Source organism: Spinacia oleracea, chromosome 2 (genome assembly GCF_020520425.1).
Source record: "Spinacia oleracea cultivar Varoflay chromosome 2, BTI_SOV_V1, whole genome shotgun sequence".
NCBI classification, from domain to species: Eukaryota; Viridiplantae; Streptophyta; class Magnoliopsida; order Caryophyllales; family Amaranthaceae; genus Spinacia; species Spinacia oleracea.
Window position 1 is genome coordinate 582,192 of NC_079488.1, and position 72,089 is coordinate 654,280.

Below are 72,089 nucleotides of genomic sequence, written 5' to 3' on the forward strand. Positions count from 1 at the left end.
AATTTCTGTTAGTTTAGATGAACAACACAAGAGGGGGGGTGAATTAGTGTTTGTAGATGTTGGATCTACTTTTTCGCGGAATTAAAAACATTAAGAGATTGCAAGAGAGATTTTAGCGTGGAAACCTCTCTACCCTAATAGAGAGGAAAAACCACGGCCCCGTAGGGACTTAAACCCTTTTACTAATTAGGAAAATCACAGTTCCCTGAACTCAACTCCCTTATGAACAGTCCCTCAACCGTTCCTTCTCAATGATCTCTCTAGAGATCTTCTCTCTCAACTCTTCAGCTCGACTCAAGCTGATTCTCTCAATTACAAGGTTCACTCAAACCCCTTCCCAACTCTCAAGTATAAAAGATAGAATAACAAATAGAATCTGAAATTCTGCTGGAGCAGGAACTACGTATGTGGAACAGGAACTGACGGTACTGACGTGGGTTATAATGTAGATTTAACTTAAGCACGTAACACCACTAAGTCAGACCATTTTCCTAGACTTATGAATGCAGTATATATAGTGATGCATGTTACCTATTAACCCTAGAAGATATATTTTATGTTTATCTTTTATTTAGGCCGGAATCCTAGACCTAATAGAACTCTATCATGATAGACTTTTATCCTAAGACTCTAACAAACATATGATCGAATAATAACTCTTTATGCAGTAGATATATTAATGAAAACTCTATCTAAATGACACTCCTTTCCTATCATGACTCTTAAATAAGATAAACATTATTTAACCATTAACTAATGCAATCCTAATTACTATCAAACACATAATCCTAACTATACTAAAACTCCTTAGTACATGACTTAGTATTATTATGTTTAGACTTCTATTAGGACACAAACTCTAAGGTAACGTGATCTAAATACTATACTCATGCAATCCTATATACTACATGCAGACTAGGACCAGTACCCTCGTCATTGACACTGTTCCACGTACGTTGTTCCACCAGCTCCGAACTTTCAGTTTCTAAAACAAATCTATTAAGCACACTAATGCTACTAGATTTTCTTCTCTTCTCTTTCTCTGTACTTGTACTCTTAATTCTCCTCGAGTCCAAGTTCCTCTTCTCTTGGATTCTCTAACTCTTGAATCCTCGTTCTTCCTGTAAGTCTTTGGGTCTTCTTCAAAGTCTTACCTACACACGTCATTTGCATGCATAATAAACCACGTTAGATATTGAGTCAAGTATGATAAATATGCATAAATCATATATTATAATATTTGCTTAACTAAAATACACATAGGATAATATGGAATATAATATACTAGTTGATAAATACTATTCCTATCCTAATATGAACTTAATATTTACGGCAAGTATTATGTGACTCAAACACCTAAAATACATTAAATCTAGACAGTCCTATATTATGCATAATACTAATTATAAAAGCTTAAACTCTAAACATTTAATCTTTCCTAACATGCTTATGCAAACTAAAACTCTTAGACTCCTACATCGTCTACAATGCACCATAATATATGATAAATGAGACCAGCTATGATATGCATTCCTAGAAGACTCCTAATGCATATATAACTATATGAAGAGTCCTAATCACACACAACTATATGTACGTATGATAGGATATTATAAGAGACCTAAACTAATGCAAAGTCCTAAGTCTAATAAACAACTTATCCCAATATGGACTCTTAGTTACACATGCATATAACGAACATATTAGGATGCAAATATGAAAGAACTATATGCACTCCTAAACTCTATTGATGCACGCATGCGTATCTCGTACAGGTGACTGGGAACAGGAACAGTCAGACAACTAGGAACTCTGTTAAACTGTTTCTGATCTCTTTCTTGTTGTTTCTGCTGGACCATATAAAGTATCATTTCGTTCCTCCTTTGTCACTTTACTTACCACATGAAGTTTACCAATGTAAATGCTAATTTACATATAAACAACATGTATAACGTAGCCATCTCCGCTCTCGTCAACAATAGCTTATCATTGCTCATGTCCCTTGTCTCTTGGTTTAATCATAGCTCGTTCTTCCTATGCACATCTTAGCACACATGTTAATTAGATAATCATCATTTGTTTATAATCATCAAAACCTCACTACTCAACAATTTCCCCCTTTTTGATGATGACAAACTAATGATGCTTATCACAATTTAAGCAATAAATCGATTCCACTTATTCCCCCTTAATTTTGTAAACCAACAACTTATGAACAAGTATAATGACATAGTAAGAGCAATACTAATAAACACCATATAGATAAGGATTTAGATTGTATTATATCAAACAATAAGCATCATACATACTCTTCCCCCTTTTGGCATTATCGAAAAGGGTTACTTTGCACACAATCTTTTTAGGTTAACCATACACACCCCGAGTTTATATGTCACACACACCACCTGATAGGTTAGACACTTGTTTGTCACAAAAGTCCTCGAGTTTCCAATTTCGAACTAAGGATGTTGTTGCTACATAATTCCAATTCACAATCCAAAGACCCAATGTTAGAAGCAATGAAGTAACTTGACAAATAATATAAAAAAAAGGTTAGAAGAAAATGGTTTCATTGTTTAATTGCCAAGGGCGAGAATTAAGTAGAAATGGTGTGAAGAAAAGGCTTGGTGAATAATCGAGTAGAGGGAACCAAGGGTAGATGATGTGTTTGTGGTTTCTTCTTTTAAATGAGGTCCTCAACAATCATTAGAGCTTTTTAATGAATATGAAACCAAACCCAACACACCTCCATCTCTTTGTATGTAGCACCTTATCGTACCAAGTTCCCATATATCACCAATCTTCCATAAGGAACTGACATCATAGTGAAACATGGACTGACTGCTGAAATCAGTGCCTGCAGTGGCTGTTCAACTTACCAAGTTTAGTGGAACAGGAACTAACATTAGTGTTGCTTCCTTTTCCTGTTCCTGGTCCTAGAACCGTCTGTTCCTTTACTGCTCAACGAGTGTATGAGTTTAAATTTCTGTAACTCATTGATATTCTTCATAATAATTGAATTCTAGGAGAAAATAATAAAGTACAAGAATTGATCACCTTTGCTTCAATTTTTTGATTTTTTTTTTTTTTTTTTTTTGATTTTTTTTTTTTTTTTTTTGAAACAAAGGCGTCATTACAAAATTTTGAGCTTTCCTAGAGTATAAGATCATATAATAATATAGAAAGGACTTACCATTAAATATAAGTTCCACCATCGAATATCAAAATCATGTTCAATGTTCCCTACCTTATTCCCCCTGAGTTCCTTACCATCTTCTTTCATGCGGAACCTTGTAGAAGTGAAGTTCCATATGATACCTAGTAAATTTCTATGTGATACGTACATCATATGGTGATTTTCCTTCAAAGCTTTTATTGATAAATAATAACCCGCTGCTTCTACTTCATCTTTGACTTCCCTCTCAAAACATATTCATAATTATTACTCTTCATGCATCGTCGAACCATAGGAAAGAAGAATATATTTTTGGAGTTCAAGGGTAGTGAGAGTGTGAAGTGGTAGAGTACACATATGATATGAGATAAGGAAAGAACATTCAAAATTATTGAAAGATGATATGGAGAAAGACAAGATCAGGATTGTAGAGTATGATTGAACTTAGCACACACCCACAATCATAAGATTGTAGAATTATGCTAATGGCTCGGCCTGGGTAGGCTCAACCCAATCACGAAAACACAAACCTGACTTGGGGAATGATATTGGTATTGAAAGTTTGTTCCCTCTAAAAGATTTAAAAAGAAGTGCAATTTTTCAGGAACACTACTGCCTTGTTCCTTCAACGTTTCTTTCATTGTTCCTTTGGCAACTTAGGAATTTTGTATTGGGACAACATCCAAATTTCTCAACGAGTCCTCTAATAATTTTGGGCAAGTGAATATGTCTTTTAAAAACATGAGAATTGAATGTGACACATTGACTTATAGGCGTGCATGATTTACTTCAATTGAAAAGTGTACAAGGGCCCTAAACGAAAAGTTCATTTGGGAAAAGAGTACTTTATGCTCATGTTAGTTTCAACAAGTCTTGTTCCTTTACTACTTGGTGATAGCATCAAAAGAATTTATTCACATGAAATAGCATTTAGAAAGTTGCTTAAAATAAATGGTGCGATATTCATGCAATTTGACACATCATTAATATGAGTAAGAGTGTTATACCTCACATGGTCCAAACTTGCTTGAAAACATTGGATATGGTTTGATCATTGATGGCTTGCTTACGAGTTTCATTAAGTGTTAGTTTCACATGTACTCCAGTTGCTCCTTGTGACACCTTTTAATTGTTGAGATCTTGTTCGCGTTCTTTTCTTCTTTGCTGGAACGCTCTAAGTGATGCTGAATGGTTCGTCTCAACTGCTTCATGTTCCCTGTTCCTCTTTCATCTGAACAGGAACTCGTTCTATTTCCTTTGGTCTTTATGCTTGACTATGCTTCTTCATCTTGGTTTGTCTCTCGTAGATCTGAGGAATAAGTTGCATTGGCCAGTTTGGGGTCTTTATTAACCAGTAAAGCATCTTTGTTTTCGCTCACAATGATGTAATCTAAAATTAAGACCCAAGTGTAATCTTTTGTGCAATTATAAAGTTAGTAGGTTAGTCTTCAAGAAATAAATATATATTAAAGCATAGAAATAAATATACAGAAAATTCAAGACGTGGATACTCCCTTTTGATAGTCTCTTACAACAGTACACCTTGTTGATGTTCCTTGTTGTATATTCACTAAGAGAGTTGTTCCCGAACTTCTGTTATATTTGTGAAATTTGAGTTCCTCATGAGTTGGACCAGGAACTTATGCGTCGGCGTCAAAGCCTTCTCATGGATAAGTTGTTTTTCGTTCCTGTATTCTTAGGTACTTCAGTCGTTCCTTCAAATCTTGGTCTCTGTTTCCTTGATACGTGGAACATATTTTTACGCTTCAATTTCATTTACTTTAAGAATAGACCTTCAAAACCTTATCGTTAATTTGCACAACTAACCAAATACAAAGTGAAGTTAATAATATAAGAAATAAAAGAAACAAAGTAAATCACACAAAGTAAATAAGGATTTTGATTAAACTCCCTTCTTCATATTACTCATAACTCAGTCTCCTTAACGTAGTCTTTGAAACTTCAATTTAATCCATATGAGTTTGTTCGTTGTCTTCATCCATCTTGATTACAAGGAACTGATTTGTTGTGGAGGAATTGAATTTGACTTTTTACTGTTTTCTTATCCAGTTCCTACTGCGCCTGTTCCTAATATTTCAACGGACCTTAAGGGATATACCATCTTTCCTTTCTTCTTTGTGTGATTCGTTAGCTGTTCATTTCTTCGTTATAGATCTCTTGCATAATGATATAAACCTGTAATACAACTTCTCTTCTAGAACCTCTTTTAAAGGCTTTTCGTGAGAACGCACTTATATGTCTTCAAATATGTGCATGAATGCCATTTTTATCATGAGCTTTATATTGTCTTTTCTCACATATGGCCTGCAAAATAGATCAGTTCTTGGTCTTGGGTACCCAAATTTGCTTGAGTCCCTTCTTGTTAGTAGGAGTAGTCATATGTGCCCCTTTTTTTTTTTCAAATATGTTCTACTATACTACTAATACTAACAAGATTAATTATGCATTCATATGGTACTGAATAAGTAAATAGTTCATAATGCATAACCTTCTTGACTTTAGGCATACTATTTGAGAATATTAAAATAACAGTGCCTAAATAATTCAGTTCCCATAAGTAGGAACAATCAGTTCCTCCAGATTTGTTCCTTGTACTGTTTCTAGTGAGATGAAGATTGATAATTTTTTTTTTTTGAAATGATTTGAAAACCTACTCTTCCATTGAAGACACATAAAAATCGTATTTAAAACAGTTAAAGTCGAATTTCAAATTCTAAAAATAGATAAGGTCATCTTTACTAGAAACAGTTGTAGGAACATGTCTGAGTTCCATCAAAGTCAATTGAAAACTTAAAGTCGGAAATTTCCATATAAGCTACCTACATGTGTTCAACACTTCACCAATAAGAAACTTATTTTGATTCGTAAAACCTGTTTTGAAATTGATATGACTTGTTCCATAAACGATATATAGGTTGTTCCTAGTAAATTCAGATTTTGAAAATTTTATTTTGAAAATCTGATTTTTCCTTTTTATTTGCATTATGAAGAAGTTCAATAATTTTTAAACACAGATTTCAAAACTCTTTTGGAACCAAAAATTGTTTTACCGAAAACAACACAAGGAACAACGAATCTCAGTTCCATCTCAATAATTTTGGTGTTCATGGTCACGTGGTTCAATTCAAGTTACATGACCTTTTCGAAAATTTGCAAAAATAATTTTTGATATCTCAAATCAATATTGCTTTTAACAAGTCTTGTTGCACACATGTTCCTGGTAAAATATTTATGAAACAAATTCTTTGCAATTTTTAAAATCTATTTAAAAATAAAACTTTTCAGATTCAAGATAATAAAATTATATTTCAAACTTTTTGGAAAAATAGAAATATTTTTAATATCGACAAGACTAGTAGAAAATTTTAATTTTGCTGGAATTGTGCAACAAACAAGACCACTTTGTTCCTCTTCAAAACCGCAAGAACTATTTTAAATTTAAAGCAAAGCCCTATTGAAAACTTGTAAATGAACATGGTTAATTCAAGGTTGCTCACAATCAATCGTTGATTTCTATTTCTGCGTTACGGAATGAACACACATATGGCCAATAATATATAACGTATGATGTTCATAATATTTAACAATTAAGAGCGAACATAAATAATATCATAAAGATTGAAAATTTACCTCTAATTATTTTTCTTCAATCTTTGTGTTAATCATCATCATCAAATACGTGCTATCCTCCTTTTCGTCCATCAGGAACAGCAGAATTGTGGGAACTGTTTCTTTCATAACATTGTTCATCTTTTCCCGGATCACTCATCAGAATTACCTGTAAAATATAGAGCACCAGCTCTGATACCAATTGTTAGTTTAGATGAACAACACAAGAGGGGGGGGTGAATTAGTGTTTGTAGATGTTGGATATACTTTTTCGCGGAATTAAAAACATTAAGAGATTGCAAGAGAGATTTTAGCGTGGAAACCTCTCTACCCTAATAGAGAGGAAAAACTACGGCCCCGTAGGGACTTAAACCCTTTTACTAATTAGGAAAATCACAGTTCCCTGAACTCAACTCCCTTATGAACAGTCCCTCAACCGTTCCTTCTCAATGATCTCTCTAGAGATCTTCTCTCTCAACTCTTCAGCTCGACTCAAGCTGATTCTCTCAATTACAAGGTTCACTCAAACCCCTTCCCAACTCTCAAGTATAAAAGATAGAATAACAAATAGAATCTGAAATTATGCTGGAGCAGGAACTACGTATGTGGAACAGGAACTGACGGTACTGACGTGGGTTATAATGTAGATTTAACTTAAGCACGTAACACCACTAAGTCAGACCATTTTCCTAGACTTATGAATGCAGTATATATAGTGATGCATGTTACCTATTAACCCTAGAAGATATATTTTATGTTTATCTTTTATTTAGGCCGGAATCCTAGACCTAATAGAACTCTATCATGATAGACTTTTATCCTAAGACTCTAACAAACATATGATCGAATAATAACTCTTTATGCAGTAGATATATTAATGAAAACTCTATCTAAACGACACTCCTTTCCTATCATGACTCTTAAATAAGATAAACATTATTTAACCATTAACTAATGCAATCCTAATTACTATCAAACACATAATCCTAACTATACTAAAACTCCTTAGTACATGACTTAGTATTATTATGTTTAGACTTCTATTAGGACACAAACTCTAAGGTAACGTGATCTAAATACTATACTCATGCAATCCTATATACTACATGCAGACTAGGACCAGTACCCTCGTCATTGACACTGTTCCACGTACGTTGTTCCACCAGCTCCGAACTTTCAGTTTCTAAAACAAATCTATTAAGCACACTAATGCTACTAGATTTTCTTCTCTTCTCTTTCTCTGTACTTGTACTCTTAATTCTCCTCGAGTCCAAGTTCCTCTTCTCTTGGATTCTCTAACTCTTGAATCCTCGTTCTTCCTGTAAGTCTTTGGGTCTTCTTCAAAGTCTTACCTACACACGTCATTTGCATGCATAATAAACCACGTTAGATATTGAGTCAAGTATGATAAATATGCATAAATCATATATTATAATATTTGCTTAACTAAAATACACATAGGATAATATGGAATATAATATACTAGTTGATAAATACTATTCCTATCCTAATATGAACTTAATATTTACGGCAAGTATTATGTGACTCAAACACCTAAAATACATTGAATCTAGACAGTCCTATATTATGCATAATACTAATTATAAAAGCTTAAACTCTAAACATTTAATCTTTCCTAACATGCTTATGCAAACTAAAACTCTTAGACTCCTACATCGTCTACAATGCACCATAATATATGATAAATGAGACCAGCTATGATATGCATTCCTAGAAGACTCCTAATGCATATATAACTATATGAAGAGTCCTAATCACACACAACTATATGTACGTATGATAGGATATTATAAGAGACCTAAACTAATGCAAAGTCCTAAGTCTAATAAACAACTTATCCCAATATGGACTCTTAGTTACACATGCATATAACGAACATATTAGGATGCAAATATGAAAGAACTATATGCACTCCTAAACTCTATTGATGCACGCATGCGTATCTCGTACAGGTGACTGGGAACAGGAACAGTCAGACAACTAGGAACTCTGTTAAACTGTTTCTGATCTCTTTCTTGTTGTTTCTGCTGGACCATATAAAGTATCATTTCGTTCCTCCTTTGTCACTTTACTTACCACATGAAGTTTACCAATGTAAATGCTAATTTACATATAAACAACATGTATAACGTAGCCATCTCCGCTCTCGTCAACAATAGCTTATCATTGCTCATGTCCCTTGTCTCTTGGTTTAATCATAGCTTGTTCTTCCTATGCACATCTTAGCACACATGTTAATTAGATAATCATCATTTGTTTATAATCATCAAAACCTCACTACTCAACAATTTCTTTCAACAGGGACGACGTTTGGAAGATGTTAGATCAAAAGAATTAGTTTTTAAATTAGGAAAAGATGTCGGATCAACGAGGAACAGGGACGATAATTGAAATTAGGAAAAGTAGTCCGTATGCGTATTAGTTTTAGGATTTAACTAGGACCGTCGATCTCGTAAGGGTTACTATATGGGCCGCACATTTTTTTGGATCACGTGAACATTGCTGGTCCATGTCATCTTTAAATGTTGTAGTACCTAAAATACCTTGGTCTACAGTCAATAATAATAGCGTAGACTTGGTCCATGCAAGTGGGATTGACCGTGAAGGATCGGAATTTACAAGTTGAAAGATCTCAATTGTTATCGTTTAACCTTTTATAACAGTTTATACTTTTCAGTTGTACACTTGTAAATAGATCATCAAGTAATTGAGTTGTAATAGTTTGAGTTTTATAAGTCTTAACACTTGACAACACATCAATTTATGTGTAAGCTTTCCGCATTTTTTTTATAATAGTGTATTTTTTTTATATATCTATAGTTAGTAAATTGAGGGTGATACAGTCTCCTTGAATGCCAACACAATTGATGATAGTGTGCAGTCGTGCAGGGTATGTCTCTTCTTCTTTTTCTTCCTTAAGCTTCTTCTTGAGGGTTGGAGAGGTGCCATAAAGGGAGAACCGAGTAATTTACGTCCTTTAGCCTTAATAACACGTGAAAGTGCATAAAATCACCAAATGCAAGGCAAACGACGTAAAATGCAAAGGAAAACAATAATTGTAACTAAATCTAGAATAAACAACATAATTAGATGCAATCTACGACCTAAAATAAACTATAATGAGAGTAAAAACATGTGCTATGAATTATAGCCTATGAAAAATCATGCCATGATTTGAAAAGGAGATATTGTATTCCTTTGAGGTTTTGTTAGCCCGATGAAGAAATTAAATGAGGTTTGCAAAAAAAAAACAATACCGAGAAAGAAAAATGAAGATTGAGTATCAAAATTTAATTTAATCATCCTTATTGTAAGTTCATCTAGAGATATACATTAATAAGTAATACTTCCTCCGTTCATAAATACTCGCAACATTTGTCACTTTCACGCATGCCAATGCACAATTTAAATCGTCAATATCTTAAATTCTCTTTAAGCAAAAATTATAAAAATTTGATATTTTGAAAATACGTATTTTGAGATGAATTAGATCCCGTGCACGCACGGATTTTGATATTTTTTTTCACAAAATATTTAACTGAATATCTCCCAAACTATTGCATAGTTATATTATTTTAGCATACTCGTTTAAATATATTCATCTAATATGCATATTTAAAATGTTACGGAGTAATATGGTAATTTGACCAAAATATTCAGTGATATATATTTTCCATTATTAATATAGAGATTTGACTAAAATATTGCCGACTTAGAATAATTACTATTGCGTCGTATCTATTATTTCCCTAATTTATAAACTAAATTTTGTTTTCATACATAAATCATTTATAAGAAAAGGTAAAGAATAAAAATAAAATAAAACAGATACACTTTTTAGGGAAAGTGGTTTTTGGCGGGAAAAAATCGCACCAGGAATTGACACGTGTCATTCTTGGGGTCTCTTTTAGTATATAGTAATAGATAAATCACCAACAATAGTCAAAGTGGATTATATGAATAGTATAAAAATATCAAACGTTGCTAGTATTTATGAACAGAGGAATTATAAAGTCATGATATTGATTCAAAATATTGGCAAGCTAAATTTACTTCTTACGTTGTCATGATTGAAAAAACAAGAATTATTTATTGGACAGTGGTCTCATGATCATCCAATGCTATAGTCTTATTTGTTCCAGGTCAAGTTAGAAAAGTTTTAAAACAATGATATTGAAAGATATCTCTTCTCAAAATTGTTTTTACAATTCAATTTTGTAACAAGTTTTATAGACGTTCATATGAAACTTGCTAAATATACTATGGGAGTACTCCGTATAAGCTAATGGTTGTGTAATTTTTGAGAAAAAGGGGCTAAGCGTATGTTTTTTTTTTTTGGTGCGAATGAGCCACAAGGGCAATATAAATTACAAATAGGGGAGGGGGATTCGAACCTGAGACCTATTATACACAGACCCTCAATCTCAAGACATCATTCGTAGGGGCTAAGCGTATGTGAGTTGATAATTGATTGGTGCAAACTGCAAAGAGAGGTAAAAATTGGGCCCAAATAAACAAGAAACAAGAAACTCAGAATTGGTGTTGTGGGTTAAAGCCTAAAGATGCAGTGAGGCTTCTTCTTCGTTCTTCCTCTCTCGTCCTTCTCCAACCCCTGAAGAACCCTTTCCCTCCTTTTTCAATAATACGGAGTAAATCTTATGCAATAATCTTTCTTTTTCCATTTTAACCTCAATACAAACGATGGAGGATGACGATGAGTTCGGAGATCTCTACACAGACGTCCTCACTTCCTTTCCTTCATCATCGTCATCACTATCCCCGGCGGTTGCAGTTGCGGCTGCGACTGCGGCGACTTCTTCCTCACAACCACCACCTCCCGCCGTTCTACCTACCTATCGCCCAATTGATCTCAATCTTCAATCAGAAGATACAGATGATATCCCCAATTCAAAATTTTCGACGCCGAGCTTCCAAAGGGAAAAGCTTGATGCTGTTAAAAACAAAGATTCTATCTTGTCGAATTCGGTGAAGCGTATTGAAAACTCCGATGAGGAAACGGGTGAAGGGGATTTCAAAATTTGGGCATCCGCCGCCGGAACTAGGGTTTTGCATAACACCGATTTGAATTTACCGGTGAAGGAACAACATAAAGAAGAAGCAGAAGACGCGTTTGGGAATGAAGAAGAAGAAGAAGAATTACCCGTGATACCGGGGTTGAATAATAACACTCTTGCTTCTGCTCCCAAAACAGAAGAATTATCTGTAGCTGCTGCCGGTGATGAGTGGGATAGTGACAGTGATAGCGAGGATGATTTGCAAATTGTATTGAATGAAACCCACCACCATGCTCCTATTGGTATGGATGCAAATGGGATGATTGACGATGAGGATGAAGACGGTGAACCACTTGTCATTGTGGCAGATGACGATGCTGCTGGAGCTCTTCAGCCTTTGGAGGACCAAGATTGGGGAGACGAGGCTGCTCAATCTGCTGATGCCAAAGATACCACTGATTCTGCCAAACCAAATACAGGACTCCAAACTGCCCCGAAAATTGGTTATAGCAATTTTGGGTATCACCCTTTTCATTCTCAGTTTAAGGTCAGTCTACATGGGGCTTTTGTCACAATCACATTCTATTGTAATTCTATTCATTGTATAGTGTTATGCCTTTATGAGATCGAGATCGAGATTGAGATTATTACTTCTTGTATCTATGTTCACTGATATAAAATTACCACCAATTTCCTTTGACGAGTGTGAAGTTGACGACTCTTTCCAACGTCTTTGTATTACTATATGCTACTCCTCAAACAACAATTCCGTGCTTGATGTTTTTCCTTTATGTATAAAGTGCTGAGGTTTTAGGCTCTGTTCAACCAATAAGATCCTTGTTGTTGATCATGACGGCCTTGTAAATAATCTTTTCCAGGACATTGCCAATGACCGATTTTCCAAGAGTTCTACTTACCTGTGTTTGGTCTGCCTTGCTGCATAGTTCAATTTTCCGTCTCAGTTTTCGATTATGCCATGAAATGCAATCTGACTCCAGTACTGACTGGATGAACTCTTGTTCACCTATCACTTATGAAACTTTATATCCTTTTGTCCTTTCTATTGCTGGTCAGAAGATTATCACAAAAATTAATTGGATATAGAGCTATCTTCTGTTCACCTTATTTCAGCCTTTCTAGGAACTTATTATTTGTTCTTGTCAGAATAGATTAGACTAGACATCTCTTCAACTCTGTATTAGTAAAATTTATGAAAATTAGATATTTGGAAAATTCATATTGAGACAAATCTACACGAATGCATGTGTTTTTTTTCCTTATGAAATAACATAAAAATACAATCAAAGTTCAATCAGAACGAATGGCTTATTTAAGGTGAAGAGAACAATCTTAAGCAAGTCCTTGAAATTTGTGGTTGATCCAGAAAAGTTGCCAATATTTAAACTCAAGGGAAAGATTCTGGTAAATACTGTTCCTAAAAGATTCTTTAAGAAGCACATGGTGCATGTTGAGAAAAATATTTCCGTTCTGTTTTTCTGAAATCCCTTTTGACAATGAATCCTGTAGTATTGTGGACAAGGAAATAAGGCTACTGTGGCAGTTGTATGTTTTGAGGGGAAAAATACACTTGATACTTTGAAAAGCCACTGTTTTTAAAAGTACATGTGACCATGATATGCGATTGGGGGGTAATGCTGACAACTCTCCTGCTCATAAAACCTTGGTGCTAATTTGTTCGGAACCTGAGAGCAAGTCAAGAACTGACCTTTAAGGAAAATTTGGTTCCAAGTCATAGTTTTCCTAAAGATAGTATTAGCAAGCTCCCTCGGTTCTGTTCAGACTTCGTGTTCATATTAAGATTTATGTCTCTGGACTTGACTGGGTATTGAATTTTGTCATCTGATAAGTGCTTGTGTATTTGTCTGATCCTTTTATAAGTCGCGTCTCTCTGCATGATCTACTTTATGTATTTTGATTTTAAAGCAAGGTTTTTTCATTCTTAGCTGTGTGTTTGCTTGCTGATCGTCCTATGTTCTCTAGTTTATATTTGCGTCATTCATATATCTTACGCCTATGTATTCTCTATTTGTGTTTTCAAAATTCGTTGTAACTTATCTCTCCTTTTTTTTTCCAAAGAAGGGGACATAGGTGATATGATAATTGTCGTCTGCTGCTAGTCACTCTCATTTGTGTTGGCATGTCTTCATGTGTACAACTAAATATGCCATCCTGTTGTTTTGCAGTATATAAGACCTGGTGCAGCACCTCTGCCTGCAGGACCTCCTGTTGGTTCTGGTGGAGCACCTGGTCAAGTTCGTCCCCCAGTCAACATAAGCACCATGGCTGGTCGTGGAAGGGGTGATTGGAGGCCATCTGGTCTGAAAGGTCCTCCGATGCAGAAAGGTTTTCATCCTGGCTTTTGGGGCAGCAATGTGCCTGGACGTGGTTTGGAATTCACTCTTCCTTCCCACAAGTAAGTATATGCATCTGTCTTGGTTCTTTTTTGTGTCACTGGATGATATTTTGTTGGGTTACTTTTTGTAATCCATTTTTCTTTATCTGTTGTTTTCTTTAGCAGCCTATTGTTGAGAATTTTTGGCTGTTCTCAACAGTATGAATGCATGGTCCTTCTTCCTTTGCTAGGCTTGTATGTTACTTCGTATGTATTCTTACCTTATTTAGGAAGAAAGACCAGGTTTACTTTGTCAGGAGACCATTTGCATCTTTGTGGCGCTGAATGGTTTCCATTATACTACCTCCATTTCACAATACATGCAACACTTTTTTCACGTACTCCAACACGCTTCTTTGGACATTAATATCTCTAATTGCGTATACGTAAAACAATAAAAAGTCGATATTTGGAAACCTCGCATTGATACAAATTTAACAAGATGTCACTTGACTATGTTTTTTCTTACATAATGGTAAACCAAAGATTGTCGAAGTTGGTTGATAAATAGTGCCGAAATGAGAAATGTTTCATGTATTGTGAAACGGAGGTATTATATCTTTTTTCTTATTCAGTGGTGAATTCATGTGTGTTCTGGTAATTTGTGAATAGACATACTGAAAACTCTTTAGTATTCATCGTGTCTCGCTTAAATCAATTTTTTTTCATTTTGTTTATATTTGTTATGAACCCTCTCTATACTGTCATTGATGCATAACTTTCTGATTCTTGGCTCCACATTTTCTTTGTTGCAGAGGAAACTTCATTGTAGATTATTTTTAGGGTACTGTAAGAAATCTTCAGGAAACGACATTTATAATTACTGTCCCTAACCTAGGCTTACAAATACGGATATTTTCTGTCCACCAATCTCTTATTTTACCACATTGCGAACTCTACTTCTATTCATTACTCCTCCGCCCCTAAATGCCCCATTGCTATATTTTGGGTCAAACTTGAATGAATTCTCATTAATCTATAAGAAATAATATAGTCATGTGGGGGTCTTGTTAGATTCGATTCAATTCATATTTTTAGAATATCAACTTTTTAGTTTTTTACGCATGTAGAATTGTAGGTATTTACGTTTTAAGCTGCATCTTGGAGATAGTGAAAAGTCAAATAGAGCTATCAGAAAAGGATGGAGGGTGTATTAGTGTTTTACTCCCTCCGTCCCGAATTACTCGCCCTACTTTGACTGGTACAATGTTTTAGACTTTTAGGCAATATAATAGACTTCATATTTAATTAGGAAGTAATACTCCCTCCGTCCCGAATTACTCGCCCTGCTTTGACTGTACAAGTTTTTAGGTAATATAATCGACTTTATATTTAATTAGGTGGTAGTTGACAGTGGGGAATTTTTTTAATATAATTAGTGGGAAATGTGTCAAACCTTTTTAGAAAGTAGTAATACAAGTGGATCCTTTAAGTGAGAGAAATTTATATAAAATTAATAAATTCATCCCATTTATAGAAACGGGGCAAGTAAATTGGGACAGCTTTATAAGGAAAGCGGGCAAGTAATTCGGGACGGAGGGAGTAGTTAACTTTTATCTTTCAGCAACTAGACATTTTTGTTTTACTTCAAAAACTTTTCTTCTGGAGGAGAAGTAAAATCGGGGGCGGGATGTAGGATTTCTTTTTGCTTGTGTTAAGCTAAGCAATCAGTGTTCCATTTTTAGCTTAAGCACAATCATTCTAATGTCACGCCCCCCAGGTCCTTCACCACAAGTCCACAACAAATCCACCGTGTCCACCACCACCATCACTTTTATCACTCCCATCACCATCACCGTGAAAAATAAACCAACAAAACGATGAGACTCATGGGAGGAATGAAGGAAAGAAGGAAAGAAGGTGTGTTTCCGTTTCACCAGATTACTAAAAGAAAACACAACTAAATGTACATAAATAGATCTTGAGCTAGATAAAAAAAAATAGATCCAAACTTTATAATAAAATATATTTTTTAAAAAGAACTAAACTTTAATCTAAGGTACAAATAAAGAAAACTTAGATCTAAATTTGTTCACTGAATTCTTAAACGTGACTTTAAAGATGGAGTCAAATTTTTAATTGCTTCGCTGGCGTCGGCAGAGTTTCTATTGTCGAAATATTTAAGAAAAAGGTGGCAAAGACCTAGAAGAAAGGTGGTGCTTGACCTTGCGGCGGTGGGGCCATTTTATTGGTGTTGGAGGATTATGAGGGGAAAAAAATCGGGAGAAGGCTGTGTCACATTTGTTGGTGGAGACTGGAGAGAGGTGTGAGATGTTGGGGATAGAGATATGGAAAAGGAAGAACTGGTTTTGTTGACAAGGGTGTGGTGGTGGTTTTCTCAGAGAGAGGAGTACATGTTATTTTATTTTGTATTGCCGCTTCTGTATTTCCTTGTCTGATTTGGAAATAAATTTTGGAAAATGTGACTTTATATACAGAGTCCTTCATATGAGATCAGCCAGATGCGTAATTTAGATTGGGAAGCGAACAGAAAGGAAGAACAAATTAAGAAAGTAGATACTAAATTTGATGTCCAGATCATTATTTCTTTTCTGGTCTATTGGTGGGCCCGATAAATATATCCTCAGAGATTTAAACTTTTACTGCATGTCTTGAACATTCCGAAAAAATTGAACATATTCCTTTCTGCTACATTACATCTCTTCAGCCTTCAGAGTCTCTACTGGAGCTGAATGAAGCTTCCTTTATGTGGTATTCAATTAGCCCCGCTGTTTTCTTTTATAATCTATATTTGATTGCTTGGCTGAAGAGTTCAGTATCACACTAAGGGCACGCTTGGATTGAGTGTAATGGATTATGGGGGTAATAAAAGTCAAACCACCATAATAAAAGGACAATGAAGGTGAATTGAGGTGGTTGCAAAGAGGGTGGTGTGGTGGTATTGTGATGAGAAGTTGTGGTAGTGGTGGTGTTGTGAGGAGAAGGGGAGAAGTAATTACCCCCCAAATGAGGGTAATAATCACCCTAGTGGATGGTGGGTAACTATTCCCCCCATGATGAGGGTATTTGTTCCCCCTTCCCTTTTATTTTCTTCTTGCCAACACTAGCTTGTTCCCTTTGCTACCACTTCATCCCCTCATCATCACCTTCAATTACCTTAGTTTGACTTTTATTACCCCTTTAATACATTACCCTCAATCCAAGCATGCCCTAAAGCAAATTGTGCTTCATATATACGAGTGCTTGTTTCTGTATGATCCACTGTGCAAAGTAGTTTCATTTTCCTTACCTGTGCTTTGGCTCAACCTCTAAGCCCTTCGGAGGAATTTTTTTGTAGTTTAACTTCATGGTAGTCACGGGCTCAGGGTACTGTATTGTTTGGCTGTGAGATCCTAATTGTGGATAGAACTGTATGACAATCCCCAATTGAAAGTAGTGACTTAGCCATCAAGAAGGTGGCTGAAACTTCAGTATGTTCTTTCTTTTCGCTGTTCAATCCATTTTGGAGGCAGGGGGGAAATAATAAAGATAAAATTTCCTTGTTCAGGCAGTGCTATATGTTCACGCTCTCTTGTTGTCTGTTAAAAAAGGTTTCTTGCTTTGAGCTGGAGTTGATGACGCTCATTGCTGTAACCTTTTTGTTTCTTCCTCCCTCTGTCTACTGAATTTTCCTCACACTTAAATCTCGACAGCTGTGCTGTATTTTTATTCGCACTTCTACAACTCTCTCTCTCTCTCCGTCAGTCCATCCACGTTTAATGTTGTGTTCTCTTTTGTTCTTAATCTCTTGTCAATCCCAAGTGTCAAATAAACTAGGGAGTAGGACAGAGGGAGTATAAGTACGGTATGATTATGCTATCATTGCTTTGGTTCTGCAATTCTGTGTATTGACTTGTAAATGCAAGCTACCCCTAGGTATACCTGCTGAAATTACCAAGGGAATCGAGTAGATAGTAAGTTTAGAGACTGAAGCTCTGTTCAATTGTTCCTTGTCACAACTCCATGTTTTTTTTGGAAATTTTGAACTTGTAACGGTAGAAGGGTCAGGTGATTTAATGTTTAGTGTTTTACTGCTAATAATCTGCGATGCCTCGGAATTTCTGGCTTGTGGAATTTGTGATAGACAACAGCTAATATACCTGCACTCTTATGGTAAAATTAATGGTTTCTGCTTATGACTTGCTCATGGCCAAGAACCAGCCTTTTTAATAACAGCTGCAGCAAAAAGGCAACGAGGAAGAAGTTAGAGCATGCCTTACCGCTAATATGCTATAATTTTGCGATGCTTTTGTTAGTTGGAATCAGACTCTTTGACAGCACCATCGTTTGCATTGATAGTTTAGATACAACCATGGCTTATGAGTTATGAGTGATACTTTACCTTGAAGGAATGGTTACTTGTAATTCTTTTTGTCTTCTAAGCTTAGTGCCTTCTGGAGGTCGATGGCTTGTTTTTCCTTCTTAGACCTTGTTTTGCAAATGGATCACACCCTCTTTCTGGCTTTATGTCACAAATACTTGCTACTCCGTATGTTTTTCTTCTTTTTATCAACCCTTTGAGAAAGTGCATGCTGACTGCTGAGTATCGACTTCTGTTATTGATTTTGGCTTGATATCGTCCTTAAAACTGATGATATGGCGATGTTCATAGAAATCTTAACTGATAATATTAATCAACAAAAACTGTATGACTTTTGATCTAATTCTTTTTTGTACCGTTTGCTAACGTTTTGATGTTTCTACAGGACTATCTTTGATGTTGACATTGATGGCTTTGAGGAAAAACCTTGGAAGTATCCTGGTGTAGATATATCAGATTTTTTCAATTTTGGCTTGAATGAAGAGAGTTGGAAAGAATATTGCAAGCAGCTGGTGGGTGAATCTTGTTCTTGGCTCTTACTCTTTCTTTTTTTCTTCTTAATTTTTTTGTTTTTTTCGGACGATTCTTCTAAAACTTGTATAGCAAATTCAACCCAAAAGTTCAGCTGTAATTAAGAAGCATGAGATAAATATAGTTTTTGATCCAATATCATATAGGCTAAGACTGTAGTGGTTAAAAGGAGGGTTTGTTGTTAAATTGGTTGTTGTGTCTCCAGGAACAACTGCGCTTGGAGTCTACTATGCAAAGCAAAATTCGTGTATACGAGAGTGTTCGTACAGAACAGGTAACCTTTGCTTAAACTTGGAATGTATTTGCTGTTTATGATGTAAATAGGGCGCTTATGTATTCTTTGTTGTTTAAATCAGGAGTATGATCCTGATATGCCCCCAGAACTCGCAGCAGCAGCTGGTATTCACGACTCAGCTGAAAATGTGGATACTGTAAAAGTTGATGGTGTACTAGGTGACCTAGCTAAAGGATCTGCTCGTGTGCGGCCGCCATTGGTATGTTCTGCTATTTTCCCGTTTCAGTTTCCATGGGCTACATAGATGTGCTTAGTAGTTATCCCCTTTCTCCTCTCAGCCGACTGGCAGAGCCATACAGGTGGAAACTGGCTGCGGAGAGCGCATGCCCTCTGTTGATACCCGGCCACCACGTGTTCGTGACTCAGATGCAGTTATTGAGGTAAATATCCCTATCGTGGGTTCCTTTTACCTGTATCTTCATTTTTGAACGTTTTACTTGTATTCAGCACTGCATGGTCAGTGTTGATGAAATTGGGCTTGGCCAAACAGATTGTCTTGCAGGATTCTGTTGATAATGAATCCGCTGGTAATGATGCCGGAGAGCATCCAGATAATGATTCTGAAAGAGAGGAGGACCAGGTAGATGTAGTTGATGAGGATGGTGCTCAGTGCGGGGATGAATACTTTGACAATTATGCACGGGACTATGATGTTGATAAGGAGGATGGTTCTCGAAAAAAGTCTCCTATCAAGAACTCTCATGCTGCTGATATAGAAGAGGAAGTGGACGGGTCTTCACCTCAAAGAACTCCAAGTGACCACCGCCCTGGTTCAAGAGGCCATGCTTCTTCTGAAAATGTTGGCTCCCCATACGAAGAGAGGTATCTATCAGATGTTATTACATTAGTAGTATTCCGTAATCATGCATTTTCTCTTCTTTTCCATCTGTCGTCATGGCTGTTTCTGTTACAATAGATGGTCAACCACTTGTGTCTATCAGCAATTTTCACGTCCTAATTACTGAGGTTTATACAAAACCATACCGGGCCTTACATTGCTGTATCATTTCCCCGTCGCCTGTCAGTATGCTTTGCTATCTTGTGGTAAAGAGAGAGGGGCGGGGGAGGGCTCCTTTGTATATATATCATCTCCTATTGTGAATTTAGTGTTGGTTTCCCCTTGCTTTGATTAGGCATTTCAGTTGGAAAGACATGTGATCTAGTCTTTTTCCAAGGACCTTAAATGGCCCCATAAGGGCGGAAGTCTTCATATCATACCAGAAGTCTTCATTTCACCGAAAGTACCATGTTGGATCCTCGACACACCAACATTGGTAGGACAATTCGACACTTTGTTTTTGGCCAAAATCATGAACAATTTTCACAAAATAACCGAGCTCTTGGAAAGATATATGTGTCCCGTGACAGATGCAGGATTCAGGGCGCCCTTTCATTACACTATTTCGAAAGCTCGTAATTGTCCCCTCAATTTTAGTTAGTATTATTTAATAAACCTGTAACTTGTTATAACCTAAAGTCGGATCCTAATATATTAAACCGCAAGACAATTAAGTGATTACCTTTAGTAAAATATAATAAAATGCACTACTTTTATCCAAATTACAATTGGCGATTACATATAAGTACTCCATCCGTTCCATAACGTTCTTCTCATTTGGAACTGGGGAGGGAATTAAGAAAATATGAATCTTACAATGATTGCAAAAAGAGAAATTATTAAAAAACAAAAGATTGTACTTTTGCATTAATTGAAGGAGGGCTATTCTTGCGTGGACCTGGGATTAGTGTGGACCCAAAACAACAATATCCTTTCAGAATCATTTTACATACATAGTGACCTTTATTGTTCACATAGTGACTAAAATAAATTAAACACTCATTATCTTAGATATAGTAACCATTTTTTGAATCAAAGTAACCTTGTTCTTTTTTAAGAAGCCTTGACTTGAAATCACATTATTCAAACACTTGCACTAACGATACCAATTTGATAATTTTTCATAATAGCCCTAAAAACATGCCAAAATAAATTAGAAACAAGTTGTTCACTTTCTTTGCGGACATGGCCTACAATAAATTTAGTATGAACAAAGTCCATTTAAGAACTTCTAATTGGGGGGATAGAGAAAGTATAAAAATAATTGTACTTTGGCATTAATTGAAGGTGCCAGAAAGTATTAAAAAAAAGAATACAAGTAAACAAAAATGAATAACAAAATGCAATTGGGGTAGGTTAGGGCCTTAGGGGGGAATTAATGTGGGATAAAGTTAGAATTAGAATTTTAGGACGAGGATAGTTTTGGGAGATTTATTTGCTATGAATGGAATAGATTCCAAATGGAAAGAACAAAACGAAACACCAATTCGGGATACGGGAAGAACTTTCTGGAACGGAGGGAGTACTTAGTATATACATATTACGTAGTATATATTTGTAAAAAAAAAAAAAGGAAAATTTGTTAAAAATAGTGGACATTTTGTCACACACGACCTTTTAGAAAGCAGGTGGCAGAAAAGAACCTTTTATAGCATTTTGGTTGTGAGGAAAGACCTTTTGCCGTATTCCTACCAGTGACCCCAATTCTCTGTCGCTGACTTGCTAAACGCCCCAAATTCTCGATATTTTCCAGCGTTTCCTTCCTTTTCTTCCCTTCCTCTCCCATTTCCTTTCTATTTCCTCGACTCTGGCCCTATTCTGTGCAACTCTGCCACGTATCCCAGTTAACCCGCACCATTTGACCGCACTGGCCATAAGCCTTTCACGACCACCGCAAAGCTCATTCGCCACAAAGCTAAGATAGAAAACGTGTCAACTGCTGTTTTTTGTAGTGATTTGCGCTCCAAGTAAGCATTAACCTCCGACCAGAATGTATAATGTATAAAGTGTCTGCACTACTTATTCAAAACCCTACAAGTGCTTACAGCAGAGTGTTTATTGAACAAAAAAAAGAGCTTCAGGTTCAGAATCTTACAACCCACTTCTCTAAGGCCGGCTCTTACATCTTCTTTTCAATAAAACCATCATGAAATGTAAGACATCTTCCTTTTCAATATACCTAGCTCCAGTAAATGATAACACAATCAAGTTACATTACGATTATACTCAAAGACACATACGAGAATCGTCGACACAATAATCTTACTCATTGTTGATAATTTTGGGAGCAGCAACTTTTTCTTGACATTCACTCTTGATCTCTTTATTTTCTTACCCATGCCATCATCTACACCATAGTCACATGAAGTGTCTCAATAAACAGGGGAGGTTTATATAGTTTAACCGGTGGTCGGAGCTGAGGACATAGAAGCGGAATGAGAGAGGATATGAAAAAAAGGAGGTGGGAACACCGGAAAAGTTGAGAATTTGGGGTTTTAACGATGTACCGTGCTTTGCAAGTCAATGTTGGAGAATTGGGTTCAATGGTGGAAATCCTGCAAAAGGTCCTCCCTCACAACAACGAAAATGCTATAAGAGGTCCTTTGTGACAAAAGGTGTACTATAAGAAGGTCTTTGCTGAGAAACAAAAAGAGTTTACAGTCAAACATATTCACTTAGTTTTGTTTTTGCTGCACAAATATACTTCTTTTCAAAACATCGGTTTCGATTTTTGAGTTATGTAAATAAAAACTACGTGAGTAAGGGGTTTTTAAAAAATTTAAATGAAGTACAGAAGGAATAAAAAAGGGGATGCAGTATCTAGTGCGGGTATCGGTACCAAGACATAAATAGCGAATTAGGAAAGAAAAAGGGTGGGGGTGGGGTGTTTGCAGGCATGGGGAATCGAGCAAGGCGTAAACAGAGGAGGAAAAAAGGTGCTGCAGGTATGTGAGTCGAACCCAGGACATGTTATGGTGTAGGGGGGATTTAAGCGAACCGAATTTACCAATGAACTAATAAACATTTTTTGTCCTACTTCGCATGCTGTTTATTATAAACGTTTTTTACTTTCTCGTTTTTTTATTTGGGTATGGGATGCCCAAGCATGGCTCCACCACTGCCTGTGTCGGACATGAGTACTTAAGTCTGAGTAACATAGGTTAACATTTATTATATAGGTCCTTCTTTAACACTCTCATGTTCGATACTTGTCTTAATATATCCATGACTTGTAATGACGTTATGTCTCTTCAACTGATACTAGAAGGCTTGGGGGGGGGGGGGGGGGGGGGGGGAGTTAAATGATTACTCAAATCGTTATTGCCTCCTTGAGCGATAGATATTTTGAACCACTAGACGACATTCGAGGCCTTCTATCTTACTCCTGATGTTGTTTAGAGTCAAAGAGACTCTTCAACAGAACCTTGAAATAATTATGTTTTTAATTCTACTTTGAACTAATCCTTTGTTGGTGTAACTGGTTTTATATATTTCTCTTCAGATGGACCAAGGAAAAGGCACGTGAGAGATCTCCCCATATGTCTTCAGGTGAGAGTGCATTGGATAGAAGATCCCTTGATTATGAAAGGGAAAATTCTATTGGGAGCATGGAAGGTAAGCATAGTCCTGAGTCATCCTCTGCTGCTCCTATAGAAGATGCTCGGGAAGGTAGTTTGGAAAGGAAAGCCGCTGAAGCTGAAGATGTTACAGCTGGTATGGAGTCTGGAAAAAGTAAAGAAGATGCTAATGTGGTTGCTTCTAGTACTTCAAAGGAAAAACATATCCTTCATCACACGGTACAACAAAAGCTAAATTCTCCAGTCGAGCCACCAGCTAATGAAGTTGATGAAGGGGGTGACGTTAAGGCCTCTAGAAGTAGTGACAACAGTAAGGCAACTGGAAGCAGCCGAGATCATCAAAAGTGGCGCGAGGGTGTTGATGAGGAAGTAGTGCAGAATGGGCGTTCCACCCACCTTGGTGACGTCAAGAGGAATCATGGTGAAGGTGGACATGATTTGCGGAGAAAAGACCGCGAGATAGAAAGAAATTACATGTTAGCGAAAGGAAGAGAGGAATTTTATTCTCATCGAGATTGGGATCCTCATGCGACCAACCATTTCCACGCGAAATCAGAAAGTAGTGACCGGAGGAAAGAGAGGGATTACAATGAAGCTGGCTGGCTACGACGAGATGAAGATCCACATGGACGGAGGATAAGGACTGAAGATGCTAGGAAGCAGGAGCGTGTTGATGAAATGGTATCTAGACGTAGGGGTAAGGTCAGGGAAGTGGATAGGAGTGACAAAGATGAGTATCTTCATTCACGAAAAGTTTTAGATAATGGCATTTGGAGAGGTTATCATGACAAAGATGTAGGATTACGTTACAGGGAGAAGGATGATGTTTCAAAGAGTCGACACGAGATCTTGGATGATCATCACAGTAAGAGAAGGAAGGATGATGAGCATGCTAGAAGGGAACATGTTGAGAAAGATGACATCTTGCATTCTCACAGAGACAGCAGCAGTTCTCGCCGAAAGCGAGAAAGGGACGGGATTCTAAGTCTGCGGAAGCGAGAAGATCAGCCAAGGATTAGAGACAACATGGACGATCATCATTTGGTTAGGCTTAAGGATGAAGTTTGGGTTCAGAGGGAGAGGGAGAGGGTTGAGAGAGATAGAGATGAATGGTATCGGGCTAAACAATCTTATGAGGAAAATTTGTCCAGAAGGGAGAGAGAAGATGGAAGAGCTCCTATTAAAAGCAGTAGGAATGTAGACGAAAAGACATGGGTTGGCCATTCTCGTGGAGGAGAGGATTTTAAGGGCCATGATAAAGATGGAAGGCACGGTGAACAACTTAAGAGGAGGGAGCGGATTGAAGAGGAGCCAAGAGGAAGTGAGGATGCTTATGCACGTGGAAATCAATTTGCTAACGAGGGGAAAAGATCAAGACAGGAGAAATCTAGTGCTCGAAACAGCCGTGCTGTTGATGTTTCAGAAAGCCAGAGATTGCATGAGAAAAAACATAAAGAAAATGTTAAAAGAGCTAGAGAATCTGAAGGCCACAGCAGTTCAGGACAATCCAAGAGATATCAAGGAGATAAAGTTTTAGCAAATGAGATGGTACGTTCTATATCAACTTCCTGATTTTTGGTTACTCTTTAACAAGCAGAATCCACCATGTTTAAGTTAAAATTGACAGGAATTAATGTTAGACTCGTTAAAGGGAATAGATTTGGTGTTGTAATTGTGAATAAGAGTTTACTGTAATGTGATGCAAAATGCAAATGAAACTTGATCGTTGACCACACCAGAGAAATTTATTGGGTCATTGCTTGTTGGACAGGTGGAGAGTAACATGCTCTGACCTGTCTCTGTTGAAATTGCTTCTTTATTTATTCTTCTTGCTATTTCATTTTCCTATTTTATAACGCCTAGTGTTGGGTATTGGATTCTGAGAATGGTTGATCCAGACTCTTGGATATCTACTCATGACCTGATACCAGGAAGCAAACCAAGCTGCCGTTATTGATGATAGTGCAATTTGGTTGGGGAGGGGAGGGATTTTATATTTTACAATGCCTAGTATCAGACTATCCGGTATTGGATTCTAAACTCTTGGGTTACTCCTGACCCGATACCTGATATCTGGAAGCAACCCAAGGCAGCCCCTTTTTGAATGGTAGAATGGTCTGAGGATTCGAGTGCTTAAATAAGGTGGTCGAATCAAGTTTCATATGACAGTTGAGTACTCAGTAGATTGATTATACCACTACCAAATACGCTACTCGATGAGGCAGGCGTTAAGTTGCATCTGGCTGCTTTTTTGCTTGAAGTCAATTGTTCATGTGATGAAAGCATTGCTTCAGATTTGTATCTGGCTTCTCACAACTGAGAAGTGTTGTTTGTTATTTGGATATATATATTAACGCCCATGTGAAGTCTACTTTATTTTCAATATATGGTTTGCATTTGGTAGGCTGGTGCGAAGAGCAGGAATGAACGAGTCACGAGTGAGCATGATACCTCATTGCAAAATCTTCCTAGAGAAGGTGGAGAGGATATTTCCTCGGATGAAGAACAGCATGATTCAAAAAGAGGGCGGTCCAAGCTAGAGCGGTGGACAAGTCATAAGGACAGGGATTTTGATGCCTACTCAAAGTCATCATCTTTGAAGATCAAGGAGATGAGCAAGAACAAAAATAGTGTTGGTGTTGGTGTTGGTGTTGGTTCTGCGTCATCTGTTGGTGTTGATGATGAGATTGCCAAGAAAGGTGAAAGTAATCAGGCTTTGGCTTTGGGTGGGGGAAAAGATGGTGGGGGAGGTTCAGAAGGAAAGGATGGAGATGAAAGACCAATGGAAGGTCGGCACCTAGACACAGTTGAGAAATTGAAGAGGAGGAGTGAACGTTTTAAGCTTCCATTGACAAGTGAGAAGGATCCTTTGGCAATTAAAATCAAGAAGTTGGAGAGTGAACCTTCACCTTCCTCTCAGAACGAGACCCCCACCCCCGCAAATGTTGAAGTCAAACATGAGCGGCCACCTAGGAAAAGGAGATGGATTAGCAGCTAAGCTAGCTAAAAGCATGAATAGAGAAAGAAAAGCATGAGTAGAAAGCAGCGGCAGCAGCAGCAGCAGCAGCATTCATTTCATTTATTATCCTCCCTGCTGGTTTGGCTTGGCTTGGCTTGGCTTGGCTTCTGATAGCTTTATCCAGAAATGTGAATATGTTGTCGTATGTATCGGCTTCAAACTTAACAACAAGATGTAGCATTTCAAGTTGGGGACAATGTGCAATCCAAGTTAAATTGGTTTTTTTAGCCCACTGATGTACGCTTTTCTAAATGTAATGTGTAAATCGATCCTATAAATGTAAAACTGAAATCTGGAATCTGTCATTGATGGTATTGGTGGCACAGCTTGTGTATTGTGCTTCCAAAATGGTGTATCAACTGTTGATCCAACGAAAGATCAACTGCCTTGCCGGAAAGCACCACTAGTTGATCGAATAGACTCCATAAGCCTAGCAGGTGACGGTGACGGCATTACCATACTGTTTGTTTACAGGAGAAGATGGAAGTTCTGCTTGTTTTTGGAGCAGATAATGACAGGATTCTGGATTGGGTCTTTCTCTACTTTTATTGTATTTCACGCACACAATAACATTTAGTCTGAACATTTATACATTTATACCTTTGCTTCGTTAGAGTACTAGTACACATTCACAAGTTTCTTGTACACTGAGAATACGGGTTTACTGCAAATGATGCGTCAAAATGTTTTTGTAAGGTAGCGCTTCTCTTGTACTCATGTAGAGTGTTCAACTGCTTTTTATTAAAAGATTGCCCAAAATTAATATTTTAATATTATATATACAGGTATATATTAAAAAGTTTTTTTTTTGAATGATAATTAAACGGTATGAGGTGAGGCCCTTTTCTTGAGCGTTATACACTTATACTCCCTCCGTATTTATTTAAGGGATACACTTGTCTTTTCTGGCCGTATTTATTTAAGAGATATACTTCCCATTTTTAGTAACTTATCAACCCCATCATCTTATTAAATAATATGTCTAATTTATCTTATGACCCACTATCCTATTAAACAAATAATTTCTGAAAGCCCCCACCTCCCACCCTTTAAAATGACATGGTCATCACTTGTTTACTTATTAAAATGTCTACCTAATCCCCACCTACTTAATTATTTTATTCATTCAATTTTTCTTCTTAATACATGTGTCTGGCCAAGTGGATCCCTTAAATAAATACGGAGGGAGTACCTAAACAGTCACTATTAAGAATCGATAGGAGTAAAATTAATATATATGATCCAAATTGTTGTTCCGTTGGCTTTTCTAATCTTTATTTATAGACATCTTGATGAGCCTTTCCGAGTTAATGTAATTGATTGGAAATTTTTCAATCAAATGGCATTTTCGTAAATAATTGATGATTTTATTACGAAAATGCCATTAAATGTGGGTTAAAGTACAGTGAAATGTCATCAATGGCGGAGCCAAAATTTTAGCTTTGGGGGGGCGGTTGTTCCCGTATGGGTGACGTTGAAAAAAATTACTTTAAATAAATACTTAATTAATTTAATTATATATTATTAAATACGAAGTATAGTTATAATAAGAATTTATAATTTTTTTTTTTTGAGAGGTAAGAAGAAAGTACATTAGGAGGCCCTCCACACGTGGGTAACTCCTAAGTAATCGTTTGAGATAATAGAAGATAATATAGGGCTAATCCCCGGCTCAACATACATAGTACTTGGAATCAGATGACCAACGTTTGCAATCCAATCTGCCGCCTGATTAGCTTCCCTGTAGATGTACGAGATTTCCCAAGAGTCAAAGTGTTGAGAAAGGAGCTTTTTGATGTCCTTGATGATGGTGTCAAGTTTCCATGGTGTTGCCCATATTCCCTTAACCGTGTTTATGACTAATAGATTGTCTCCCTCTATGCGTAAATTCTTGATTTGTAGAAGAATAGCTTCTTTAATGCCTTTATGGAGTGCGAGCGCTTCAGCCATGTAGACTCGAGAGTTGTCGATATTGGAAGTCGCAACACTTAAGTGTTGGCCCATATGGTCTCTGATGATGAAGCCTGCTGCAGCAGAGGAGTTTTTGCGTGATCCGTCAAAGTTGAGTTTGAAATGGTTTTGAGGTGGTGGATGCCAGCGGACAGAAATGTTGGTGGGGGTGGCTGAGGTAGAAGGAGGGGGGCCTTGAAGGAGGCCTGTTTCAAGGGCAGAGTCCAGTTTGTTTCTGGCAATCCATTCCGAGTGAGCTAAAATGGCTGCAAAGTAAATTTTGATTGGGTTAAAAGGTCTATTCTTGAAAACGCAGTTATTTCTTTCTTTCCAGATTGCCCAAATCATAAAAACAACCTTGATCTGAGTTTCCGGAAATTTTCACAGAGAGCTTAGGAGCTCCATAATAGGTTGAAACTGAAAGGAGAAGTCAAGCCACCTTTTTGCAAGCGGATAGTCCCAGGCGTTTTTGATAATCGGGCATTGAAGAAAGAGATGATCGATTGTTTCAACGTAAGTGTCGCACAGAGGGCAGATATCTGTGTTTAGGATGTGACGTGAGAAAAGAATGTGTCGGACTGCGATGCTTTTATGACCTATTTCCCATAGAAAAATTTTGATTTTCGGTGGAATATCTAATTTCCAAAGCCAGTTGAATTCCCATTTGTTAGAGTTTTGAGGAATATTATGGGGAGCCAAGTTGCTGATTTGACAGAGAAGTCCCCCGAAGTGGTGGGTCCCCAAATTGGCATGTCATCTATTGGGATTAGTGGGAGGGGGAGGCCTTTGATTTTCAAAACTATGTGTTCAGGTAGGAGAGACGCTAGAAGAGGGAGATTCCATTCTTGACCCGGTAGGATGAAATTAGAAACCCGAAGGTCTTTATCAATAGATTCTTGATTTGAGTTTGTAAGGGACAACAAATTTTCTTGAGAAATCCAGTTATCTAACCAGAATAGGACAGACGTCTCATTTCCGATTTTCCAACGGATTCCTTTTCGGAGAATTTCACGTTGAAAGAGAATCTGTTTCCAGACCTGCGAGTCTTTTTGTTTTGGTTTGTATTGCAGAAAGGTCGTGTTATTAAGATACTTTTTAGTCATAATAGAAACCCAAAGGTTGGAGGGGTTCGTCATTATTTTCCATCCTAATTTTGCCAGAAATGCCCTGTTGAGGGGTCTAAGTTTGCGTAGACCCAGGCCTCCCTGGGTTTTTGGTTTACAGATAGCGTCCCAAGAAATGAGGGGCGTTGAGTTAGATTTGTCCGTTTGTTTCCAAAAGAAGTTCCTATGGGTAGCGTCTAGATGATTGCAGATTTTTTTCGGAAGGAGGAAAGAGGAGCATACGTAGGCCGGGAGAGCTTCAAGATTGCCCTGGACTAATGTTAGTCTTCCAGCTTTAGAAAGATAGTTTGCATGCCACATTTGAATTCTATTTTGATTTTTGTGCATTATGTTGTTATAGTCAGTTTTTGAGGGTTTGTAGCTGGAGAAATACGCACCTAGGTATCTACCCAGTGACATTGAGCTTTGCATGTTAAAATTTCCAGCAATATTTAGTCTTCTGGTGTTGCAAATTTGCTTAGAAAAGACTATAGAGGACTTGTGGAAGTTCACTAATTGTCCCGAGAGGGAACAAAATTCTGTAATAATGTTCTTTAGATTGCTACATGAAGTGTTTGTTGCTTTACAGAAAAGAAGACTGTCGTCTGCAAACATGAGGCAAGAAATTAGGGGTATGAGGAGCAATTTTAAAACCAATTCCAGAGGCAGTATTGAGTCCTGCTCTGGTTAGCATAATGATAAAGACTTCCACACAAATGAGAAAGAGGTAAGGTGATAGCGGGTCACCTTGACGTAGGCCTCTAGTAGGCTTAAAGTGTTCTGTAGTTGAGCCGTTGATTTTTAATGAGTAGGAAACTGTGGTCACACAAGATTTGACCCATTCTATCCATTTGGTTGGGAAGCCAAAGGCTCCAAGGGTTGCCCACAGAAAGTCCCATTCCACCCGATCATAGGCTTTTTTCATGTCTAATTTGAGGGCGCACCAACCTACCTTCGATTTAGATTTCTGAAAAACATTGAGAATTTCTTGAACAATTAGGAGGTTATCATGAATTGATCTTTCTGGCGTAAACGCATTTTGATAGGGGCTTATGTGGAGTTGAAGAATTGGAGTGAGTCTTGAAACTAAAAGTTTTGCAATAGCCTTGTACATTGTGTTACATAAGCTAATTGGTCTGAAGTGATTAGGATTTTCCGGGAGATTATTTTTCGGAATAAGGGCAATGATGGTATGATTGAGTGCCGGCGGGATTGATCCGTGGTGGAAAAAGCTTTTAATCGCTGTCGTGACTTCTTTAGCGATAATGTTCCAATATGCTTGAAATTTTTTCGGACCGTATCCATCTGAGCCCGGAGATTTGAGAGGGTTCATTTCAAAGAAAGCTGCTTTGATTTCCTCTTCTGAAAAAGGGGTTTGATATGTTCATATTTTATAGTGTTACCCCCGTCCCTTAGTACTTTTTGATCTCAAATGAGCTCTTCGGAGCGATTTTTAGTACTAATGTGCTCCTTGTAGTGTGTTTGTAGTTTCAGGTTCATCATTGTAGGAATTAGAATATTTTTGTGCATTTCCTACTCATTTGAATAAATACAAGAGATTATGTACTTTCGAGAGCACACACACTGAGTTGGAAGAGTTTTCGAGCAAAGCGGATAGTGAAAGAACTAGAAAACCGACACTCGTCTACTCTTTTGATCATAACTTACGTTTTACAATTCCAATTGAAGTGATTCCAATTGGGTTGGATTCTAGACTTCAACATCTTTCCAACGAGTAGTCACTCTCCTGATTCCGACGAATAACGAAGAAGATATGGCATTTTAAAGATAGAGGATTGTGCAGATTGTACGCGCGCCCGTCGGGCGAATGGCTGCCCGACGGGCGAACGTCTGCCCGACGGGCGGGAGCTGCCCGACCGGGCGCGTGCCGATGATTTCCAGAATGTCTCCCTCCGCCCGGCGGGCAGACCTGCGCCTGACGGGCGGATTTCGAGCTGGTCGCCCGACGGGCGGATGGCTGCCCGACCGGGCGACGACAACCCAGGGCCCTTTTTCCACGGGTTTCTTCCGGTTTTTCCTTATGTTTATGGGCAAACTATAAATACTAGGCTTAGTTATTTTAGTTGCACATCTTATGACCTTATTTTTCTAGTATTAGACCCTTAGTTTATTTCCTTAGTTTAAATTCTCTCTAGATTTATGCAAACACTTAGTTTTCAATTTCAATAAAAATCCAAGCTTTCTATTTCTCTTGTTCTTCAATTAAGGTATTGTTCTTTATTTCAATTCTTTGTTTAGCTTTAATTATGTTTTCAATCAGGCTAATTGCTTTGTTTATTGTTAATATGCTTGAGTAGTCTATTTTCTAGGGTTTGGGGATCCATGAATAATATGAAGGGATGTTGAATAACAATGATTGTTGGCATTGTAATTGATTCCTATTGATTGGTTTATTTCACTATACAATTAGATTTGCGCAGGTTTAATTGTGGTAGTTATGCAATATCAAATTAAGATTCGAGAGATGCGATTTGATGTTTAGGCTTGTGTCAATAGGTGGAATTAGAGTTAATACGTAGCGAGAGCCCGTTAATTCTAAGTCTATGATTAGTATTAATTCGAGAGAGCATGCTAGTCTAATTAATTACTTTGTTGATTATCGTGATTGTTCATTGTCCTGGATTGTTAATTGTTGGTGAACCTATGCCCTAGATTCCTTAATATATTGATTCCTAGTTGTTTAATTATCGCCGTAGTTTTAGCAAACCATCAAACCAACTCTTGTTCCCAATAGTCTAGTCTAATTGATTAATAGTAAAAAGAACACTGTTTCCCTGTGGATTCGATCTTGACTTCCCTTGCTACCTAGCTAGTGGACTTAGGTTATTTTTGATTAGGTGATACGACTTAAGCCTGTCAAATTTTGGCGCCGTTGCCGGGGAAACGGTTTTATTTTCTATTATTAATTGTTATTTCTAGATTATTGTTGTTACTTTACTTCTCAAGGAACCCCCGTTCCTTGAGATCGGATCTCACGACTGTTTTCTAGTTTTTGCTTGTTTATGCCCAGGACTGTCCATACCAACGATCTGACTTCGTTCGATCCTGAACCTGAACGGACCTTTCGTAGACGGCGTAGATTCGTTGAACAGTTGAGAGACTATTCTGACTCTGAATCCGACTATCTGATTAGCAATCTATTCCATACAGATTCAGAGATGGGTGACCAAGCACCACCACCACCACCCCCACCTGTGCCAAGGCTTACAGACTATTCTAAGCCAAGTCTGTCTGTGCTTCCCAAGGCGATCATCCCTTCTATTGCGGTCGAGAATTCAAGATCGAACCCCAGCTGATAAATATGATCGAGAGACAGCAATTCGGTGGGGAGAAGGGTGAAGATCCTAATCTCCATATTCAGTCTTTCATTCAGTATTTTGCTACCATTAAGCAGAAGAATTTAACACCAGAGCAGACTATGGAGATACTCTTTCCATTTTCATTGAGTGGGAAGGCAAAGCTATGGATTAATAGTCTCAATCGCGCAGCCATGAAAATCACTGATTGGGATTCTTTGGCTCTTGCTTTCTATGTGAAATACTTCCCACCTGAGAAGACGGCTCGTCTAAGGGGAGAGATAATTTCCATCACCCAACGAGCAGACGAGAGTTTGTTTGAAGTCTGGGAAAGGTTCAAGGATTTGCAGAGAGAGTGCCCACACCATGGTATGGATGATTGGTTCTTGATCCAACAATTTTACAACGGTCTGGGTAACGAGTCTACAACCATTCTAGATTCTGCTGCTAGTGGGAGATTTATGCAACTGGAGGTACCTAGAGCTTTAGAGGTGATTGAGGAGATGGCTATCCATAGTTCCCAATATGGGAATCCTAGAGGTTTTGCCGACCGGGATGTTAAGCACGAGATGAACTCTATTGAACAACTTACTGCTCAGCTAACTGCCCTACATCACAAGCTGGATAATATACAGATCGCATCTTCCCAATCCACCCAACATGCTAGTGTTGCTGCAATGAGTGCCCAATCTGCCAATGTCTGTAATAGTTGTGGGATGCAAGGTCATTATGCACAAGAATGCAGGAGCTCTATCGAACAATGCAATGCATTCCAGTCCTACAAGCAGAACAATCCGTACTCCAACTCTTACAATGAGGGGTATAAAAACAACCCCCTGCTATCATATAGGAGTACTAATGTTCAGAACCCCCATCAGATTCAACACCCTCCACCACCACAACAACATTACCAACCACCACCACAACAGTCATACCAACCGCGGAGTAACTACAACCCGCAGTCTAGTGGACCACCTGGTTTTCCTCCACAACCTCAACCCACACAGCCTGACCCCATGCTTGTAGAGATGAGGAATATGATGTTGGAACTGCAGAGGTCTCTGAGCGAAAAGGATGCCAAAATCGATGCCCTCACTGCTCATAACAAGATTATGGATAAATAGTTGGCACAAATGGCTACTATTCTTGCAGAGAGACCCAAAGGTCAACTCCCTTCACAGCCTGTGACCAGAGAGTCTGTAAATGTTGTCACTTTGCGGAGTGGATATGAGTATGATGGGCCGCCTATGACTATTGAAGGAGAGGTTGAAGTACCTATCAGTGATGGTGTGACAGAAGAAAGTGGGAAAGTGCTCAAGGAGAAGGAAGCTAGTACAAGGGTTGAGAAGAAAGTTGAGATACAAGTTCCACCTATCAAACTTCCCTTCCCCTCACCGTCAGCTAAAGAACAAGCTAGACAAGCAGTTTGGTAAGTTCTTAGAAGTGGTAAAGAATTTGCAGGTAACGGTCCCTTTCGCTGAATTAATTACTCAAGTACCTGCATATGCTAAATACATGAAAGACATCTTGACTAGGAAGAGAGAATTTAGTGAGGTGGAGACTGTTGCATTTACTGAAGAGTGCAGTGCCTTACTACAAAATAAGTCTCCACCCAAGTTGAAGAAACCCCGGGAGTTTCTCTATCCCGTGTAATATTGCCAACCTTTTTATTGACAAAGCCTTATGTGATTTAGGTGCCAGTGTTAGTGTCATGCCCCTGTCTGTCTGTACTAAGTTGAACATGGGTGATTTAAAAGTTACCAACATAACTCTACAAATGGCTGATCGATCTGTGAAGTATCCCTTAGGTGTCCTAGAAGATGTGCCTGTTAGAGTAGGTAAATTTTTTATTCCTGTTGACTTTGTTGTGTTGGACATGGAAGAGGACAGACAGATCCCTATTATTTTAGGTCGACCTTTCCTACACACTGCGGGGGCAATCATAGATGTCAAGAATGGCAAGCTGACTTTAAATGTGGGGGATGACAAGGTTACTTTCAATTTAACCCATGTTGCTAAGAGTCCTGAAGGAAATAGTGCCCTTGGTCCAAGTATGCATATAATATTAAGTCTAATAAATGCGGTTCAGTATTAATTAACAAGTTAATAATTCAGTGAGATCAAGTGAGCTGAATGCCTAGCTAGAGGCCGCTTCAGTTCAAGTGGAATTAATGATAATAATCCACAGCTTACTCTTGACTGAACCCGTAGGGTAACACAAATAGTACGTAAACGGATCAAGTATTTAATGGCATTAAATACTCCATCTATGGATATTCGGAATCGACGGATCTTGGTTTCAGTGGGAGCTGAGATCGTCACAAGCAAGAAATGAATACTCCGGAAACGATGATATTGCCGGAAACGGAAATATGGATCGTATCGGAAATATAAATATTATCCAAGTCGTAGATGTTGCCGGAAACGGAAACATGGTACGTATCGGAAAATATTATTGGAAGTGGAAATATTACCGGAATCGGAAATATTGCCGGAAACGGAAATATTGTCAGAATCGGAAATATTATCGGAAATCGGAAAATAATTCCGGAAACGGAAATATTAAATATTTGTCCGAAACGGAAATTAATTCCGGAATCGGAAATATTAAATATTGTTCGTATCGGAAATGAATTCCGGAACCGGGAATTTAATCGGAAGCGCATCGTACGAATTAGCATCGGACGAGGCTTGCTAGACGAAGGCCCAGCACGAAGCCAAGCCCGCGCCCAGCAAGCCAAGCGCCCAAACACGGAGCTGCCACAGCCTCGCCAGGCCCAGCGCAAGGCCAGGCCCAGCAAGGCCTTTGGCGCGCGCGCGCTGAGCGTGCTCGTTGTCTGCGAGCAGCGACTGCTCGTGTGGGCCGCAAGGCCTGCGCGGGTGGTGCGATGCTCGTGGCCATACGACGCTCGTGTTCGTAAATGAATCCTAATCCTATCGGAATTCGTGTATTGATTAAATCCTAATCCTAATAGATTAAATTTATTATTTAGAGTTCAAATAGGATTCTAATTAATAAATCCACATCCTAGTAGGATTATAATTGCTTTTCCATATCTCTATAAATAGGTTCCTAGGGTCATAATTTATAGACACAATTGAAGTATTCTAAAGGTAAGATTTTGAAGCAAAAATCAGCCAAACACTTGCAACCTATTAGCCGAAAATCCTAGTAACCTGAAGGGCGATTCTAGTTGGTCAAGCTTAAGGCGGATCTGGACGTGCTGTGGACTATCTACGGAGGGACGACACTTGGAGTCCTAAAGACTTGTTCTTGTTCGGTTCGGGCGCAGCTAGGGAAGGCACGCTACAAAGTGTATGCATCTAAACTATGCTAAATGATTATGTGTAAATAATATGTTTCCTGGCTTTATGGTTTTTCCGCATGATTTATGTTTTGTCATATGTATCATAACCTAACAGTGGTATCACGAGCCTCTTATTATTTTCATAATCTAAATTGCATAAACATGGTTAAATATTACAAATTTGCAAGGAATTAAAAGGGGTGATGAATTTTCGTAATTGTTAATTAATTGCAAATTGCGTTTATTTAATTATATGTACGCAGTTTTTCGGCAGAATGTTCGTTACTCAACCAAATCGAGTGATTTTTATGTCAATTCCGCATGTAAAAGGCATTCTAAAATTTTGACAAAATTAGTATTTTTCGCCGAAACCCAGAATTCCCTAATTCGAAGCCTAACTATGACTTTTCAGAGGTTTTAGTGTTTCGAACACAAAAGTTTGTAAATTTAAGATGTTAAATTAAATATTTGCGATTCTTGTTGATAAATCTTGAATCTTTGATTGACCTACAGTATATGTTTAACAAGTTTGAATGCCTATGCTTGTTAATTATACAACCTAATTTGTAATTATGATTAATTTGTTGAAATTCGAATAATTTAGAATTGATTTGATTTTCATAATTAATTCATAATTTAATTAGGTACCCATGATTAAAACCACCATAAAAAAAATTGTTAATTTGTGTTAAATTTTTAACTTTTTTGACCTAGATTTGAATCCATGTTAATCGGAAATTAATTGATTAATAAATTTTCGATTTTTCGCCCTAAAATTATGAAATTAATATGATTTATTAATTTGTCATTAATTTTGGAAATAAAAGTTTTAATTTTTATGCAATTCGCTCATAAAAATTGCACGCACAAAGCAATGGACGCTACGTGTTACCCTTAAGGAGTGTTGTATAGTGCGGGCATGCGACGACGAGCAAGGGAGCTCGTCGCCCATGCGGTACGATGCAATGAGCAAGGGCATGGTACACGAGCACAAGGCAGCACGTTGCCCTGTGTCGAGTGCTGTGCGCATGTGGGCAAGGGCGAAGGGCAAGGCGCAGGCCAGTGGCAGACGCGTGTGGGCATCAAGCGTGCTGCGCCACAGCGCGCGCTGCCACGCCCAGCAAGCAAGCAGACGCCAGGCGACGAGCAAGCGGGCGCGCGCAGCGGGGCCTGCAGTGCTGCGTTGCGTGTGGCCTGCAGGCGCGACAAGCCAGCAAGCGCGCGCGCAGCGTGGCCTGCAGTGCTGCGTTGCGTGTGGTTGCTTGCGTGTTGCTGTACGAACAATCAAGGGGCGCTAAGCCTCTTGCACTCGATGGGGCTTGGGCGCAAGCCCAAGTGCCACGTCGTGTCTCGATTGAGTCGTTTCGAAATTAATTTTGAATTTTCAGTTCGGAAATAATTTTAATTAATTTTAAAATTAATAATTTAAATTGTTTTCTTGGATTTTAATTTTGAATATTATAATTATTATAAATTTTATTTATACTAATTATTTTACTAAAATTAAACCTTGAATTAATTTAAATTCGTTTAATTCAACTGAAATAAATTAAATTAATGGATTCGATTGTAAATTTTATATGAGCTTTAAATTTTAATTAAATTTGTATGTTTCCGGTTAGACTAGAAATACATTTTTATGTTTAAAATTAGTAAAGCATATGAATTTATTGGTTTAAGTGGGAGCCTTTTAGTCATAAACTCTTGATTAGGTCTACAAATCCTTTAAGGTTAAACAACTTGATTAGAATTAATAAGGACTGAATAATTGGTAGATTATCGGTGCCCTTGATTAATTGCTGCAAATATTTATGTGATGCACTAACCAGCTATGTGGGCCATTCATGATAATGAATGGATGAATGGTATATATTGTATATGTAATGTTTTGCAGGTTATGGAGTGACTAGTATGGCCCAAATAGGATAGAAAATATGGTCCGCGCACCATTAATTTGAATGTAATTGGTCTAATACACCAAATTTGTTTTCCAATTTAAATATGGTCTGCGTACAATCAAATAGTTGTAATTAGTTTAATTATAGCTTATCCTATTTGAAGAAAATGGCGCCTCCCACGGTGAAATTCAAGACGGAGTTTTCAATCCATTTTCAAGACGGACTTTGAAGTTGAAGCTTCAAGATGAAGTCGGGCCATACTAGATCACATTTATCTTATGCATGCTTTAAGTTATTTATTGCTTTAAATATGTCTTAATTATGCATGAGATTGTGGCTTGATTATGTTGCATGATTAAGGATTTTAGTTCACTTAAAATCTAACCAACATAGTAAGAGGCTTAAGTTCCAAACTTAAAAATTGAGCTAAAAGGTGCCATGCCAAAATAAACACTTACTTGGATATCCTTTACATCAATCTAGTAATAGTTTTCGCTCAGCGAGGTGTTACTTATTGGTCCTAAAGGGGTAAGGTACACAAATAATTGTGAGTACATGTTAGTTTTGTTGAAACTCAACGATATAAGTAAGGAGTCCTTTTATGTCGTGGCAAAATCGATAGGTTTACCTAATAAGTTCTTAGACGTACCTATCAACCAAGAGTAGCTTCTAGACTATTAGCAAAAGGTTTTTGCTTACCTAAAATGTTTTAGAATTGAGTCAAAATACATAATGTGCTTAATTCTTCAATGGTTTTAGGGTCTTGGAATCATTTTATTCACACCTGCCGGAACAATAAATTCGAATAAAATGCTAATGACTTGTTTAAATTGCATGATTGCTTTAATTTTCAAGTTATTACTTATGATAATGTTTAGACTTTGCATGCTTCAATGTATGTTTTAATTATTGTTTATAATTAAATATCTTGCACTGCAGTAAATCCTTTTAGAAAGGTAACAGTAAATTTCCTCGATTGGTAGTGAATCCAAGAACGATTCACAGAAATTAGAGAAAATGAGCAATTTAAAATGTACGTTTCTTTTAGCGACTTTTATGGTTGTTTTCGAATATCAAAATCGAATGGCGAACCGATTGGTGCTTGTGGATTCAAAATGACAATGTAGTTTTGAGATTATAAAGAATTGAGTTTAAACGCTCAGCTTTACCAATGGTTAACAACCTAATATCTTCGTCCATTTAATTCTCGAATGAGTCTAGTCCCTAGACATCTGAATAGATCGATGCTTAGAGAACTTTAGAAGCTTCTGGTAAGATCATCTAGTTGAAACAGAATATTCAACATATATTAAAATGGTAAGAACCTTGTTGGAGTGACATTGGACATGTCTAACAAAGTATAAAAGTCAACACTAGAGAATTCATTCTTAAGACTATAAGAAAGGGTACAAGAAATAGGAAAACAAGGAACAAATGAAAGAAATTTTACGATTTCGTTTCTACCTATAAGTTTATGTTTAAAGAGAAGTGACCTAGCAATCAAACTTCCTTGGTATCATATACCGCTTGAGGTTCTTACTTCGGTAATAACTCAAACAATGGAAGCTAGGCTACACTAATGGCCTACAAGTGGGAAATGAAGCATGGCAATGCTACATTAGTTGTAGGGTCATCTAGTTTGTTTTAAGTCCTTTCAAAGGCTGGAACTTAATGGCTATTTTGTTCCATAATCAGCATACCTAAATTTCTGTTTTCAAACACAGAAAGACTCACATTCAAGAAAAACAAAAACAATGTTTGTTTGTTTATTTGAGTGAAATGGTCAATTACGGGTTGAGTCAATATGCTTGATTAAAACAAACAACTCTTTAACAATAAAAACTTTACTAGGTTCAAATAAACCCCTTGATTTGAGTTCCACTAATCTTTGGCACTGTTGCTTAGACCATATCAACAAGTTAACATTCAAAAGCTCCATTTTGATGGACTTTTGAAAGTTCATTGATTTCTAGATCAATTTAAGACAACTAGTCTTACTTGTTGAAAGTAACAAAAGATATGAACTATTGTTAGAACGCCTAGACAATAGAGTTCAAAGCTAAAGAAAGGTTTTATGACTTTATTATTTCACACAGATTTCAGTGAATATAGGTTTATTTACTCAATGTGATATAAGTTTGAATCTGTTTGGCTAGTTCAAAGATTCAGAAGTATAAATCCCACTTGGTAAGAAATCATAAAGATCTAGGATAGATCATGTTAATGATTGCTTGAGACCAAAAATGATCATCAATGATTGTGTGTTGTAATTTCACAATCTAGCTCCATGAGATATGGCATATCTAAGTGGATGATCGAAGTCAATTAGTACTTGATTCGATCAATGATGAATCATAAAGACTTTTCCTATAATTTCTAAAAAAAATGCTCAACTACCACCAAACTAAACCAAATTCGTCAAAGCTATTGAAAAGTAATTTCAGGATATCTTTTCAATTATATATATCTAAAGAGTTGCTAAACTCAGTGGGAGCTTAGTGTTTGTTATTCAACAAACTAAGGCCCAAGTATAGATATATGTTTCATTGTGATTTATTCAAATGAGACACAAGGGTATTGTTTCTACCACGAATTTTTGAGAACATAATGTTTGTTTGCTTGAAATAATGTCCTTTTGGAGGTTCGTTTCCAAAATGACAAGTGGGAGAAAATAGACCTCGAAAGTCTTCGAGGCGAACAACAAACATAAACGGACATTCCGAAGGCTTTTCGAAGTTCTTTAGAAAATCTGAACACGTATTCTTTAAGGACTTTAGAAGTGGCTTTAAAGAATAGGCATCTCTTAGAAGACTTTACAAGTGCTTCAAGGAGAACAGAATATTCAAAGGACGTTCAAGTGGCTATTGATATTCTATTTGTTTGATGTTCTATACCCAAGTAGGCATAGAGTTCAAGTCACTGGAACTATGATATTCTTCTATTGGATAGTGAAGAATCATGGTGTCCAGGTCACTGAAGCTATGTGATTCTTCTATTAGATAGTGAAGAAACCTACAACTTGCAGTCAAACTATTATCATGTAGATTAATGAGTTTTTGACTTGTAAGAAAGCTATGACGAAAACCAGATTCCCTAAAATAGTTAAAGGCCATATATAGACTCAAATGTTTTAGATGGTTAAAGGCCATAAAACATAACCAATGTTTTGATGACAAAATTGAAATTTTGTTGATTTGCAAGAATGGGTTAACACCTATTGGTTGCAAATTGGTTTTAAGGATAAAAAACCATCAAACATGGAATTGTGTTCACACACAAAGCTAGATTAGTTGCTAAAGGTTACAAGCAAAATTCACGGCGTGGATTGTGTTGAAACCTCATGCATAATCGTAATGCTCAAGTCTATAATTCAAGCAATGATTGCATATTGGTACATATGGCAAACAAAACATCTTCCTCAGTCAAATGTCGGAAGAAACTATGTACATGGCATGTCATAGGATTTGTGGATCCAAATAAATGCTTGAAAAAGAAAGCTAGCTTATAAAATCTAAGTACAGATTTAAGCAAGCAATTGGGAATTGGAATTGTATTTTAGTGAAGCTAATAAGTATTTTAGTTTCATAAAATCTACATGATTCTTATAGATATATAAGAAGTTTAGTGGGAGTACGTAAAACTTAATTGGTCCTATGTGTATCACACACATATCTCTCTATTGTGAAATAACATTCAAATGCTAATGAGTTAGATTTGAGATTATTCATCAATGATGGACCAAGGCGAAACTTAGTACATACTGGGTATTAAGATCTATTTACAAAGATCTTATGATATTGTTTTGGTTTAAGTAATGACATTTACTAAATCAAACACGAAAGACTCCATTGGAGTTATTCGACCCATATGAATAAATCTAAGTAAAGGATGTTTGAACTATGTATAAGCATTTACTAAGTTAAACATCAAAGGATTTAAGTAAGATTCTTAACCTATATTATATGTCAAAGAATTTAGCTGGATTCAGTATCTACTGAAATTGAATAAGCTAAAGTTACATGAATATAATTCAATTAAGAATAATTCTGCAAAATAATTTATCATGTATGATATAATATGAGGATCGCCAAAAACGTATCGTAAGGCTTTAGGCATGACGAACATATACCAATCTCTATTGATCTAAGTGAAGATCAACTAGATTGAGATCAAGAAAAACTTATGGTACTTGAAAAGGTACATATGAATAGTTCTTGATTCAAGGAAATAAAGATATGATAAATATTGATGCTACACGCATAAACACTGGCAAAGGATCAAGCAAGACCCTTTGGAGTTAACCATTGACAAGGACAAGCTAAAGAGCATCGTGTTTCGAAATGGCAACATGGATTGGAGACCATGAGTTGTTGCGTGGGAAATTAAAATAATAATTTCTATGTTCTAAGATACAGCTGGAAAGTCTTCCACATATCCGTGAACTGCTTGGATAAGTAAATCCAAATCAAAGCATCACTAGCAACCTATACAGTTGAAGTAGAAGTACTTATTGCCTAAAAAGCAATAAAACTGAGTTGTTTACATTAAAAGGTTCTTCACTGAACTTGGGTGGATCACATGTCTGCTAACTTGATGGTTCTTCATTGCAAAATGCGTAGAACCAATATTGAAGTAAGAGAGACTAGATCACATAATAAACAAACTCAAAAGATCTTATCATCATATCTCGAAGAACATTCGATGAAAAGGATATTAAGATTGGCAAAGCATGATAACTAAACCTATGCAACAAGTGAGAAGCAACACTCACATTATAGCACTGGAAATCAAGCATAGCTTTGAATTCCATGAACTGTTTTAAAGATGGGTTTGAGGCCATAGTTGTAAAACATAAGGGTTAAACATTTATCATATATGAAATGTATTTTCATATTCCATTTAATCTTGGTTTAGTATTAAATGATGAGTCCCTTCAAATTTGACGAAATATTCAAGATAGACTGTCAGGACCAACCCTGTGACTAAGAAATGTCTATCAAGTGAACTTGAATGTCAAAAGTTGAAAATGGTCCCTGGTCGGAGTTTTCTATAAAATTGGAAGCATAGAAAACGTTAGACGACTGGAATGCAAGATGACTAGTAGTTCTGTTTCTTGAACTATGTGGACATGGCAATGTCGTAATCATTTGCATAGATACTTACTTTGGGAAGACTAGTATCGGACAGACCTATGAAACTTTACTGTAAGAGATAAAAAGCTGTCATAAGTAAATTTCATTAAAATTATTAGACACTAAATCCTCAATACCTGAGTGATTTGAGATTACTTGTTTGAGAACTGGTTGCTTTGACGTTGACCAACCGTCGCACCGTAAAAGAAGGCTATAAAGGCAACGCTCAGGTAATCACCTATCAAACGAAGTCTAATCTCAAGATCACAAGATTGGGATTGTCCTCCCATAAATCGGGATGAGATGCTTAAAAGTTGTACAAGGCCACTCGGAGAGCTAGAAACTGTAAAATGCATGGCCGTGCTCGGATGAATCATAGGCTATGATTATCTGTTTATTTGATCAGTTGAACTCTGAAACCGAGAAACACTTTTGGATATAATAAGGATGACAACTCTTACCTTATGTTCAAGAGCAAGCATCGAGCGACGAAGGAATTAGGAAATGCACACTTGTCCCTAAGGACAAGTGGGAGACTGAAGGAAATAGTGCCCTTGGTCCAAGTATGCATATAATATTAAGTCTAATAAATGCGGTTCAGTATTAATTAACAAGTTAATAATTCAGTGAGATCAAGTGAGCTGAATGCCTAGCTAGAGGCCGCTTCAGTTCAAGTGGAATTAATGATATTAATCCACAGCTTACTCTTGACTGAACCCGTAGGGTCACACAAATAGTACGTAAACGGATCAAGTATTTAATGGCATTAAATACTCCATCTATGGATATTCGGAATCGACGGATCTTGGTTTCAGTGGGAGCTGAGATCGTCACAAGCAAGAAATGAATACTCCGGAAACGATGATGTTGCCGGAAACGGAAATATGGATCGTATCGGAAATATAAATATTATCCAAGTCGTAGATGTTGCCGGAAACGGAAACATGGTACGTATCGGAAAATATTATTGGAAATGGAAATATTACCGGAATCGAAAATATTGCCGGAAACGGAAATATTGTCAGAATCCGAAATATTATCGGAAATCGGAAAATAATTCCGGAAACGGAAATATTAAATATTTGTTCGAAACGGAAATTAATTCCGGAATCGGAAATATTAAATATTGTTCGTATCGGAAATGAATTCCGAAACCGGGAATTTAATCGGAAGCGCATCGTACGAATTAGCATCGGACGAGGCTTGCTAGACGAAGGCCCAGCACGAAGCCAGGCCTGCGCCCAGCAAGCCGAGCGCCCAAACACGGAGCTGCCACAGCCTCGCCAGGCCCAGCGCAAGGCCAGGCCTTTGGCGCGCGCGCGCTGAGCGTGCTCGTGGGCTGCGAGCAGTGACTGCTCGTGTGGGCAGCAAGGCCTGCGCGGGTGGTGCGATGCTCGTGGCCATACGACGCTCGTGTTCTTAAACGAATCCTAATCCTATCGGAATTCGTGTATTGATTAAATCCTAATCCTAATAGATTAAATTTATTATTTAGAGTTCAAATAGGATTCTAATTAATAAATCCACATCATAGTAGGATTATAATTCCTTTTCCATATCTCTATAAATAGGTGCCTAGGGTCATAATTTATAGACACAATTGAAGTATTCTAAAGGTAAGATTTGAAGCAAAAATTAGCCAAACACTTGCAACCTATTAGCCGAAAATCCTAGTAACCTTAAGGGCGATTCTTGTTGGTCAAGCTTAAGGCGGATCTGGACGTGCTGTGGACTATCTACGGAGGGACGACACTTGGAATCCTAAAGACTTGTTCTTGTTCGGTTCGGGCGCAGCTAGGGAAGGCACGCTACAAAGTGTATGCATCTAAACTATGCTAAATGATTATGTGTAAATAATATGTTTCCTGGCTTTATGGTTTTTCCGCATGATTTATGTTTTGTCATATGTATCATAACCTAACAGGTCCTATGGTGGAGGAGCCATGTTGTGGAGTTAATGTTTCTAATGATTATTTTAATAATGAATTGACTCATACTAACTCGAACAATCCTCTAGAGAAAGCACGTGTTTCAAATTGTTTTGCAGGTGGAGGTGACCAAAATATCAACTCTTTGGCATGGGTTCGAAAGGAGGCACAATTTGATAATGCTGCGACCCAAAAGGCCAAAAGTTCTGTAAACGGTGGGCACCGTATTCATGATCAGGGTCGTGATATGTCACTTCCCGCACCACATAGCTCATCCAAGGCATTTGAATTGACACCAGATGGCACCATTTTTGGTGCCCCCATTCGATGAGTTATCGTGGCTCTCATCCCCTTCTTTTCGTTGTCTGCGCATAAACTGAGATTGTATAATGGGGACATTGCATCAATCTAACCGGGGGATGAGTACTTTGAAGGAAATAATGCCCTTGGTCCAAGTATGCATTCTATGTTAAGTCTAATAAATGCGGTTCAGTATTAATTAACAAGTTAATAATTCAGTGAGATCAAGTGAGCTGAATGCCTAGCTAGAGGCCGCTTCAGTTCAAGTGGAATTAATGATATTAATCCACAGCTTACTCTTGACTGAACCCGTAGGGTCACACAAATAGTACGTAAACGGATCAAGTATTTAATGGCATTAAATACTCCATCTATGAATATTCGGAACCGACGGATCTTGGTTTCAGTGGGAGCTAAGATCGTCACAGGCAAGAAATGAATACTCCGGAAACGATGATATTGCCGGAAACGGAAATATGGATCGTATCGGAAATATGAATATTATCCAAGTCGTAGATGTTGCCGGAAACGGAAACATGGTACGTATCGGAAAATATTATTGGAAATGGAAATATTACCAGAATCGGAAATATTGCCGGAAACGGAAATATTGTCAGAATCGGAAATATTGCCGGAATCGGAAAATAATTCCGGAAACGGAAATATTAAATATTTGTTCGAAACGGAAATTAATTCCGGAATCGGAAATATTAAATATTGTTCGTATCGGAAATAGATTCCGGAAATGGAAATTTAATCGGAAGCGTATCGTACGAATTAGCATCGGACGAGGCCTGCCGGACGAAGGCCCAGCACGAAGCCAGGCCGTCGCCCAGCAAGCACGCACGCCACAAGCCCAGCGCGCGCCAAGGCCACGGATGCGTGGGCCTTGCTGCGTGGGCTGCAGCTCGCACGCATGGGCAGTCCTTGTGGCTGCCGTGTGTGTGTGAGTTTGTGCTCATGCGTGATTCCTGAATCAGCAAGAGTCAGTGTATGATTAAATGTCTATTCCTAATTGGATAAATTAATTAAATAGAATTCATGTAGGATTCTAATTCCAATTAATTCGCATCCTACTAGGATTACGATTCCTTTTCCATAACTCTATAAATAAAGGCCTAGGGGTCATAATTTATATACAAGTTTCAAAGTATTCAAAAGTGAGTTTTTTGAGAGAAAATTAAAACACATCTTGCTCATAAAAGTGCCGAATTTTCTAGTACCTTAAGGGCGATTCTAGTTGGTCAATCTTAAGGCGGATCCGGACGTGCTGTGGACTATCTACGGAGGGACGACACTTGGAGTCCTAAAAGACTTGTTCTTGTTCGGTTCGGGCGCAGCTAGGGAGGGCACGCAACAAAGAGTATGCATCTAATTATGCTATATGATTATGTGTAAATAATATGTTTCCTGGGTTAATGGTTGTTTCCGCATGATCTATGTAAATGTCATATGTATCATAACCTAACAGTGGTATCACGAGCCCCTTATTATTTTCATAATCTAAATTGCATGAACATGGTTAAATATTACAAATTTGCAAGAATTAAAAGGGGTGATTAATTTTCGTAATTGTTAATTAATTGCAAATTGCGTTTATTTAATTATATGTACGCAGTTTTTCGGCAGTTTCTTCATTACTCATCCGAATTGAGTGATTTTTGTGTCAATTCCGCATGTAAAAGGCATTCTAAAATTTTGACAAAAATAGTATTTTTCTGCCGAACCCAGAATTCTCAAATTCGAAGCCTAACTATGACTTTTCGAAGGTTTTAGTTTTTCGGATGCAAAATTTCGTAAATTTAAGATGTTAAATTAAATATTTGCGATTCCTGTTGATAAATCTTGAATTTTTGATTGACCTACTGCATATGTTTAACAAGTTTGAATGCCTAGTCTTGTTAATTATGCAATCTAATTTGTAATTATGATTAATTTGTTGAAAATTAGAATAATTTAGAATTAATTTGATTTTCATAATTAATTGTAATTTAATTAGAAACCTATGATTAAAAACCACCATAAAAATTGTAAATTTACGATAAATTTTAAATTTTTTATGACCTAGACTTGAATCCATATCAATCGGAAATCAATTGGATAATAAATTTTCGATTTTTCGCCCTAAAATTATGAAATTAATAATATTTATTAATTTGTCATTAATTTTAAATTTAAATTTTAAATTTTTATGCGATTCGTTCAAATAACTTGCACGCACGAAGCAATGGACGCTTCGCGTTACCCTTAAGGGGTGTTGTATAATGCGGGCATGCGACGACGAGCAAGGGAGCTCGTCGCCCGTGCGGCACGAATGCAATGAGCAAGGGCGTAGTGCACGAGCACAAGGCAGCAGCCCTGCCTTGTGTCGTGTGCCACGAGCGATGAACGAATGGGCATGGGCGAAGGGCGAGCCAAGGCAGTCGCGTGTGGGCAGCAAGCGAGCTGCGCCACAACGCGCGCTGCCTCGCACAAGTGCGCGCAGCCTCGCGCGCAGCGAGCGCAAGCTCGCGTGCCACGAGCGCTGCGCCCAGCACTGCTCGCGCGCGCAGCGCGCGATGTCGCTCGCCCAGCGAGCGATGTCGCGCACCAGCGAGCGATCTCGCGCGCCAGCGAGCGATGGCTCGCGCGCACCAGCGAGCGATCTCGCGCGCCAGCGAGCGATGGCTCGCGCGCACCAGCGAGCGATGCAGCGCCCCAGCGAGCGATGGCTCGCGCGCACCAGCGAGCGATCTCGCGCACCAGCGAGCGCGGTAACGCGCGCGCGCTGCGAGCGATAGCTCGCGTGCGGTGGGCGCTGTGCGGAGGCTTGCGTATGGGACAGCAGCAGCTATGCAACGAGCGCATGGGCTGCGCGCACATGGCCAGCAATGGCTGTGTGCGTACGGCCCATGGGCGTGCAACGCATAGGGTGTTTGCGTTTCGATTAGATCGTTTTGAATGTTTAATTTGAAAATTTCAGTTCAATTAAATTTTAATTAATAATTTGAATTAATTTCTTGGATTTTAATTTTGAATATTATAATTATAATAAATGGAATTTATTCTAATTATTTTACTAAAATTAAAATCATGAATTAATTTAAATGCGACTGAAATTAAATTAAATTTTGGATTCAATTATAAATTTATATGAGCTTTAAATTTTAATTAAATTTGTATGTTTCCGGTTAGACTAGAAATACAATTTTATGTTTAAAATTAGTAAAGCATATGAATTTATTGGTTTGAGTGGGAGCACTTTTAGTCATAAACTCTTGATTAGGTCTACAAATCCTTAAGGTTAAAACAACTCGATTAGAATTAATAAGGACTGAATAATTGGTAGATTATTGGTGCCCTTGATTAATTGCTGCAAATGTTTACGTGATGCATAATGTGTTTTACTAACCAGCTATGTGGGCCATTCATGATAATGAATGGGTGAATGGTATATATTGTATATGTACTGTTTTGCAGGTTATGAAGTGACTAGTATGGCCCAAATAGGATAGAAAATATGGTCTGCGACCATTAATTTGAATGTAATTGGTCTAAAGCACCAAAGTTATTTTTCAATTCAAATATGGTCTGCGTACCATCAAATAGTTGTAATTAGTTATAGCTTATCCTATTTGAAGAAAATGGTGCCTCCCACGGAGATTTTCAAGACGGACTTTGAAGTCAAAGCTTCAAGATGAAGTCGGGCCATACTAGATCACAAATATCTTATGCATGTTTTAAGTTATTTATTGCTTTAAATATGTCTTAAAATGCATGAGATCATAAGCTTGATTATGTTGCATGATTAAGGATTTTAGTTCACTTAAAATCTAACCAACATAGTAAGAGCCTTAAGTTCCAAACCTAAAAATTGAGTTAAAAGGTGCCATGCCAAAATATACACTTGCTTGGATATCCTTTACATCAATCTAGTAATAGTTTTCGCTCAGCGAGGTGTTACTTATTGGTCCTAAAGGGGCAAGGTACACAAATAATTGTGAGTACATGTTAGTTTTGGTGAAACTCAACGATATAAGTAAGGAGTCCTTTTATGTCGTGGCAAATTCGATAGGTTTACCTAATAAGTTCTTAGACGTACCTATCAACCAAGAATAGTTTCTAGACTATTAGCAAAAGGCTTTTGCTTACCTAAGATGTTCTAGGATTAAGTCGACAAACTGTGCTTAGTTCTTCAATGATTTTAGGATCTTGGAATCATTTTATTCACACCTGCCGGAACACATAACTTGAATAAAATGCTTAATAAACATTGAATTATGCATGTATGCTAGAATTTAAGTTTATTAAGAGAAACTGTGAATGGTTATTTATTTGTTTATTCTTTTCAATTGTAGTTTTAATATGGCAAACAACAATCAAAACATCATCATGGGTTCTGAGCTTATGGTCAAGCTGAACCTGACAAATTTTCTTGAATGGGAAGCTAAGCTAGTTGAAATAGTCAAACTCAATGGACTTGAGTATGTACTATCACATCCCATGCCAAGCTACTATGCCAGAGACATGACCCCTGAGAGATTTTACGCCTGGGATGCGGATCTCAAAAAGGTTATGAGTCTCATGCTGAACAATATCCCTGATGATTGGGCTAGAAGGTTTGTAGCCTATGAACCTTTTACGCTCATCAAGAAATCTGAGGGATATCTGTCGTGGAAGTACGGAGGACAGGGACCTGAACGTCCATGAGTTGATTGAATCAATGTCTGGGCTAAAGGTTAGTTCTCCCAACAGGTGTTATAGGATGGAGGTCCAAGAAACACATGTTCAGCTCCTTCGCACTAAACAGAGGGTAGGCGTCCCACTGAGGTTCCATGTGGATCTTATGTGTTCATATTTTGATCGCCTAAGTCTACTAGGAACACCAATAAGCGAAAGGATGGCAGTCTCTGTCTTGCTCAATTCACTACACAGTGGGTTTGGTCGCTTCAAGCAACAATACCTAAGTGAACCAAGAGAAGAAACAGTTGCAGAATTTATTCACCTTGTCAGAAAGGCTGAAATAGTACTGGACTGTGAAGCCAAAGATTTACTCAAGGCTAGAAAGAGACCATTCAAGAAAGGTGGAAAGTCCAAGGGCAATGCTAAATCAAAGCAGGACAAGTCCACATCAAGCTGTCTTTATTGTGATGGAATAGGCCATTACAAAAGAGAATGTCCAAAGCTAAAGGAAGATCAGAAGAACGGAACAGTCGTTCCATCTTCAGGTATTTTCGTTATAGACTGTATACTTGCTAATTCAACTTCTTGGGTATTAGATACAGGTTGTGGCTCACACTTATGTTCCAATCCACAGGGACTAAGAAGAAGTAGAAAGTTAAGCAAGGGAGAAGTCGACCTACGAGTGGGAAATGGAGCACGGATTGCTGCATTAGCCGTAGGAACTTACTATTTGTCGTTGCCCTCCGGGCTAGTTTTGGAACTGGAAGAATGTTTCCATGTTCCAAGTCTTACTAAAAACATCATTTCAGTTTCTTGCTTAGATGCTAAGGGATTTTCCTTTATAATAAAAGACAATAGTTGTTCGTTTTATTTTAAAGAGATGTTTTATGGATCTGCTAGATTAGTCAATGGACTTTATTTATTAGATCACGACAAACAAGTATATAACATAAATACCAAAAAGGCCAAAAAGGATGATTCAGATCTCACCTATCTGTGGCATTGTCGATTAGGCCATATAAACTTGAAACGCTTAGAAAGACTTCAAAGAGAAGGAATTCTAGAACCATTTGACTTAGAGGATTATGGCAAATGCGAATCATGTTTACTTGGCAAAATGACAAAGCAACCTTTCTCTAAAGTTGGAGAAAGAGCAAATGAACTATTGGGTTTAATCCATACAGATGTATGTGGACCAATGAGTACAAATGCTAGAGGTGGTTTCAGCTACTTTATCACTTTCACTGATGACTTCAGTAGGTATGGTTATGTCTACCTAATGAAGCATAAGTCTGAATCCTTTGACAAATTCAAGGAATTTCAGAGTGAAGTAGAGAATCAATTAGGCAAGAAGATCAAGGCACTGCGGTCTGATAGAGGCGGTGAATATCTGAGCTATGAATTTGATGACCATCTGAAAGAATGTGGAATTCTATCAGAATTGACTCCTCCTGGAACACCACAATGGAACGATGTGTCAGAACGGAGGAACAGAACCTTGCTAGACATGGTCAGGTCAATGATGGGTCAGGCCGAACTTCCATTAGAATTTTGGGGACATGCACTAAATACAGCTGCACTCACTATAAATAGAGCTCCGTCTAAAGCTGTCGAAAAGACCCCATACGAATTATGGTTTGGAAAGCCTCCAAATGTGTCTTTTCTTAAGATTTGGGGATGTGAAGTATACGTCAAACGATTAATTTCAGACAAACTTCATCCAAAATCTGACAAATGTATCCTTGTGGGCTATCCAAAGGAAACAAAGGGGTATTACTTCTACAATACATCTGAGAACAAAGTGTTTGTTGCTCGAGATGGTGTCTTTTTGGAGAAGGATCACATTTCCAAAATGACAAGTGGGAGAAAAGTAGACCTCGAAGAAATTCGAGTCGAACAACAAACTCTAGAGAATGCTCAAGATGACATTCAGAATGAAACTCAGAGATCTTTAGAAGAATCTGGTGAGAATCATGGTCAATCTAGAAATGTTACCCCGCGTAGATCGCAAAGATATAGATCTCAACCGGAAAGGTACTTAGGTATTTTGACGAACGAGAGCTATGACGTTCTATTACTTGAAAGTGATGAACCTGCGACTTACAAGCAAGCTATGACGAGCCCTAGCTCCAAGCAATGGCAAGAAGCCATGCAATCTGAATTAGACTCCATGTCTGAAAACCAAGTATGGGATTTGGTCGATTTGCCAGATGGCTACCAAGCCATTGGAAGCAAATGGGTTTTCAAACTGAAAAAGGACAAGGATGGGAAACTTGAAGTTTTCAAAGCTAGATTGGTTGCAAAAGGTTACAGGCAAGTCCACGGTGTGGATTACGATGAAACCTTTTCACCAGTTGCAATGCTAAAGTCTATTCGAATAATGTTAGCAATCGCTGCATATTACGATTACGAAATATGGCAGATGGATGTCAAAACTGCTTTCTTAAACGGCGTTTTAACAGAAACTGTGTTTATGACACAGCCTGAAGGTTTTGAGGATCCAAAGAATGCTAAAAAGGTATGCAAGCTAAAGAAATCAATCTACGGATTGAAGCAGGCATCCAGGAGCTGGAATATACGTTTTGATGAAGCGGTCAGTGACTTTGGTTTCATCAAGAACGCAGACGAATCTTGTGTATACAAGAAGGTCAGTGGGAGCAAAATTGCTTTCCTAGTATTATATGTCGACGACATATTGCTTATCGGAAATGACATTCCTATGTTGAACTCTGTCAAGATTTGGCTTGGGAAATGTTTTTCGATGAAGGATCTAGGAGAAGCACAGTACATATTGGGCATCAAGATTTACAGAGATAGATCTAAAAGGATGATTGGACTTAGTCAAAGCACTTATATCAATAAGGTGCTTGATAGGTTCAAGATGGCGGACTCCAAGCGAGGCTACCTACCCATGTCTCATGGAATGACTCTAAGCAAGACTCAGTGCCCAAAAACACTTGATGAGCGTAGACGAATGAATGGGATTCCATATGCATCATTGATTGGTTCAATAATGTATGCTATGATATGTACACGCCCGGATGTTGCGTACGCACTCAGTGCTACGAGCAGATACCAGTCAGACCCAGGAGAGGCGCATTGGACTGCTGCCAAGAACATTCTGAAGTACCTGAAAAGGCACAAAGATGACTTCCTGGTCTATGGTGGAGATAATGAATTAATTGTTAAAGGCTATACGGACGCAAGTTTCCAAACCGACAAAGATGATTTCAGATCACAGTCTGGGTTTGTCTTCTGCCTCAACGGAGGAGCAGTAAGCTGGAAAAGTGCTAAGCAAAGCACCATTGCGGATTCTACAACTGAAGCGGAGTACATTGCTGCACATGAAGCAGCAAAGGAAGCTATATGGCTAAGGAAGTTCATAGGAGAACTTGGTGTAGTCCCCTCCATTAAAGGACCAATAGCCCTGTATTGTGATAATAACGGAGCTATTGCACAGGCAAAAGAGCCTAGACACCACCAGAGAGTCAAGCATGTACTTCGTAGATTTCACCTTCTACGAGAGTTCGTTGAAAGAAAAGAAGTCGAGATAAGCAAAATTGGAACTGATGACAACATATCAGATCCATTAACTAAACCTCTGCCGCAAGCGAAGCACAACTCGCACACTGCAGCTATGGGAATCAAGCATATTGGAGAATGGCTTTGATGTCTCTGTTTAATGTTTTAAAGTTTTAGAGTTTAAATCTTTGTAAAACATTATTGGTTAATCATTCACAATAAATGAAAGGAATTCATTTTTCCATTTAATTCGTGGTTTATTAAATGATGAGTCCCTTCAACTTGACGATATATTCAAGATAGACTGTCAGGACCAGTCCTGTGACTAAGAAATGTCTATCAAGTGAACTTGAATGTCAAAAGGTTGAAAATGGTCCCTAATCGGAGTTTTCTATAAAATTGGACGCATAGAAAACGTTAGACGATTAGAATGCAAGATGACTAGTAGTTCTGTTTCTTGAACTATGTGGACATGGCAATGTCATAATCATTTGCATAGATACTTACTTTGGGAAGACTAGTATCGGACAAGACCTATGAAACTTTACTGTAAGAGATGAAAGTCTGTCATAAGTAAATTTCATTAAATTATTAGACACTAAATCCTCAATACCTGAGTGATTTGAGATTACTTGTTTGAGAACTGGTTGCTTTGACGTTGACCAACCGTCGCACCGTAAAAGGAGGCTATAAAGGCAACGCTCAGGTAATCACCTATCAAACGAAGTCTAATCTCAAGATCGCAAGATTGGGATTGTCCTCCCATAAATCGGGATGAGATGCTTAAAAGTTGTACAAGGCCACTCGGAGAGCTAGAAACTGTGAAATGCATGGCCGTGCTCGGATGAATCATAGGCTATGATTATCTGTTTATTTGATCAGTTGAACTCTGAAACCGAGGAACACCTCTGGACATAATAAGGATGACAACTCTTACCTTATGTTCAAGAGCAAGCATCGAGCGACAAAGGAATTAGGAAATGCACACTTGTCCCTAAGGACAAGTGGGAGACTGAAGGAAATAATGCCCTTGGTCCAAGTATGCATTCTATGTTAAGTCTAATAAATGCGGTTCAGTATTAATTAACAAGTTAATAATTCAGTGAGATCAAGTGAGCTGAATGCCTAGCTAGAGGCCGCTTCAGTTCAAGTGGAATTAATGATATTAATCCACAGCTTACTCTTGACTGAACCCGTAGGGTCACACAAATAGTACGTAAACGGATCAAGTATTTAATGGCATTAAATACTCCATCTATGAATATTCGGAACCGACGGATCTTGGTTTCAGTGGGAGCTAAGATCGTCACAGGCAAGAAATGAATACTCCGGAAACGATGATATTGCCGGAAACGGAAATATGGATCGTATCGGAAATATGAATATTATCCAAGTCGTAGATGTTGCCGGAAACGGAAACATGGTACGTATCGGAAAATATTATTGGAAATGGAAATATTACCAGAATCGGAAATATTGCCGGAAACGGAAATATTGTCAGAATCGGAAATATTGCCGGAATCGGAAAATAATTCCGGAAACGGAAATATTAAATATTTGTTCGAAACGGAAATTAATTCCGGAATCGGAAATATTAAATATTGTTCGTATCGGAAATAGATTCCGGAAATGGAAATTTAATCGGAAGCGTATCGTACGAATTAGCATCGGACGAGGCCTGCCGGACGAAGGCCCAGCACGAAGCCAGGCCGTCGCCCAGCAAGCACGCACGCCACAAGCCCAGCGCGCGCCAAGGCCACGGATGCGTGGGCCTTGCTGCGTGGGCTGCAGCTCGCACGCATGGGCAGTCCTTGTGGCTGCCGTGTGTGTGTGAGTTTGTGCTCATGCGTGATTCCTGAATCAGCAAGAGTCAGTGTATGATTAAATGTCTATTCCTAATTGGATAAATTAATTAAATAGAATTCATGTAGGATTCTAATTCCAATTAATTCGCATCCTACTAGGATTACGATTCCTTTTCCATAACTCTATAAATAAAGGCCTAGGGGTCATAATTTATATACAAGTTTCAAAGTATTCAAAAGTGAGTTTTTTGAGAGAAAATTAAAACACATCTTGCTCATAAAAGTGCCGAATTTTCTAGTACCTTAAGGGCGATTCTAGTTGGTCAATCTTAAGGCGGATCCGGACGTGCTGTGGACTATCTACGGAGGGACGACACTTGGAGTCCTAAAAGACTTGTTCTTGTTCGGTTCGGGCGCAGCTAGGGAGGGCACGCAACAAAGAGTATGCATCTAATTATGCTATATGATTATGTGTAAATAATATGTTTCCTGGGTTAATGGTTGTTTCCGCATGATCTATGTAAATGTCATATGTATCATAACCTAACATACTTCACTATCCATTTATTGCTTTCCGTAGTGTACTTTTTGCTTTCGATAGTATATTTTAGTTTGTTTTTTTTATAGTTTATTCTTTGCTTTAGAGAAGTGCGAGAGGGTATTTTCACTGTTTTGGGTGTTTGATGATGTACAGGTGTTAGCTCCTAGTGCGAAAAGCCAGAAAACATCGTAAGGAGCAAGTTCGCAAGTGGCCCGACGGGCGAGAGCCGCCCGACCGGGCGCGTGCGGAAGAATTTGATTTGTCGCCCTCCGCCCGGCGGGCAGACGTGCGCCCGTCGGGCGACTTTCGAGCTTCAGGCCCGTCGGGCGGGCGGTGGCCCGGCGGGCAAGAGGAGAAAAGGCTGATTTAAACACGGGATTCACTCCCATTATTTCACTTCTCCTTTCAATCATCTCCTTTTTGAGCCAATGAGGACATTGTCTGATTTAGCTTGGGGGGGGGTGTTTCACTCACTTGTACATTTTAGGTATGTTTTCTTATTATTTTTTCATTTACTTATTTTGGTGTGTTTATTTTTATGTGTGTTTATTTTTGTGTGTTTATTGCTTTCTAGAGTAGTTTATTGCTTTGAAAAAAAATACAAAAATACGTTCCGATGAATACAAAACCATGCTTCCCTGTGCCCCTTGATCGAAATGTGTTTTGATTCTTGGTATTTGATGATGAGCAATGTAAATGTGTTAGCCATGATTTGATATCCGATTGCTTTGATGCCTTAACATGAGTCAACTCTGACTAACTATTTGTGGACTTGGTGCTCGGCTAGTTGATTTGGTTAGGAATGTGTGATAGCTTCCTGGTGTGTCATTGATTTTGAGTATTGATTTGCACCTATTAGTAGTGTTTTATGACTCATATACATGCACATTGTGGAGGACGAAGGCATTTTTCTATTTAGGTAGCCTTCAGATGAAATTAGATACATTTGATCCCTCCTTTTCTACCCATGTTGTTGCTTGTGCCCTTTATTCGGTGACTAGCTGAAGGAAATAGTGCCATTTGTCCAAGTATGCATATAATATTAAGTCTAATAAATGCGGTTCATTATTAATTAACAAGTTAATAATTCAGTGAGATCAAGTGAGCTGAATGCCTAGCTAGAGGTCGCTTCAGTTCAAGTGGAAATTAATTATATTAATCCACAGCTTACTCTTGACTGGACCCGTAGGGTCACACAAATAGTACGTAAACGGATCAAGTATTTAATGGCATTAAATACTCCATCTATGGATATTCGGAATCGACTGATCTTGGTTTCAGTGGGAGCTGAGATCGTCACAAGCAAGAAATGAATACTCCGAAAACGATGATATTACCGGAAACGAAAATATGGATCGTATCGGAAATATAAATATTATCCAAGTCGTAAATGTTGCCGCAAATGGAAACATGGTACGTATCGGAAAATATTAATGGAAATGGAAATATTGCCGGAATCGGAAATATTGCCGGAAACGGAAATATTGTCAGAATCGGAAATATTATCGAAATCGGAAAATAATTCCGGAAACGGAAATATTAAATATTTGTTGGAAACGGAAATTAATTCGGGAATCGGAAATATTAAATATTGTTCGTATCGGAAATGATTTCCGGAATCGGAAATTTAATCGGAAGCGTATCGTACGAATTAGCATCGGACGAGGCTCGCTAGACGAAGGCCCAGCACGAAGCCAGGCCATCGCCCAGCAAGCCACACGCATCACCATCACACGCCAAGCCTCGACCAGGCCCAGCGCAAGGCCAGGCCCAGCCAAGGCCTTGGCGCGCGCGCGGACACAGGCAGCAGCATGGGCCGAGCGTTGTGCGCTCAGCGTGGGCCGCAAGGCCTGCGCGAGTGTGCGGTGCTCGTGCGATGCTCGTGTACGTGCTATACGAAACCTAAAGCTATCAGGATTCGATATATGATTAAATTCCTAATCCTAAAAGGATAAATTAATTAAATAAGAGTTCTACTAGGATTCTAGTTTAATTAATTCGTATCCTAGTAGGATTCCAGTTCCTTTTCCATACCTCTATAAATAGGTGCCTAGGGTCATAATTTATAGACACAATTGAAGTATTCTAAAGGTAAGATTTTGAAGAAAAATCAGCCATACACTTGCACCTAAAATAGCCGAAATTCCTAAGCAACCTTAAGGGCGATTCTAGTTGGTCAAGCTTAAGGCGGATCCGGACGTGCTGTGGACTATCTACGGAGGGACGACACTTGGAGTCCTAAAGACTTGTTCTTGTTCGGTTCGGGCGCAGCTAGGGAGGGCACGCAACAAAGTGTATGCATCTAAACTATGCTAAATGATTATGTGTAAATAATATGCTTTCCTGGCTTTATGGTTTTTCCGCATGATTTATGTTTTGTCATATGAATCATAACCTAACAGTGGTATCACGAGCCTCTTATTATTTTCATAATCTAAATTGCATAAACATGGTTAAATTTTACAAATTTGCAAAGAATTAAAAGGGGTGATTAATTTTCGTAATTGTTAATTAATTGCAAATTGCGTTTATTTAATTATATGTACGCAGTTTTTCGGCAGTTTTTCGGCAGTTTCTTCGTTACTCATCCAAATCTAGTGATTTTTGTGTCAATTCCGCATGTAAAAGGCATTCTAAATTTTTGACAAAAATAGTTATTTTTCGGCCGAACCCAGAATTCCCAAATTCGAAGCCTAACTATGACATTTCAGAGGTTTTAGTTTTTCGAACGCAAAAGTTTGTAAATTTAAGATGTTAAATTAAGTATTTGCGATTCTTGTTGATAAATCTTGAGTTTTTGATTGACCTACTGTATATGTTTAACAATTATGAATGCCTAGACTTGTTAATTATACAACCTAATTTGTAATTATGATTAATTTGTTGAAATTCGAATAATTTAGAATTGATTTGATTTTCATGATTAATTAATAATTTAATTAGGTATCCATGATTAAAATCCACCATAAAAATTTAACAATTTATGTTAAATTTTTAATTTTTATGACCTAGATTTGAATCCATGTTAATCGGAAATTAATTGATTAATAAATTTTTGATTTTTCGCCCTAAAATTATGAAATTAATATGTTTTATTAATTTGTCATTAATTTTGAATTAAAAATTTTAAATTTTTATGAAAAGCTCATTAATGTTGCACACACAAAGCAATGGAAGCTACGTGTTACCCTTAAGGGGTGTTGTATAGTGCGGGCACGCGACGACGAGCAAGGGAGCTCGTCGCCCGTGCGGTACGAATGCAGCGAGCAACCTAGCGCATGGCGCGCGCACGAGGCAAGGGAGCCTGTGCGTGTGTGCTGTGTGCTGTGGCGATGGGCGAAGGCGTGGCACGAGCAGAGGCGCGCGCGCGCGCGAGGGCGAGAGCTGGTCGCCCAGCGATCGCTGCTCCACGCACCAACACGCGTGGCCTCGAGGGCTTGCTTGCGCGCGAGCGAGCGAGCGCTCCCATCGTAGCTGATGCGATGCATGCGGGCAAGCAGGCTGCGCGCAAGCGTGGCTTGGCTTGCTGCGTTTGCGCGTGGCTGCTGCTGCGATGAGCCATGGGCCAGCGATAGGTCGTGCACACGACGGGGCTTGGGCGCAAGCCCAAGTGCTCGTCATGTTACAATTGTCGAGTTTTAAATTTTAATTTGAGATTTTCAGTTCATGTAATTTTAATTAATTTTAAAATTAATATTTTAAATTGTTTTCTTGGATTTTAATTTTGAATATTATAATTATTATAAATTTTAATTTATTCTAATTATTTTACTAAAATTAAAAACCTTGAATTAATTTAAATTCGACTGAAAATAAATTAAATAAGTGGATTCAATTATGAATTTATATGAGCTTAATTTTAATTAAATTTGTATGTTTCCGGTTACACTAGAAATACATTTTTATGTTTAAAATTAGTAAAGCATATGAATTTATTGATTTAAGTGGGAAAAATTTTAGTCATAAACATTTGATTAGGTCTACAAATCCTTTAAGGTTAAACAACTTGATTAGAATTAATAAGGACTGAATAATTGGTAGATTATTGGTGCCCTTAATTAATTGCTGCAAATATTTATGTGATGCATAACGTGTTTTTACTAACCAGCTATGTGGGCCATTCATGATAATGAATGGGTGAATGGTATATATTGTATATGTACTGTTTTGCAGGTTATGAAGTGACTAGTATGGCCCAAATAGGATAGAAAATATGGTATGCGTACCATTAATTTGAATGTAATTGGTCTAAAGTACCAAAATTGTTTTTCAATTCAAATATGGTCTGCGTACCATCAAATAGTTGTAATTAGTTTAATTATAGCTTATCCTATTTGAAGAAAATGGCGCCTCCCACGGAGATTTTCAAGACGGGCTTTGAAGTTGAAGCTTCAAGATGAAGTCGGGTCATACTAGATCACATTTATCTTATGCATGTTTTAAGTTATTTATTGCTTTTAAATATGTCTTAAATATGCATGAGATCAAAGCTTGATTATGTTGCATGATTAAGGATTTTAGTTCACTTAAAATCTAACCAACATAGTAAGAGCCTTAAGTTCCAAACTTAAAAAATTGAGTTAAAAGGTGCCATGCCAAAATAACACTTACTTGCATATCCTTTTTTCATCGATCTTAGTAATAGTTTTCCGCCATAGCAAGGTGTTACTTATCGATACTAAAGGGGTAAGGTACACAAATAATTGTGAGTACATGTTAGTTTTGGTGAAACTCAACGATATAAGTAAGGAGTCCTTTTATGTAGTGGCAAAATCGATAGGTTTACCTAATAAGTTCTTAGACATACCTATCAACCAAGAGTAGTTTCTAGACTATTAGCAAAAGGCTTTTGCTTAACTAAAAGATTTTAGAATTAAGTCTAAATACATAATGTGCTTAATTCTTCAATGGTTTTTAGGATCTTGGAATCATTTTATTCACACCTGCCGGAACAATAAATTTGAATAAAATGCCAATGACTTGTTTAAATTGCATGATAGCTTTAATTTTCAAGTTATTATTCATGATAAATGTTTAGACTTTGCATGCTTCAATGTATGTTTTAATTATTGTTTATAATTAAATATCTTGCACTGCATTAAATCCTTTTTGAAAGGTAACAGTAAATTTCCTCGATTGGTAATGAATCCAAGAACGATTCATGGAAATGAGAGAAAATGAGCAATTCAAAATGTACGTTTCTTATAGCAACTTTTATGGTTGTTTTCGAGTATCAAAATCGAATGGCAAACCAATTGGTGCTTGTGAATTCAAAATACACTGTAGTTTTGAGATCATAAAGCATTGAGTTTAAACACTCAGCTTTACCAATGGTTAACAACCTAATATCCTTTTCCATTTAATTCTCGAATGAGTCTAGTCCCTAGACATTCGAATAGATCGATGCTTAGAGAACTTTAGAAGCTTCTGGTAAGATCATCTAGTTGAAACAGAATATTCAACATAAATTAAAATGGTAAGAACCTTGTTGGAGTGACATTGGACATGTCTAACAAAGTATAAAAGTCAACACTAGAGAATTCAATTCTTAAGACTATAAGAAAGGGTACAAGAAATAGGAAAACAAGGAACAAATGAAAGAAATTTTACGATTTCGTTTCTACCTATAAGTTTATGTTTAAAGAGAAGTGACCTAGCAATCAAACTTCCTTGGTATCATATACCGCTTGAGGTTCTTACTTCGGTAATAACTCAAACAATGGAAGCTAGGCTACACTAATGGCCTACAAGTGGGAAATAAAGCATGGCAATGCTACATTAGTTGTAGGGTCATCTAGTTTGTTTTAAGTCCTTTCAAAGGCTGGGACTTAATGGCTATTTTGTTCCATAATCAGCATACCTAAATTTCTGTTTTCAAACACAGAAAGACTCACATTCAAGAAAAACAAAAACAATGTTTGTTTGTTTATTTGAGTGAAATGGTCAATTACGGGTTGAGTCAATATGCTTGATTAAAACAAACAACTCTTTAACAATAAAAACTTTACTAGGTTCAAATCAACCCCTTGATTTGAGTTCCACTAATCTTTGGCACTGTTGCTTAGACTATATCAACAAGTTAACATTCAAAAGCTCTATTTTGATGGACTTTTGAAAGTTCATTGATTTCTAGATCAATTTAAGACAACTAGTCTTACTTGTTGAAAGTAACAAAAGATATGAACTATTGTTAGAACGCCTAGACAATAGAGTTCAAAGCTAAAGAAAGGTTTTATGACTTTATTATTTCACACAGATTTCAGTGAATATAGGTTTATTTACTCAATGTGATATAAGTTTGAATCTGTTTGGCTAGTTCAAAGATTCAGAAGTATAAATCCCACTTGGTAAGAAATCATAAAGATCTAGGATAGATCATGTTAATGATTGCTTGAGACCAAAAATGATCATCAATGATTGTGTGTTGTAATTTCACAATCTAGCTCCATGAGATATGGCATATCTAAGTGGAATGATCGAAGTCAATTAGTACTTGATTCGATCAATGATGAATCATAAAGACTTTTCCTATAATTTCTAAAACAAAATGCTCAACTACCACCAAACTAAACCAAATTCGTCAAAGCTATTGAAAAGTAATTTCAGGATATCTTTTCAATTATATATATCTAAAGAGTTGCTAAACTCAGTGGGAGCTTAGTGTTTGTTATTCAACAAACTAAGGCCCAAGTATAGATATATGTTTCATTGTGATTTATTCAAATGAGACACAAGGGTATTGTTTCTACCACGAATTTTTGAGAATATAATGTTTGTTTGCTCGAAATAATGTCCTTTTGGAGGTTCGTTTCCAAAATGACAAGTGGGAGAAAATAGACATCGAAAGTCTTCGAGGCGAACAACAAACATAAACGGACATTCCGGAGGCTTTTCGAAGTTCTTTAGAAAATCCGAACACATATTCTTTAAGGACTTTAGAAGTGGCTTTAAAGAATAGGCATCTCTTAGAAGACTTTACAAGTGCTTCAAGGAGAACAGAATATTCAAAGGACTTTCAAGTGGCTATGGATATTCTATTGTTTGATATACCCAAGTAGGCATAGAGTTCAAATCACTGAAACTATGAGATTCTTCTATTAAATAGTGAAGAAACATAGAGATCAGGTCAATGAAACTATGCGATTCTTCTATTAGATAGTGAAGAAACCTACAACTTGCAGTCAAACTATTATCATAATGAGTTTGTGACTTGTAAGAAAGATATGACGAAACCCAGATTCCCTAAAATGGTTAGAGGCCATATATAGACTCAAATGTTTTAAATGGTTAGAGGCCATAAAACATAACCAATGTTTTGATGACAAAATTGAAATTTTGTTGATTTGCAAGAATAGTTTCACACCTATTGGTTGCAAGTTTGTTTTAAGGATAAAAACCATCAAACATAAAATTGTGTTCACACACAAAGCTAGATTAGTTGCTAAAGGTTACAAGCAAATTCATGGCATGGATTGTATTGAAACCTTATGCATAATCTTAATGCTCAAGTCTATAAATCAAGCAATAATTACATATTGGTACATATGAAAATTGGATGAAAAAACGTATTCCTCAATCAAATGTTGGAAGAAACTATGTACATGGTATGTCATAGGATTTATGGATCCAAATAAATGCTTGAAAAGGAAAGTTGGCTTATGAAATCTAAGTACAGATTTAAGCAAGCAATTGGGAATTGGGAATTGTATTTTAGTGAAGCTAATAAGTATTTTAGTTTCATAAAATGTACATGATTCTTATAGATATATAAGAAGTTTAGTGGGAGTACATAAAAACTTAATTGGTCCTATTTGTATCACACACATATCTCTCTATTGTGAAATAACATTCAAATGCTAATGACTTAGGTTTGAAATTATTCATCAATGATGGACCAAGGCGAAACTTAGTACATACTGGGTATTAAGATCTATTTGCAAAGATCTTATGATATTGTTTTGGATTAAGTAATGGCATTTACTAAATCAAATACGAAAGACTCCATTGGAGATATTCGACCTATATGAATAAATCTAAGTAAAGAATGTTTGAACTATGTATAAGCATTTACTAAGTTAGACATCAAAGGATCTAAGTAAGATTCTTAACCAATATTATATGTCAAAGAATTCAGCTGGATTTACTATCTACTGAAACTAGATGAGCTAAAGTTACATGAATAGAATTCAATTGGGAATTATTCTGGAAAAGAATTTATCATGTATGATATAATATGAGGATCGCCAAAAACGTATCGTATGACTTTAGGCATGACGAACATATACCAATCTCTATTGATCTAAGTGAAGATCAACTAGATTGAGATCAAGAATACTTATGGTACTTGAAAAGGTACATAGGAATAGTTCTTGATTCAAGGAAATAAAGATATGCTAAATATTGATGCTACACGCATAAACACTGGCAAAGGATCAAGCAAGACCCTTTGGAGTTAACCATTGATAAGGACGAGCTATAGAGCATCGTGTTTTGAAATGGCAACATGGATTGGAGACCATGAGTTGTTGCGTGGGATATTAAAATATTAATTTCTATGTTCTAAGATACAGCTGGAAAGTATTCCACATATCTGTGAACTGCTTGGATAAGTAATTCCAAACAAAGCATCACTAGCAACCTATAAAGTTGAAGTAAAAGTACTTATTGCCTAAGAAGCAATAAAACAGGGTTGTTTATGTTAAAGAGTTCTTCACTGAACTTGGGTAGATCACATGTCTACTGGCTTGATGGTTCTTCATTGAAAAATGCGTAGAACCACTCTTGAAGCAAGAAAAGACTAGATCACAAAATAAACATACTCAAAAGATCTTATCATCTATCTCGAAGAACATTCGATGAAAAGGATATTAAGATTGGCAAAGCATGATAACTAAACCTATGCAACAAGTGAGAAACAACACTCACGTTGTGGCACTGGAAATCAAGCATAGCTTTGAATTCCATGAACTGTTTTAAAGATGGGTTTGAGGCCCATGGTTGTAAAACATTGGGGTTGAACATTTATCATATATGAAATGTATTTTCATATTCCATTTAATCTCAGTTTAGTATTAAATGATGAGTCCCTTCAATTTGACGAAATATTCAAGATAGACTATCAGGACCAGTCCTGTGACTAAGAAATGTCTATCAAGTGAACTTGAATGTCAAAAGTTGAAAATGGTCCCTGGTCAGAGTTTTCTATAAAGATGGACGCATAGAAAACGTTAGACGACTAGAATGCAAGATGACTAGTAGTTATGTTTCTTGAACTATGTGGACATGGCAATGTCGTAATCATTTGCATAGATACTTACTTTGGGAAGACTAGTATCGGACAGACCTATGAAACTTTACTGTAAGAGATGAAAATCTGGCATAAGTAAATTTCATTAAAATTATTAGACACTAAATCCTCAATACCTGAGTGGTTTGAGATTACTTGTTTGAGAACTGGTTGCTTTGACGTTGACCAACTGTCGCACCGTAAAAGGAGGCTATAAAGGCAACGCTCAGGTAATCACCTATCAAACGAAGTCTAATCTCAATATCACAAGATTGGGATTGTCCTCCCATATTACAAGCCCGCAAAAACCCCATTGGTTACTAGTCTCAAGCCTTGCTTGGGGGAGCTAATAATAGTGAGGTGAGGGAGTTGTAGTATTGTTGAAAAAGGAGTTCGTCTTATCATGTTTGTTGTTGAAAAATGAGTTAAAAATGAAAGAGATGAAAGAACAAAACAAATGTGAAGGTTTCTAAAAGAAAAAAAAAGAGATTGAAAAAGAAAAGAAAGAGAAAAATTCTATTACTCTCAAGAAAAGTTCAAAGTGTTGTTTCAATCAAGTTTTGCAATTTCGTATCCTTATGAGTGATTGATTTTAATTGTGAAAAAGGCAAAAAGTATGGTGTTGGTGTTCGTTGTTTCATCATGTGTTGAGCGGGAGAGTTGTGGTCATTATTTTGGTTGATCATGGTTGTATTTAGGATTTATGCTCCCCAAAGCCAAGGCTTTAAGCTCACATTTTATCCAAATTTACCGCACCCTTACCTAAGCCTAACATTGCAAGCTTGAAGACCTTCCGACCTTTGTGCATAGAGTCGTACTTATGTGAAAATAGTTGTTTATCAATGCAAGTTATGTCATGACACATTCCGAGTCGACTATTAGGTTGAGTGTATGTTTTTCTAGACACACGAGTGTTGTGAGTTTGGGAAGGGAATTGTTCACTTATATGTTGGGAGGAGAGCGAACGGGTACATCTTTTATCCTCCACATAAATGAGTGACGAGTGTGCGAGCACTAATCTTGAATTCCATTGTGCATTTGAATTCCAGTGACGGGCGGATGGCTGCCCGACCGGGCAACGACAACCCAGGGCCCTTTTTCCGCGGGTTTCTTCCGGTTTTTCCTTATGTTTATGGGCAAACTATAAATACTAGGCTTAGTTATTTTAGTTGCACATCTTATGACCTTATTTTTCTAGTATTAGACCCTTAGTTTATTTCCTTAGTTTAAATTCTCTCTAGATTTATGCAAACACTTAGTTTTCAATTTCAATAAAAATCCAAGTTTTCTATTTCTCTTGTTCTTCAATTAAGGTATTGTTCTTTATTTCAATTCTTTGTTTAGCTTTAATTATGTTTTCAATCATGCTAATTTCTTTGTTTATTGTTAATATGCTTGAGTAGTCTATTTTCTAGGGTTTGGGGATCCATGAATAATATGAAGGGATGTTGAATAACAATGATTGTTGGCATTGTAATTGATTCCTATTGATTGGTTTATTTCACTATACAATTAGATTTGCGCAGGTTTAATTGTGGTAGTTATGCAATATCAAATTAAGATTCGAGAGATGCGATTTGATGTTTAGGCTTGTGTCAATAGGTGGAATTAGAGTTAATACGTAGCGAGAGCCCGTTAATTCTAAGTCTATGATTAGTATCGATTCGAGAGAGCATGCTAGTCTAATTAATTACTTTGTTGATTATCGTGATTGTTCATTGTCCTGGATTGTTAATTGTTGGTGAACCTATGCCCTAGATTCCTTAATATATTGATTCCTAGTTGTTTAATTATCGCCGTAGTTTTAGAAAACCATCAAACCAACTCTTGTTCCCAATAGTCTAGTCTAATTGATTAATAGTAGAAAGAACACTGTTTCCCTGTGGATTCGATCCTGACTTCCCTTGCTACCTAGCTAGTGGACTTAGGTTATTTTGTATTAGGTGATACGACTTAAGCCTGTCAAATTTTGGCGCCATTGCCGGGGAAACGGTTTTATTTTCTGTTATTAATTGTTATTTCTAGATTATTGTTGTTACTTTACTTCTCAAGGAACCCCCGTTCCTTGAGATCGGATCTCACGACTGTTTTCTAGTTTTGCTTGTTTATGCCCAGGACTGTCCATACCAGCGATCTGACTTCGTTCGATCCTGAACCTGAACGGACCTTTCGTAGACGGCGTAGATTCGTTGAACAGTTGAGAGACTATTCTGACTCTGAATCCGACTATCTGATTAGCAATCTATTCCATACAGATTCAGAGATGGGTTACCAAGCACCACCACCACCACCCCCACCTGTGCCAAGGCTTACAGACTATTCTAAGCCAAGTCTGTCTGTGCTTCCCAAGGCGATCATGCCTTCTATTGCGGTCGAGAATTTCAAGATCGAACCCCAGCTGATAAATATGATCGAGAGACAGCAATTCGGTGGGGAGAAGGGTGAAGATCCTAATCTCCATATTCAGTCTTTCATTCAGTATTGTGCTACCATTAAGCAGAAGAATTTAACACCAGAGCAGACTATGGAGATACTCTTTCCATTTTCATTGAGTGGGAAGGCAAAGCTATGGATTAATAGTCTCAATCGCGCAGCCATGAAAATCACTTATTGGGATTCTTTGGCTCTTGCTTTCTATGTGAAATACTTCCCACCTGAGAAGACGGCTCGTCTAAGGGGAGAGATAATTTCCATCACCCAACGAGCAGACGAGAGTTTGTTTGAAGTCTGGGAAAAGTTCAAGGATTTGCAGAGAGAGTGCCCACACCATGGTATGGATGATTGGTTCTTGATCCAACAATTTTACAACGGTCTGGGTAACGAGTCTACAACCATTCTAGATTATGCTGCTAGTGGGAGATTTATGCAACTGGAGGTACCTAGAGCTTTAGAGGTGATTGAGGAGATGGCTATCTATAGTGCCCAATATGGGAATCCTAGAGGTTTTGCCGACCGGGGTGTTAAGCACGAGATGAACTCTATTGAACAACTTACTGCTCAGCTAACTGCCCTACATCACAAGCTGGATAATATACAGATCGCATCTTCCCAATCCACCCAACATGCTAGTGTCGCTGCAATGACTGCCCAATCTGCCAATGTCTGTAATAGTTGTGGGATGCTAGGTCATTATGCACAAGAATGCAGGAGCTCTATCGAACAATGCAATGCATTCCAGTCCTACAAGTAGAACAATCCGTACTCCAACTCTTACAATGAGGGGTATAAAAACAACCCCCTGCTATCATATAGGAGTACTAATGTTCAGAACCCCCATCAGATTCAACACCCTCCACCACCACAACAACATTACCAACCACCACCATAGCAGTCATACCAACCGCGGAGTAACTACAGCCCGCAGTCTAGTGGACCACCTGGTTTTCCTCCACAACCTCAACCCACACAGCCTGACCCCATGCCTATAGAGATGAGGAATATGATGTTGGAACTGCAGAGGTCTCTAAGCGAAAAGGATGCAATAATCGATGCCCTCACTGCTCATAACAAGATCATGGATAAACAGTTGGCACAAATGGCTACTACTCTTGCAGAGAGACCCAAAGGTCAACTCCCTTCACAGCCTGTGACCAAAGAGTCTGTAAATGCTGTCACCTTGCGGAGTGGATATGAGTATGATGGGCCGCCTATGACTATTGAAGGAGAGGTTGAAGTACCTATCAGTGATGGTGTGACAGAAGAAAGTGGGAAAGTGCTCAAGGAGAAGGAAGCTAGTACAAGGGTTGAGAAGAAAGTTGAGATACAAGTTCCACCTATCAAACTTCCCTTCCCTCACCGTCAGCTAAAGAACAAGCTAGACAAGCAGTTTGGTAAGTTCTTAGAAGTGGTAAAGAATCTGCAGGTAACAGTCCCTTTCACTGAATTAATTACTCAAGTACCTGCATATGCTAAATACATGAAAGACATCTTGACTAGGAAGAGAGAATTTAGTGAGGTGGAGACTGTTGCATTTACTGAAGAGTGCAGTGCCTTACTACAAAATAAGTCTCCACCCAAGTTGAAGGACCCCGGGAGTTTCTCTATCCCGTGTAATATTGGAAACCTTTTTATTGACAAAGCCTTATGTGATTTAGGTGCCAGTGTTAGTGTCATGCCCCTGTTTGTCTGTACTAAGTTGAACATGGGTGATTTAAAAGTTACCAACATAACTCTAAAAATGGCGGATCGATCTGTGAAGTATCCCCTAGGTGTCCTAGAAGATGTGCCTGTTAGAGTAGGTAAATTTTTTATTCTTGTTGACTTTGTTGTGTTGGACATGGAAGAGGACAGACAGATCCCTATTATTTTAGGTCGACCTTTCCTACACACTGCGGGGGCAATCATAGATGTCAAGAATGGCAAGCTGACTTTAAATGTGGGGGATGACAAGGTTACTTTCAATTTAACCCATGTTGCTAAGAGTCCTATGGTAGAGGAGTCATGTTGTGGAGTTAATGTTTCTAATAATTATTTTAATAATGAATTGAGTCATACTAACTCTAACAATCCTCTAGAGAAAGCACGTGTTTCAAATTGTTTTGCAGGTGGAGGTGACCGGAATATCAACTCTTTGGCATGGGTTCGAAAGGAGGCACGATTTGATAATGCTGCGACCCAAAAGGCCGAAAGTGTTAGGTTATGATACATATGACAATTCATAAATCATGCGGAAAAACCATTTAGCCAGGAATACATATTATTTACACATAATCATATAGCATAGTTTAGATGCATACTCTTTGTTGCGTGCCTTCCCTAGTTGCGCCCGAACCGAACAAGAACAAGTCTTTAGGACTCCAAGTGTCGTCCCTCCGTAGATAGTCCACAACACGTCCGGATCCGCCTTAAGATTGACCAACTAGAATCGCCCTTAAGGTACTAATAATTTTCGGCACTTTTAGGCAAGATATGTGACTGAATTTTTCTCTCAAAAACTCACTTTGAATACTTGAATACACTCGTTATAAATTGTGAACCCAGGCCACATATTTATAGGGGTATGGAAAGAGAATTGGAATCCTACTAGGATACGAATTAATTAAATTAGAATCCTAGTGAAACTCTTATTTAATTAATTTATCAAATAGGATTAGGAATTTAATCATTAAACGAATCCTGTACGTTTTAGGTTTCGTATGTGAACACAAACACACACGCACGCACAGCAGCCCACGAGGGGCCCCATGCGCGCGCGCGCACAACCCGAGCAACGCAGCCCACGACTGCCGCAGCCTTGGGCGCGCGCTGGGCCTGCATTGCGGTGGGCCTGGCGCAGCCTTGGGCTGGCGTGTTGTGGCGCGCGTTTCCCTTGCTGGACGTGGGCCTGGCTTCGTGATGGGCCTTCGTCTAGCAAGCTCGTCCGATGCTAATTCGTACGACGCGCTTCCGATTAATTTTCCGATTCCGGAATTCATTTCCGATACGAACAATATTTAACATTTCCGATTCCGGAATTAATTTCCGTTTCGAACTAATATTTCCGTTTCCGGAATTATTTTCCGATTCCGATAATATTTCCGATTCAGACAATATTTCCGTTTCCGGCAATATTTCCGATTCCGGCAATATTTCCATTTCCGATAATATTTTCCGATACGTACCATGTTTCCGTTTCCGGTAACATCTACGACTTGGATAATATTTATATTTCCGATACGATCCATATTTCCGTTTCCGGCAATATCATCGTTTCCGGAGTATTCATTTCTTGCCTGTGACGATCTCAGCTCCCACTGAAACCAAGATCCGTCGATTCCGAATATCCATAGATGGAGTATTTAATGCCATCAAATACTTGATCCGTTTACGTACTATTTGTGTGACCCTACGGGTTCAGTCAAGAGTAAGCTGTGGATTAATATCATTAATTCCACTTGAACTGAAGCGGCCTCTAGCTAGGCATTCAGCTCACTTGATCTCACTGAATTATTAACTTGTTAATTAATACTGAACCGCATTTATTAGACTTATCATTGAATGCATACTTGGACCAAGGGCATTATTTCCTTCAGAAAGTTCTGTAAACAGTGGGCACCGTATTCATGATCGGGGTCGTGATCTGTCACTTCCCGCACCACATAGCTCATCCAAGGCATTTGAATTGACACCAGATGGCACCATCTTTGGTACCCCCATTCGATGTTATCGTGGGTCTCATCCCCTTCTTTTCGTTGTCTGCGCATAAACTGAGATTGTATAATGGGGACATTGCATCAATCTAATCGGGGGATGAGTACTTCACTATCCATTTATTGCTTTCCGTAGTGTACTTTTTGCTTTCGATAGTATAGTTTAGTTTGTTTTTTTTAGTTTATTCTTTGCTTTAGAGAAGTGCGAGAGGGTATTTTCACTGTTTTGGGTGTTTGATGATGTACAGGTGTTAGATCCTAGTGCGAAAAGCCAGAAACCATCGTAAGGAGCAAGTTCGCAAATGGCCCGACGGGCGAGAGCCGCCCGACCGGGCGCGTGCGGAAGAATTTGATTTGTCGCCCTCCGCCCGGC

The 72,089-nt window shown here is 37.8% G+C and overlaps 1 protein-coding gene and 1 non-coding gene across 2 annotated transcripts; one reads left to right on the forward strand and one right to left on the reverse strand.

Annotated features, from left to right (window-relative positions):
* Window positions 1-11,346: 11,346 nt before the first annotated feature.
* Window positions 11,347-27,449, forward strand: LOC110776688 (FIP1[V]-like protein). The gene is made up of 9 exons (XM_021981236.2): window positions 11,347-12,388; window positions 14,046-14,275; window positions 18,961-19,087; window positions 19,312-19,380; window positions 19,463-19,600; window positions 19,680-19,781; window positions 19,892-20,223; window positions 23,742-25,365; window positions 26,222-27,449. Exons 1-9 carry the CDS (start codon window positions 11,528-11,530, stop codon window positions 26,813-26,815), a joined length of 4,077 nt encoding a protein of 1,358 aa, XP_021836928.1. The 5' UTR covers window positions 11,347-11,527; the 3' UTR covers window positions 26,816-27,449.
* A 6,023-nt stretch (window positions 27,450-33,472) lies between these two features.
* On the reverse strand, window positions 33,473-33,579 carry LOC130468340 (small nucleolar RNA R71). The gene has a single exon (XR_008928730.1). It is a non-coding gene; the product is annotated as a small nucleolar RNA R71 (small nucleolar RNA).
* Window positions 33,580-72,089: the final 38,510 nt, after the last annotated feature.

Bases quoted from the DNA above. Each gene is read 5' to 3' on its own strand.
- LOC110776688 (XM_021981236.2), top strand. From the start codon at position 11,528: ATGGAGGATGACGATGAGTTCGGAGATCTCTACACAGACGTCCTCACT. The intron at 19,088-19,311 runs GTGGGTGAATCT...TTGTGTCTCCAG, and splicing joins AAGAATATTGCAAGCAGCTG to GAACAACTGCGCTTGGAGTC. The intron at 20,224-23,741 runs GTATCTATCAGA...ATTTCTCTTCAG, and splicing joins GGCTCCCCATACGAAGAGAG to ATGGACCAAGGAAAAGGCAC.